A 72089-nucleotide genomic window follows, 5' to 3' on the forward strand; every position below is an offset into this window, starting at 1 on the left:
GAGCTAACCACATGGCCTAACAATAATCTATAGGGCACTCCAAAGACACATTTCCTTGGGTTGAGAGCAATGCAGAATTGCCTACACCACTCGAAACATTTTCTTAAAATAATCAATTGTATCTCCCTTGTGGTGGGTGTCCCTAGGTCATCAATAAAGACTTTCAACTCCTCTAGGAAAATATCACCAAAAGTTTGGCGCATTGCATAACCCCAAAGCCATAACATGATATGCAAAGCTACCAAATACAATTATAGATGTCATTTTCAACTTATCTTCCTATGCGATAGCCATTTGGTTATAAACAATAAAGCATTCACATAAACAAATAGATATCTCTAGTCGCTAATTGATATAAAATCTGATCAATATATGGCAATGAATAGTAATCTTTGAGCATATGTTTATTGAGCTCCCTAAAATCTATGTAAAGTCAAATTTGATTACTTTTCTTTTTTCTAATAACTACAAATGAGCACCACTCGGCCTATTATACAAGAAATATCATGCTAGCCTTACGCAATTTTTGTAGCTCCTCAAATAGTCCATTCCTTAGCTTAAAAGGCATACGCCTCACTTTTTGTCAAACAAGACAGCTACCTTCCTTCAGAGGAATAGTATGCACATTCAGACTAGGAGGAATACCCCTCAACTCATCATAGCTCCAAGTAAAAATATCATGAAATTCCTAGATCGAGGACACATAGTCCTTCCTCTCTTCTAGACTAAGCATAGATCCTCATTTAATCGACAATGGCTCATTTAACATATCAAGATCTAGCTCAATCACATTCACATCTCTAATTTTTTCTTGAGCTTCTATTAGCTCATTTAGAGTCACCTGGTAGACATCTTCTATAGTGGACCTCTCTCTTGATTCATCGCTTTGATGAAGTCTCACAGCTAGACGGATCCTCTAGTGCATCTAATTCTATCAAAGATTAGGATACTCTCTCACGGTGAGGAGATTCGGAATATCCATCCACTATTGCACATCTAGCATCTCTACCAAAAATTGAATGACCAGTGGATATATTAACTTGATAGTTAGATTGCAAGATCCACATTCAAAACGCGCAGCCAATACTGACCACCTCTTTCGAGGGAAAACTCTCTTCGAAAGGCTACAAAGAATAAATCGATTGTGGTTATGGTCTTGACTTCCAAGTCATGATACCACATTGTAGCCCTTCCTTTTAGAGTCATTTTGGAAAACATTATGAGATGTTCTTTGTCTTGAATTTGGCAATTGACATTAATTTTTAGATCTCACTAATGTGGAGCTCCACATCTTCCTCTACTAACCGATTAAAGATGGGTAGAGGAAAACCTAGGGCTAGAAAATCTAGCATTCCTATAGGTATTGTAATGGGTTGCACCATAACGATGATTGGATTTGCTATAGGGGTTAGTGTTAGAGGGGTTATACTCCCACTCAAGCTAGATTGACTTTTCGAAAAAAGGGAATGCTAGAGCTTCCTCCTCCCCCTGATGGTGGATAGACTGGGATATTAATTGGGTCAACAAGACCTCTCTTTCTCAAATATATTGGACTACTACACTTAGGAGAATACCTCCTAATGATATCAACTCACCATCTAGCCCTTTCATCTCTTTCTTGATGTTGAATCTTGGCTTTGACAGTGTCTATCAGGAAATAACAGATCTATCTCAATGCTCTTTGGCATACATTAAATAGTTGGTCCCTATTAACCAAGATTCGAAAACTACCACTTATTAGCAACTCTCAACAAACACACCACCTGTTGGGACCTAAAACAAGCTTGCCGACACTAGCTCTAGGGCTCTAGTTGGGCCTCCTATGCTCACCAAACCATCCTCATTGCCTCGCGGCCATGAGTGTTTGGAGGCTATACACTATGCTAAATAAATCATATGTTTATATCGATTTGTAGTCCAACTATTTTTCCCATACCAACTTGAAGAGAGGGAGTATCCCACACATACAAATGATCAACATCTTGTTTCACACTTATACATAGCATCCTCTAGCCAATCATTGTGGCTCCTACAGCTCTTCTACAGCCTAAGGATTGGCCCCAAGTTGTGTTGTTTCCAACATAAAACACAAGCATAACAGATTCCTCTCACAATATAAACATAATGGTCCAGAAGACTAATATATTCCTCATTGAATGAGTTTTCCAAGATATCGTACTATCCTACAGCAAAGGGGTCTTACACTCTCAACGTTGGTTGTCACCTAGACATACAATTGTGATGCATCTAGGAATTTATCTTCTAATATCGTATTTAGATTGCATATGAAAAGCGTATGATACACTGTGCTCAAATAACTTAGCTTTAAAAAAGCCAATATGAAGTGCTCAGACAATCTTTCACAATTTCTTTCTACTAGTGTCGTATTGCAACGCTAAAGAACAACATCGGGCTAAACTTCTGAACCTCTTAAAACTTATATAAATCACGGCCTATATGCTAAGATATGCAAAGAAGTCAGAAACTTAATCAAATATCTTTTCATTTCAGCCCCACACCCCCGACCATTTATGTTTTGCTTACTTATTACAAATGTAGGGAGATTTCATGACAATTTTTCACAAGAATAAGCTCTAAATACACACTTTAACACATAAATGGAGGTAAAATGAGGCAAAAGCCTCATGCTCTAGCTTCATTACACAATCACAAATATTCTCCTAATTTTTTATAATTTGTCTCACCCTTAAACTAATTTTTCTCTATTTTCTTTATCTCAAATTTCTATTTTTTGGTATTTTTTTCTTATTTTCTTTGTATAAATTACCATATTTTTTATTTTTTATTATTTAAGAAATTATATTGGACTATGATTTATCATTCCATATGAACGTCGCATGATTACCTGAAACCAATAAAAATATTATTTTTCACATAAAATATGTGTTTTGAGTTTTTAAAAACTAATAACTCACAACCACAAACATGGGTTAGTTCAAACAAATTTTCACCACATATGAACATGATTTATACCATAAAATGACAAAAAGATTTAAATTTCAATTGATAAAAAGATTTATCACCATTTTGCATGTTTCAAGTCTCAAATATTGATTTTATGAACAGTGTGACCAGACTAGTCATTGGTCTCCAAACAACGCTAGAGATCACTTCTCAATATCATCATCATTCTATAATTATCATCTAGTTCATATGGGACCATCGTTCTCCATCCCACTGGTCTCTCAAGAATTACCACATGAACTACCTATAAAGAGAGAGAGAGAGAGAGAGAGAGAGAGAGAGAGAGAGAGAGAGAGAGAGAGAGAGAGAGAGAGAGAGGAGAGAGAATGAATGATTCTAGTTCTCTGCGTGTAGGCCATCATTTGCAAGAACGAGATAGGAGACGAGAAGCAAAAAATAATAGTATTCAATGTATGTGATCAATGAGGGGGGTTACTTATAGCCTCCCATGGCTCCTCCTCTCCAAAAAATGGTGTCACGTTGCAAGTGGCTTCTTTTTTTTTCCTTCCCTTGCGAACCCCCCTGCATCCTGCTAAATTTGAGGGAGGGAGGGCCCAAGAACTACCACCTTTCCCCACTAAAGACACTTTCCCACTCATTCTTTTTGGTCTCCCACTCGAGCACCCACCATTTGTGCATCTGGCTACCAATTTGAGGTCTGAAAATTTCTATCAAAGTCCCGCATTGCCTAGGACTTGCCATTGTCAATCCCAATACCGGGAAAATTTTCTAAAAATTTGCAATTGTTGCAAGGTCTATTTCCAAAAGCAATTTGAAAACTGTGTATTCCATGTGACTATTTAAAATCGTCAAGTTCGCGTCTGTCGCTTCAGTAGTGTTCCATTTCTGCCTTGAATTGACGAATTTTGGCACATTTTTGGCTCTTTTCTAGTCTCAAAATTCAGCTCTCACCACCCATGTGCCCTTATTCCATCATTAGAGAGCATTTATGCAAAGTTGATGTCCAGACTTGGATACTCCTACTCCACTGCTCCAATTGGATCCTTTTGAGGTTTGTGGATATGTTAGTCTTTCCCTTACTAGCTTTCAAAATAAACACCTTATTCCAAAGGTCATGAACACACATACCTTTACCCATGTACTTTTAGGAACAGATAGAGACCATGCTTGTCTTTTCCCCTCCAATTTCTAACATCTTGTTGATTCTCCTCGCTCAACCTTATCCTAATTGGTAGTTCTTATTGAAATATTGAGCTCCACATGAGCTACTATCCACTACACACCTTGGTGATGTAGCAAGAGTTTACTCATTAGTGCATGAGATGATCTAATGATTATTATGAAGAGGACTCTTGCAATGGATGCAAGTTGATTGCAAAAGGCAAGCATGCTTGTAGATTGTTTACCCTTGATGTGAGCCTACCTGAAATGAATGCTATGATGTTTTCACAAGGTTTATGCATCATTGATATTGAAATTTGGCATAAGAAAATTGGTCATGAAAATGTGCAATGACTAAAAAATATGCATTCAAAATAGATTGTGGATGGCTTCCTAGAGTTTATATATTATGGGATGCATATGCCATAAAGTATGTGCAACATATTGATTTGGAAAGCAAGAAAAGTATGCATTTCTACATGAAGAATGTATGTAAGAAGTCACTTGAGTTTATACATTTTGATGTATGGGATCCTATGAAGATTGCAACTATGAGTGGTTTCAAGGTATTATATCTCCTTACTTGATCATCATACTCAAAAGATATGGGTTTATTTTTTGTATTCTCCAATAATTTTTTTGATTTTTTGTAGAAAAATGGTATACAAAGGTAGTTTACATGTAGATATACTTCGTAACAAAATGTTGTTGAGTGGAAAAATAGGCATATTCCAAAGGTGTCTCATGCATTGATTTTTGAAAGAGGCTTACCTCATTACTATTGGTTGAAGAAATTGCTACTATTTTATATATTATAAATAGGATACCCATGGATGTTGTACATGTATGACACATGACAAGAACTATATAGGAGAAAGTATGTTCCACCTAAAACTATTTATGTGTATTGCTTATGTGCATATTCCTAATGAATTGCACAACAAATTAGATCCCAAAGGAGAAAAAATGTAGGTTTGTGGGATGTTCTCTTGAACAAAAGTGATATAAGTGTTATAACCCTATTACATATGAGTTGAGAATGAGTAGGGATGTTGTGTTTGATCAAATGAGCAACTAGTATAGTAATGTACAATGTATAATTGGGGCTAATGTGCATGAGTGTGGTTGTGCAAACACTGGGTTAGCAATCACATACATTAAGTGGACCGTAGGAGTCGCCTAGTTATGGGTTTGTTGATAGACCTTGTAATGGTAGATTGCAATCATAGGTAACTCTACCAAGTACATTACTTATATCAAGAAGGGGAAAGGAGAAGATTGGGGATGCACCCATTATGTCTCATGTATCATTGGGCTTCTCTCATATTATTGTGGATTCAAATGGCTCATAATAGAGCTTGGATAAATGGTTTGGAATTCTAGCTATTGAGGCACCTGGTGTGAGGAAGGCAAGACACTTAGTAGTGATGCAGGTCCATGAAAGTCAACTAGAGTCAAAAAGCCAATGCAACAACTGACATATGAGTTTCTCATTACTTTGCATACATGGATAATGTTGTGCAAGATGTAAAGCCCACAGGTTTTGAGGATGTAGTGGGTAATGAGCATTGGGATCATGCTACGGTTGGAGAAATGGCTACACTTAAGGCAAATGACACATGGAATTAGTACCTTTACATAAATTCAAGAAAGAAATTGATTACAAATGGGTTTACAAGGTGAAATATAAATCCGATGGATTTATTAAGCTTTTTAAGGCACAGTTGGTTGCCAAAGGGTATGCACAGACTCGTGGCATTGTCTATGAGGAGACCTTTGCTCCAATGGGTAAAAATGGCTACTATGAGAGCTATCATAGCAATGGATCCATCAAAGGGTGGTTGGATTATGCATCAGATGGATGTTAAAAATGCCTTCCTATGTGGGGAGTTGCAAGAAGGAGTTAATAGGGAGGAGTAGACACTTGATTATATGGATGAGAGTTATTCTAATTATATGTAGACTTCATAAGGCCTTCTATGGGATGAACTTAGCACTCATGGCACCGCATGCTAGGATTGTGAAATAGCTCACTGGATTTCACATAGCACACACTGATCACTCACTTTATGTATGTGAGGGTAATACAAGTATTGTGGTCATCTATACAGATAACTCGGTTATTGTGGGTGATAGTGAGGTAGAGATTGATCATGTGAAGGATCTTCTTAAGGTGAGCTTGAAATGAAGAAATTGGGAGAGCTTCCCTCTCTTGGCATTGAGATAATCAAGACTCTAAATAGAGATAATATATTTTGCTTTAGATATGTTGAAAAAGTATGGTATATGTGATTGTCACCCAATTTCTATGCCTCTCAATGTTAATGCTAAGTTTAGTGCACATGAGAGTGACTTTATTAAGGATCTTACTGTGTATAGAAAGATTATGGGTAGTACTCTTATCTATTGGATGACCGGTTTCAAGAGTCAGTTTACATTTTGATGCAATGTGACGCACATTGTACTAAGTCAGGTCAATACTTAACTATGCCTTGTTATATATTGTAGGTGTACTATTGGACTTGCATGGTCACATGGATGCAAATTGGGTTAGTAGTATTTTAGACAAGAGATCTACCAATGGTTTTATGTTTTTCTTTAGGAGTAGTGTTGTGTTACTTGGAGCAACAAGAAATAGCCTACAGTTGCATTGTCTAGTATTGAGGAAGAGCACACGAGTCTTACACTTGTAGCATGTGAGATAGCTTGGATGGCCAAGAACCCAATATATCATGCATGGACCGAACATATAGAGATCCAATATTATTTCATTCAAGAGCTAGTTTTGGAACAAGTGATATTGACTTGGTTTATCTTATTACGGAGGCTCAAACTACAAATATTTTCACCAAGGACTTGGGAGCTAAGAAAACTTCCCTATTTTAGGACTATACTTAGAGTTCATAAGCTCATGCTAAACTCGAGGGGGAGTGTGCAGATGTCAAACTCCACATGAGTTGGCATTCATTATATTCCTTGGTGATGTGTCAAGACTTTACTCACTAACGCCTAAGATGATTAAAATGAAGGATATGCCAATGATTCTACACTTGGATTACACCCACATAGTCCACTCTTTGTTATGGCACATTAGTTGTGCCACCTCATCTATCCTTAGTGGATTCACATTGTGACCACATGTACATATGTTTTAGTACTTTGATATAAAGGTTTTTATCATGTTGTAGACTAAGCCCTTTTGTGTGTGGAAGAATAAGAAAGAAGAAGAAGATTCCAACCCTACTTTCTGAACTCAACTCTCCATCATATGTATGTGTTTGCTCATGGTTGCTTCATCTCTTTTCCTCTTCTTTCTTTACATTTCTAGGCATGAATTTATTGTGGGAGTTGGGATCAAATGGCCTTGCAAATTGCGCTTCCTAAATGGACTAGCAAGAGGAGGGATGTACAAAGGCTTGCCCAATTCTTTTGCTATATCAAGCAACATATTCCATAAATAAGTGAGAAGATACAATATTTCCACCCAAATAGGGCACTCTCTTCTAATGTAAACTTGGTTGACTGCCATGGCATAATGTAAACCAAATCCAACCCCAAAAATATATCCCTTGCTTCATCATATTTTGCAACTTCTTGTTTCTCAAACACCGCCTTGAAAAACCCCTTGCCACCATAATAAAACTGCTCAACTACCCCATCACATTTAGTAGTATTAAACCAAGTGGCAACCTCCATAACTCAGGAGTCTTGCCAATCGAAAAGACCAAAATAGCTCTTGTATTGAATCTAAGGACTTTTGAACTGACTATGTTGACAGTAAGAACCACTTTCTTCAAAGTCATTCAATACTTTCTTTCATGTTCCTATGGAGCAATGCAACTAAGCGCTTAGAAATCAATTGTGGGTTAGCTTCAATGTGAAGCTTGACTTCTTCAAATACAACATATTGATTCTATAGCAATTAAAGTTTGCCCAAAGGTTCTATGGAGGATGTGCTCCCCCCTCCCAAATCAATTGCCACCCTTCTATTTATGACAACTTGACAATGGATTGCCATACTTAGTTAGATTGCCATTACCTTCCATACCATGGCCATACTCCTTTAATAACAAAGGTTATAGGTTATTAATGTACACACACACAAGATAAAGGCCACTATTCTCCCCACCTCTCCAATAAAGAACTGTGTGTGTGTGTGTGTGTGTGTGTGTGTGTGTGTGTGTGTGTGCGTCCATGCGTGCACGTGAGCGCGCACATGCCGCACACATGTGATATCAGCATCTACAAGGGGCCGAAATCACCTATGAGACTAAAATGCTAGCTACAATCGATCCACGAAAAGAGAACAATTAGCTGTTGGCACATCCTCAAGAAGTAGGTCAATCAAGGCTATACCACACTTGCGCGCATGTCATGGGTCTAAAGAGATTTAGGAGGGGGGGGAAAAAAAGAGAGAAAAGGTCCTGAAAATCAACGAAATGTTTTCTACTTTCAAGTAACCAAGTGAAAAGTGGCAGGGCAAGATTGAAGATAAAAAAGGCACTTGAGAGAGAATCATGTAAGAAAAGTAAGTTTGATTGTGACACATGCACCCACACCCACAATTTCTTGCTTCCTTGGACGTGCATTAAAACACGAAATGTGTCACAATATAGGATCTACAACTACCAACATCATCGTCATCGCCCCCTTTCTTGATTCTTACAAGTGTGGGAAGCTTTCCCATGACAGTTCCTTGTACTCTGCAGTAACCTCGACCCCTTGAAAAAGATTCAATCTCTCCATTATTATAAATGGAAATCCTGACTTGTGTAGCCCTTGTTTCCCAATTTTCAAACTACAGCGAGCTTCATGCAGGTGGTAGGTGTTCGACCATAGGTCCAGCTAGTGTAGCAGAGACAGATACAGATATGGGTTCAATCTGAAATCAGAGTTCAATGATCCTTATATCTGATAAGAGTCCAATAATTCTTTTCATGAGACAGTAAACTTGGCTTTCATCATTTAAGCCCTCCATCTTGAGCCTTTCATCTAATGCTGTATAGACTCTTGCACTAAGAAAGCTTTTCTTTTTCTCCCCTTCTGGTGCATATACCAGTATTTTGAGCTTCACAGACCACATAAGGCAGCAATTTGAGACTTCACAGACCATATAAAGTCACACTGCAGAGAAGGACCTAGTGCTGATGGAAGAAGAAACTGGGTTGTAAAGTCAAAAAACAAGAGACATTACGTTACGCTACATGAGATGTGATAGTATGTATGGTGATGCTTGTTGGTTGTTTATGGGCACAGTATGCCCCCATCATCTAATAGACACGAGTTAATGCTCCTCTCACCAGACCAGGTCATGAAGCTTGCTGAAACTATGGATCATGTTCACCAGGTCTTATCAGGAACAGGGGAGGTACCTCATCATGCCTCTGTATCTTCTGCTTATGGGGGAGATGAGATTACTGCAATGATGCAAGATTCAGTTAGCCGAATTAACAATCAGTCATGTTCAAAATCTGGAAATGGACATATTCTAGCACTGTCTGATCAGGACTCTGGTTCAATGGTGGAGAAAAACGGTAGCTCCCTAACACTACCATTCAGTGCGTCTTCAGAATTTGCAACTCAGGAGAGTGAAAACTGCAGCTCGCTAACACCACCATTCAGTGCCTCTTCCAAATCTGCAATTAAGGAGAGTGAGAACGGTACCTCCCTCATGGTACTACCATCCAGTGCTTCTTTAGAATATGCAATTAAGGAGAGTGATGAGTCATCTGCAGTACATAATAGAGATATCGAGGTTATAAATTCAATTTCAGAGAGCTATGGATGTGAACATCACCATGAGCATCAGGAGGATGTAGGCTCAGATTACAATGACAAGAATGGTGAAACTATCCCAAAACATGACATCAGTGAATCTGGCAAGATCATCAAAATTCACAAAAGAGATGCTCGTGTCTTTTTCGAAGAAATTTCAGAGCACCGAAAGCATTTCATGTTCTTGTGTGCTGGTTTGGTTATTCAAGCTGTTGGGTTTCAACTAAAATCAATTCTCGAGGTTTTTTCCGCAGCACTAGTGCTCAGCCAAAATATTTGCAGTCTTGCTTCTGAATTTGTCAATCGTATATGGGAGTTGAGGCAGAAAGTTTCTATGGATTATGTGACAACCTCGGGAATCTACTTGAAACAAAGCTGGTTAAAAGTAAAACCGACATTGACAACAGGAATGAAAAAGATGGGTTCAGGTTGCTTAACTGCAACATATGTATTGGTCATGTTAAGTGTGCTTCTCATTGCTGCATTTTTTATCAGCTACTACATAGTGAGGTATTACATGCACGTGCCTCTCCAGATCAGAAAGCCTCTGCATTTTGATTATACCAAATCTCATCCTGTTGCTTCACTGGATCTTTTGCCACCCAAAGCACACTCGAAAGTCATGAACATATCGAAAGGGACTGCTCCTGGCAGCAAGTTCTGTGCTACAGTGCGGCTCGTGCTTCCAGAATCGGATTATAACCGCCAACTCGGTGTGTTCCAAGTAAGCTAACACCATATAACAAAGACATTGACTTTTTGATTTGTTGTGTCCTTTCTTTGCAACCTGACTACTTAACTGTGACTGATCCTTGGTTTGCAACATAATATGAAATGATGGCTGTGTGAGTGGTAATGAGGCACTCTTAAGTCACTCCTTAATTTCAATGTCCTCCTAATGCAAATCACGTCAAGACAATTTCTTCACTGTTTCTGACCTCTAAAACTTTAGCGAGAACCAACTCCACTCATTTGACCTTTTATCAAGTTTGTTTGCTGCCCTTAGGGCCACTCCAAATGCACAGATGACTTATATACTTATAGGGTTGAAGTGCATCCTATAGAAAGGCTAAGGATACCCTAGAGCATCTGGCTTACCGGTTCAATTTCTATGAAACCTCTCAAAAAAACCAAAGTTGCAAATGAACTATTAGCCTCTCAACTGTCTCTTAGCCGTGCCTCGCAAGTTTCTAACAGACACGTAGCACTAATAACGTCACCATGGGCTTCTCATTTCTAAACAGAAGTGAAACCTTGCTGTAAAACCTTCAGAGTACCTTACACAGTTTAGAAGACCTCTCTAGCACCTTACACTAGTCAGTCACAAACAGAAAACAAACGTTTAGGAAATTGTGAAGATTGTGGCCCCCTCACAGCTAGGGGCCACCTACAAAGATCTCACTCATGAGCATGAGATCCACACTAAAGATATGGCACTCTAGCCAAACTACAGAAGCTAAGATACATATCAGGCACATGTCAACGTGCCTTGTGGATAGTCACTTTAGGACATGGGACTGCTGATGCTTACATTTACGTCAACCTCTATAATGAACAGTTTTCTAGGCCACTGCCACTCTAGACTCTTGGAACTTCAATTACATCAGGCATATGTTGACGACCAGAACAAGGAACAGAGAACGACTCACATGATCAGAATGAGATTGAGATAAAGAGCTGTAAACAAACACCACACTTGATCCTACATCACATTTCACAAGATACACTATTTCATGCTTAAGATGCTGTAATTGCTAGGCACTTGCACAAAATCTAAAAGACCATGATTATCTGAAGCAGCCTCACTAACTGCCAAACACGTTTATCATATGCATGTTGAATAACTGGAGCCCTGAGAAATATATCTAAAGAACTAGCTGTTAAACATCTGCATGCCCCGTTAAAAGTAACCCTTTCCACCAATGAAGGAATTCAGGACCAATAACGGAATTCAAGGGCTCAGAACTCTCTTTGATGCCAAGCGTTTCTCGCATTCACGAATGAAGTGTCCACGCTTATGACAATAGTGACATTTGCCCTTCTTGGCATTTGATGCAACATCACCGATATAGTTCAGTGAAGGGGACTGCTGTCTGACACATTCAATGGTTTGTCCCTCTTCTTGCTCATTGTGGGATTCATCCAGCTTCTGTTCATTATAGTATGCATAATCTGGTCCACTCCCCCACTCTGCAGCAGGTTCTGTGGTTTCTCCTTCACCCTGGTGGATATAGGTCTCCTCCAGCTGTTGTCCATTAGGTTCAGTGATTTCTTGCTCTTCATTAGATTCAGCAGCCTCTTGCTCCCACTGATAGCTCTCTTCCAAAAGTAATAGTTCAGCAAGCTCGTCAAAGTACATTGGCTGCTGACTTGCTTTCTTTACAATATTCAAATAGTAAGCAGGTAATGAGTCCAGAGTTACTTTCATGAGCTGGTCATCTAGGATGATCTCGCCTAGGCTCAGCAGTTGTTGCTGAAGATTTCGGATCATAGTGATATGCAGGGAGATGGAGTCCCCTCTCTTCATGTGTAATTCATCTAACTGTGTCTTCAAAGACATGATCTGGCGATTGTTGCGGGCCTCATAGATGAGCTTAAGCTTCTCCCATGCTTCTCTGCTTGTGTTGCAATGCAGGATGTACGGCATGACATTCCTCTCAACAGAGAGGGCTATAACCAGCATGGCCTGAGCATCTCGGACGTGCCAGCATTCCTGCTGATAGCTCAATTGACAAAGTGTGAGATAATCCAGAGCATTGGCAGATGCAGGTATGTATGTGTCTTGGGGAGGAGGCAGCTTGGGGCTGATGGGCTCTGCAGGAGTGCCAGAGACTGCAGACGTGACAGTGCTAGGGCTAATCAGTTCCTTGGCAGGATTGGGATCTGCTGCCGTATGACACGGAGCATCGATAAATTCAGGTGGGCAGTACACATCCCTGGGAGGAAGTTTCTCAGACTCAAAGGAAGCCTGCTCCCAGCCGTCATTGTCATAGTCATCGCTGTCATCATCGATGTGGCCAGTTGCCGGGGCATGTGCTGTGGGTACGGATGTGAGTCTGAGATCGAGCAGTTGTGCATAATGCATAGGCATTCTTGAGCCGGGCTGAGGGTACTCCCATTCGCCAGACACGATGTCCCAGAAACCGCCGGCCGTCAGCAGATGCCGAAGGATGAAGCTCCACTCGGAGTAGTTGCCGCCATAGAGCTTGCATCCTTCCTCGGGCAACAGCCTCACAATTTCTGCCACGGAGAGTCCAGTGGGGTAAATAACAGACATGTTGATGGTGATATTACTTACGGTCTTTGAGAAATCATTACGAGAATCCGAGGTCTGTCAGAAAAATTACGATCTCTGAACTGTCTATCATAATCCTGGTCAGAATCCCATTGTCATTCTCATGTATGTAGATGGTTACAGGCTCTGTGGACTCTGGAGGTTCTGTCGGCTGCCATATCCGTTATTTATAGACACTGTGGAGACCCTGCCTCTTCATCTTCTGTCATGATGCCATCCTTAATGTACATAACTTCGAGTCGCGAGAGCATCTTATTTCTCAACCTTCCATCTCCTTTCAGAGAGTCGGCGCATGACACCCCGTCAGTCCATTCGCGCGAGTCATCTCAGTCCACACACCAAACACAAAATCCTCTTTAACTCACGAACCTTTGGAGGGATTTTTGAATCAAATTGCACGTCTCGTGAAAATTTTATGGCTAAAAGTACTCTTTGGAGGGATTTCTCAATCATATTGCACGTTTTGTCAGCATAAAATGTTTCAACCTTCATTCATTTGCAAAGGCAGCAGAAGGCATCAAGTATAAGGGGAGGCAGCTGGTGGATTAGGGACTTGTAGACGACCTATTGATGATGTTAAGGGCCTGCAGGGACAATGTGGATAATACAATGTTAGGACTTAAAATTGATGAACGAGCAGGTGGGCTTAAGATCAATATTCAAATCTTGTTTGATTAGTATGATGGAGGATACATTGCATAATCTAGGCTAGAAGGCAAAAGTGGTAGGAAGAGGCTCATTATTCAAGTGCTTGGGTTTTCCAATGGGAATCGAGGTAAGTGAATCCGAAAAGTCAAATCGAAGTCTAGGAAAGATGAGGGAGAAGATTAGCCCATGGAGATCTACAACTTGACTAGTACATGTTCAACTCAAAACCCTCCTAGCATTTATGTTTCTAGCATTAAGATTTTATTTCCCCATGATGACATGGAATAAAAAGATTCCAAAGAGTTGGGACTCATGCATTGGTAACTTCCTATGGGGGAGGTTTGAGATAAGCACCTAATTGGCACCCATCGGCATGGAATTTCTTAACTATGACTAGAACAAAGGACTTCAATTTATGCTAGTAACTACTAAGGCAAACGCTCTATGAGAAATTTATTGAAAGCTTGCTTGTTACAAAAAGTTCCATGGCCAATGCTGATCCTCAAAACACTTTTTGTCAAGAATAGGAAATGGTGTGAAAGTCAAGGTCTAAACTAGGCAAATACAGTCTTCTCCCAAGCCATCTTTAGGATTAGGGCACATGGAGTGGTTTGGAGTATCATTTCCCCCTAGAGAATGATCTTACAAGTAGCCAAGCAAGGTTACAATGGTTAGGCCCTACGTAAAGATGATAATGTTTTTTGGATGTGGGGAAGAGGAAAACCATTGTCAAAGGCATTGTGGAGAAGGGCCATTGTGTTGGGCAAACGGCGAATGAAAAAGTTGTGAGCATCAGTTGGATGCTTCTAGGAGAGCAATTTGCAAAAGTGTGAGGTAAGAGATCAAGGCACTAACCAATTCTACCAAGCTAACTTGGGAAAGAATTCTAGGGGCATTATCCAACACAGTGGGTGCAACATGGGCAATATCAAAAGTACCCAAGGAGCACTATAATAGGGAAGGTAAAGAGAGACTAGGGAAAGCAATTTGCTTAAAGATATATGGGCAATGAAATTGCCCCAAAGGAACAAGGTTTTTGCAAGGGTAACTGTGGGAGTCTTCCTCATAATGGACAAGTTAAGGAAGAGAAATATCAGGGATGAAAAATGCATGGGTGGCAATGAGACTCAATGGCACACATTTTAGGATGGATGTATCACAATAGAGACTTGGAAGAATGTCCCAATCCATAGTGGCCCAAGAAGTATGGATGGCCTCAGTTTGAATGCATGTATATTTGGGGGATGTAGAGTCAAGGGAAGAATTAGGAGGAGGATGATCAATTGTGTCGGAATTTTGACTCTCTAGGAGATTGGGATGCAAGAAACAAGAGTTTCATTCGAGGAGAAACACACGAGATTAGTTAGATAGGGTAGAGGGGCTAGTCATAGAACACGTAACTTGATACACATCATTTTCTCTTCATGATGGAAATTTTGTGGCTCCTTTGCTTTAGATGTGATCGCATGATGAAGGGGAAAATAATAAAATAATTCTCTACTTGCGTGATGAACAATATTGCTAGATCATAGATTGAAACCAGAGTCATGTTCAACAAAATGAGTTCGTCAAGTATAAACACACATTCACCAAAAATCCCTCATAGCGGGCCCAATAATAAAACAGGTTTGAACCCGAATCCCTAGGTGTTGGTGGCATCCATGTTAATATAAGCCAACCATCACTCGCACGTTCTTGTGTAACAAATGTGCGCACTATGTTCTATCACTAGGCCCCGCTAGCACCTCGAACATGTTTCATCATTAGCACTCATTCCCAATTGGCCCCTTTACCCTAGTAGTTGAGTCTTAAGTATGGAACTATTGGAGTATGGTTTGTGTGGTAGGTAGGATTGGAGAACAGGACTGCCGAGCTAAGTTAAACTCCCTTTTGAACTAGCCAAGGCCTAGCCAATGCACGCGAGTATTTGTTTCTAAACTAATACATATATCCTTTTGGTATCTAGTTTCACAATTTATTTTACATTAAATTGTAGGCCTCTATGAACATTGAAGTTGTCTTGAGTACTTACTTATAAAAGTAAGGTCAACATATTGAGTTCCTACTCATCATCTTCCCTTCTCACTCCACATGGTTTTCTCCCTTTGTCTTGTGCCAATCAAAAAGGTTGGGTCCACCACAATCATGTGGACATGATGCTCATAGCCTATGTGCCTACACATGCAAGCTGATGAACTTGCATGTGGCATTCCTCTTATATTTGTTAGCATTGCCCATTGCAACATATGTAATTACAATGGTACAATGAAAATGTGGTTCTTTTGAAAAACCCTATCCGAGGTAAACTTAAATAACCCACTATTAGACTTGTTAAGAGTTGATTTTCATTGATCTTAAGTTTGCTATTCATCTAAACTTTCAATTTCTTCTTAAAGAACAATTTTGAGACAACCCTTGGTTTTTAAAATTAAAGTAGTGCCAAGAGCTCTTCTCAGAAACAAAAGGGCAATGTTCCAAACTAAGGTAGTAAGCACTTCTTGTTTCAATGCTAGACTCTTTTAATTGCACACAAGAAGTATTTAGACCTTCAATTTCCTACCACATCTCCACAGGAAGTATTTAGACCTTCAATTGCATGCAAGGAGTATTTAGACCTTCAATTTCCTACCACATCTCCACAATAGAAGTTTTTGACATTTCGTGCACTCAGAAAAATAAAGACTAGACTAATAGCTTGCACACATGGAGGAATGGAAGATAGGTGAAGTTGACACTGTCATTCTAATTATATCTTATGCATCTTCTATTCGCACACATGGATGCAAGAAACAATGATTGTAATGGATGCATGTAGGTCTACTTTTAACATCAGCATCCCTCATTTTGAATTTTCAAGTCTTTATGATCCTGTCATGAATATGTAATATGGAGGCAACATGAAAAAAATTGAATCATAATGTGGAGATAATGCACTCATCTAAAAAGCAAAGCCAATTCACATATCCTAACAAGTACTGCAAAGCTTTGCTCATATGCATGGGGCTCTAAGGTCGATGAATCCATGTTGATTTCTCAAACTCCCAATAATATCATCATGAGCTTCTATAAGGGAGCCACCTCATCTTTAGCCTATTGCCATGGTGGGGGATAAGTACTAATAAGTACTACCTAGGCACCTTGCATTAGCAGGGGAACAAGAACCATCTATATATGTATGTAGTGGCTCCATTGCAAAAGCTCACGGCATGCATTTTCCATAATTAAAAATGCTCAAAACATATTTGTGTTATAATAAGCTTCTCTATTATGGTTGAGGTCATAGAGCCTTGTCTCCACTTGTGTGAGTGAATTCGTTATATATAAAATACATAAAACATAAATTCCAAGGCATTGATTTTTGTGCCAACCAATGGGAAAATGAGGAATAATTCCAAAAGGCTTTTCACATGCTAGCTATTTGTGGACCATTTGGGTCCATGGTTCCTCATATGGCCCATCCTAGTTCATGAAATGGTCCAAAATATTTTATCAAGAATGCGAAGCCATGAAAGCTTGTGAGTGCATTTAAGAGTTCACATCTTGACTATGAATTTGGGCACGGTGGGAATAGGTCCCTAGTAGTTCTTCCCATTGTTCACATATGTATGCATATGTGTCATCTTGTGGTATCAAAGTTCTCTATTGTGTCCATCTTTAATGTCATGGAATTGTTTACCTTATGTACATGGCCAAAGATTTTTTGTGCTTTAGTTTTAGCAATGTGCCCTAGATAGCCTCCTCCTTGCTATTGCCAAACATCCAGCCAACTTTCTATGTTATTGGTCATGGTTTATGGAAATAGTTGTAGTTTAGTAACATTGTTCAATGTAACATTGGCCCTTTACTAAGTTGTTATAATATAGTCTACCCCATTCCTAGGCTTGAGGACTTCCAAAGTTTACATGTCACAAAATCACTTCAACTCCTAAGTGAAGTTGTAATCTTGCTCCTCTAACTCATACTTTCATGTCAAAAACTTGCTTTAATGCAAATTTCAATTTACTTTCATTATTTTTATATGAATAGAAAATTCATGAAGGCACATGATATGCTCAACATGGAATAAGACAATTAGAAGGTTTATGGCGATTTGGTTCTCCCTAGTCCAAGTCCACAATCACTGTTAGTTACAACATTTCATATCGTGTACAAAAACATTTTAAAGATTTATGCCCATATCTATGCACCCTTTTACATCTACGCACCTTGCTTTGCCATGTCAAAAAACTTACCAAAGCATCTTGCCTTTGTTTTACAATGCGACCTAGTGTATTTATATGAGACTATTGCCTACAAATATGGCTAGGGGCTTTGTGCTATGTGAATTACTAGCCAAAAACTACTTTCTCCATCTTTATTGCAAACAACAAATTGTTTTTAACCTATCATGGAAAAGTTACATTAATACAAAAATGAGTAATATAAGCTATGTATCTAGAGTTTGCAAGGAACATGAAAAGATAAAATCGAAATAAAATATTTCTACTTGAGATGTTCCAATATGTGCATGAAGTCTAAACAAGATGTTCCAACATTCTTTCTCATTCAACTTGCCATTGTCATACACTTGACAACTCATGATACAACATCTGTTTAATAAAAACTTAGCTTATTAGTATTGTACCAAGTCCATGGCAAGCGATCAAACCTTTTAGTGTGCGATTAAGCCAAAAAACTCAAAAGTTTCTTGTGGTTTTCAATGCAAGACGTTTTTTCATCAAGGAGGCTTAATAACTCCTCTTCTTTTTGCTCTAATAACATATCCACTCTCGACTAATAAGTGGTGAGAGAAAGTACTATTAAAGCCATAAGAATTCAAATTGCTTAATTCCTTGTGCCTTAGTTTTTTGTGAATGACTGCTCTTATGTATTGTTAGTGGACAAAGCTTCTGTGAGGCTTTGCATTCACTTTATTCTAAGTTTACTTTTGCTTCTAGTTCTATTGTCGGTAGTGTGAAAACTCAATTGTTATTTTCTAAGTTGGAGGGACCCTATTGGTAATAAAACTTGTTGTTGCTGAGTTTGTATTGCCTACCAATGGTTATATATTGCTACCATATTTCCACTTTCACATGCTTAATGGAAGGAATTTGATGCTTTACTCAACACCTTTATGTTGTCATTTGATACTCATAAGAAGTGTCACTGTAAATTCATGTGAAAATAAGTAACCTCTATCAAGAAGAATGGTGGATTAGGACATGAAGAAACTCGAGATAAAGTTCTTAGACATAATTTTAGTATTCTTAAGATATTATTGAGCACCATCCCTAAGCCATTATTGTGTTTAACTAGTTGAGATCTACCACTATCCCTAGTTGTAAGCTAAAGCTAATACCTTATGTTGGATAAGCCATTTCTTGTCAATGGGAAGTTGAAAATGGTTGAGTTGGATGTTGCACAAAACTTGATAAAGAAATGAAAAGCCATCATTAGGAACTCTACTTGGGAAGGTAGGCTTGGTTTAAAAGGAGACTATTCCTTGATGTTTATCATTTGGCTTAGTAAGCATGCTCTTAGGGATGAATTTATTCCCTCCTAGCCAATGTTATTACCTCATTGGCAAAAGGGGCTATAGAGATGGGTTGATATATGGGATGCCACAATATTTGCTTTAATGATATTGCTAACATTATAAGGGATTTTAGACTCTCTTCTAAAGAGGCTAACTAGCCCCACTTCGTTATGGGAAACTTGAAGGAGGATTGTCCTACTTCTTTCATAGTCTCAAATGGTATTTCCCTCTTCTTTTAGGTTAATCATAAAGATAAGCCTTGTTAAAATTGAAAGCTAGGTCTAATTTTGCTAAAAGGAATCCTAATTGGACTTTTAAGCTAGTTAATTATTTGGAGGAATTTATTTCCTATGGACACAACTATTGCATGGAAGAGAAGAATGAAAAAGGTGTGGATGGATACTCCTTCACCAAGCCTTAAAATATTTCAATTGAGAAATTTGATGAATAAATTGTCAATCAAGTAGGAGTTAATGTTTAAGAATATGTCTCCTTTTGTGTTTTGTGTAAAGGAAGGTGGATGATGTTACACATTTATTTTGGAAATATGCAAAACCTATGGTGCAATCTTAAGAAGGTTGTGCATTGTTGCTAGAGTGTTAGAACCTTTGATGTCAAGTAAATTTTATTAAGGGACCAAGGCAAGTTGAATGAAGAGGAAATGAGATTTTTGCATATATTGAGGGCTATCATCTTGAGGAATATTCAGAATGCCAAAAATGAGGTTTCTTTTGATAGACTAGGAATAGACTTGATTCTATTTCTTCTCTCATCGAAAAGTGTTTGGAGGAATCTTTTGTTGTGATGGTGTGCCCTAAGGGTAATACCTATAGATGTGTAGTTAAAGAAAAGTAATGTCATTCAATATCAATCACATTTTGGATATTCCTTGTAAAAGTTGTATGTTTCAGTAGTCATAATAAAAATACTTTGTTTGACTTTTTTTACAAAAGGATTAGTTCCCTCAAACATGACAAAAAAAGGGGCTTGAGATCTATTGGGAGCCATTGCCAATGGCCATGGACTCTTGAGTTTCAAAAATGGCTACTTTTGGCAAACCTAGCTAAGAAAGCATGATACTCTGTTATTGAGGTGATTTGGGAGAAAGCATGCAATGACTGTAGCTAATGTGAGATGTTGCAATGATTCACAAAGCTATAGATGGTCTATATTATACATTTGGGCAATCCAAGTGAAGTGGGAGAGTAGGACTTATATGGTAGGTTGATTAGCTAACGGAGTGGAGGTTAAGGTGGTATTCTCACATATCACAACATATAAAATGAGTGTGCGTAGGTCTGCACTAGAGCATTTCCCTTTCGATTTTGTGAGATGTAGAACTTCTCACTAATTCTATATAAGAGACCTTTTGGATACTAATTTGACCAAAAGGATCCTAATTACAAAAGTAAGCTATGTCATCAAAACTAACATGTAAATAAACTTGAAAAGCATATGGAACTTACTAGGAATTTGTAACTTATAAGAAATCTAGTGTAGATGATAGTAGAAGCAAGAACAAGGAAGTCAAATAGACCAATTCAAAGAGCTAGCCCTCCAAAGTGTCTTGCATTCCTTGATAATCTTTCACCCTTGCCCTTGAAGGAGGCTATGCAAACACAAGTGGGATCTCAACTGATGTTAAATCATGTGACTAACAACACTTTGTAGTGACAGTTAGGCTCAACCTTTTTCACATATTTAAAAGGAATCAACTTATATGGGCAACCTTCTTTTTGTGGCAACTTCAATGGGATAATTAGCATAATGTAGCTGACACAAGCAATAGTAATATTCAACATATTGTAGCTACCACAAGTGACAGCAACATTTGCTTTTATAGACATCACTTAGCTAGAAACAACATAATTTTGTGATCAATCAGGTCAAGTTCTTACATACAAGTTTCAAGCAAATAAAAACAAGAACTTTCATGTGCATGTGAAAAAAACAGATCATGCACTTTAACAGGAAAGACTTTCTTGCTTATTTCACCTCGCAAGAATGATCAACTTGTGAATCAACAACCCGATTAAACTAATTTGTTCTTGTTAATGGCAATGCCACTTCTAGATCTAAGAGAAGAATGAGTGAAGCATGCAAATTTATTTATACCAATATATTTTGTTATTTTTTGAGTTTCAATCAAACTTATGGATTAACATTGATTGAATTGTTAGATGGCATTGCATATGGTGGGCCAATTTCAATCAAACAAATGGATTAACATGGATTAATATTGATAACATTTTTATACATACATGGGTTAGCCACATCACGATCGACTATGTTGCCTGCCTACCTATGCTCCATGTATCCAATCTTGTAAAGCCCCCAAATGAGGAGAAGACATATAACGGAAAATGGCAAGGTTTTTAGTTTAGACATTGGAAGGGGATAGACTTAGACCAACAAATTAAGAAATGGCTTATGTGGACTTGACCATTGGGATAAGTGGGAAAGCTTAAATTAAGTTTAGTGGATTTTGCACTTGAGGCACCTTGCTTTGAGTGGTGAATTATTAGGGACTCCTATTGTAGGGTCCATGGTGTTAGCCCTAGCATTGACCCCCTTGATGAGAGCACTTGACCTAATTGTACAATGAATATTTTGTGGAATACCACATCATATAAGTGGGTGGTCATTTGGAATTCAAGCCGACCATAAGGGGAGTAAGTCAGGTTGGTGGATCAACTACATGTATCTATTACCAAACAGAACTCTACCACTACATATGACCATAATTGATAGCCTCCAACATGCTCTAAGTATTGAGCACTCTCATCTTCTTCACAATCCTTCATCTTGCATTTGTGCACACCATGCTTATGGAATGATTGTGGATGAACATACATTTGGGGACAACAACTTGCCCTCTATGCCTCTCTGCATGATGAATAGAAGCATGAAGAAGAAATCTTCTTATGTGACCTGCCATATTCCTACGAACAATTTGGATTTGGTCATGATCCTTAAGTATCTAAAGAGAGCGCAATTGAGCAACCTTACAACTAACCTAAAGCCTCTTAGAGGTCTCATGGAATCCTCAAAATGAAAGTGGACCAAGGTGCATGATCTATACCTCTAGTACACTTGGGCCCTTCTAAAAGACAATGAGACCCTAGTAGTCAATGAGCAAACAAACGATGAGTTTTTTTACCAAGAGGATTGAGATGACGAATATATGGATTGTGACTCCAAGGACAAAACATCTAAGAATGAAGCTAAGACCATTGATTGTGACACTAATGGACATGTGATTGAGCAAATAATCGTGGACCCAAAGCCAAAAGAAACTAGCACATTGCTTGTAGAGAGAAGAGTGATCCCATCCATGCAAGTCACCATTAGAGCTCATAGGAGTTGCATAAATGGTCATTTCTTGTAGTAATTTAGTGTAGTAGAAATTCTTACTCCTCTATTATTATTCTCACACTTCATTCACTATTTGCTTGTGTTGTGTTGTGTCTTCTTTTAACATAAGTTTTTGTGGAACCTCTTGCATATCATTAGATTGGATTTATACCTAGTAAAGGTGATAATATGCATACTTTTCTTAAAGTATACAAAGTAACATTGAGTAATTTAGAATTCAGGCTTGTCAAGATTGTATAGTAACCAAGAGGTTTGAAGTGTTGCCGATTATAAGGACTAGGAACTCTTATTGGTTCAAGCTTGTCAAGATTGTATAGCAACTAAGAGGTTTGAAGTAATTAAAAGGAATGGGTACTCTTATTGGTTATTTTGCTCCAAGAACTCAAGTGTAAAAGGAGCAAAGCCAAATTGCCAATGTGCAATTTCTTTTATCACATTGATCAAGCTAGGGGAACTTTGGGCGAATTTGTTTAGGAAGTGTTTAGAAGAGCAACCTAATTCTTTTTAAAAACAACGCATGTATTTTTTTATATTTCTATTTATAAAATATTTATATCTACATTGTAAAGTGCATTAGAATGCTACAAAATGCACAAGATCTATTAGTGGCAAATAGAAATGTGGTTACAATAGGCAAATGAGTTCAAGTTGCTCTATAGTTTAGAACCTTCTTTATTAGTTGATGTTATGGTGCAAAATCCCACCAATCTTTTCAAAGCTATTGAGCTTGCAGAACATTATGGAAGGAAGTATAGAAGAGAGTCCTCTAGTTATGGATAGCCAAGGACTGTTTTAAAATAGACACAAGTTGGCAATGTTTATGGCAGCAATCATGTATCAAGTGGGAGCTCAAGAGTGCCAACTTATCCATCGTTCAATGCTTCAAGATCTCAAGGCAATTATAGGACAACAAATAGTCCAAGAGTGATGTCTTGTTTTGAAAAGAAACACAATCTTTTCCATAATCATTTTCAAATAGCTAGTTGGACCCTATGTTTTTTGTAAGCAAATTTGTGATGAATCAACTTCAATGTAGTATATAGAGATTCTACTTCCTCATGCCAAAATCCTTGTTCATTAGGAGATGCAAACTTTGTTACTCAAGAACATTAAAGTAATGCTTGTGTTTGTTCTAACCATGTAACGATTGGTCTTCTTTTGGAGAATGCCAAATGAAACAACATATGAGATCTTGATATTTGCACCCTTTGTTGAATAAGCATAGTACCAAATTTTGTTTTTGCAAGCATTAGATTAATTAAAAATGGGGCAAGTTAACTCATGCCCTATTAAATCATGAGTACAATTGAATGGATTGACTCTTTTATAAACGATTACAATATTGTATCGGCAAAGTCAAAGGCCTCAATTGTCTCATTAAGGCCTTGGCCGTTAACTTATCGAGTTAATGGGCATCTCTACATTCTTTACTTGGAAGTTAAGAATTAACTAAGTAGCTTTAGAAAAGTTTACCAACATCCAAGTCCATTGGAGAAACTAGGCACTACAATGTTTCTTCGAAACCTCCACCAAGGATGAGATCCAAGCCCACCTGAAGCATATGGGGAAAACTTGAAGCTTGCTTGTCATCCTATGCCCAAAATTCTAGACTTATCTTATTTTCAAAGAGATTCAAAAGAGACTTATGAAAGGAAACATGACCGCAACAACAATAGTATGCGAATTCAAGGCATGTTTAAGTACGTTCAATTCAATAGCCAATTGTAACCATTTCTTTTCGATTCTTGAGGTTAGTTGAGGGTGATTCATTAAAGCAACAACAACAAGATTCTCTTAACACATTCTTGAAACATCTAACCAAAAGTTTCCCTCTCAAAAAGGGGTGAAGAGTGCACAAATAACTTCCTACTTTTCCATGTGTGATCAAGAATTACCACACGAATTATATGCCTTACCTTGAGAAACTTAGGATCGAATCAATGTTGGTTCCTCGAGGAGTTTCTATGTGTGATCAAGAATTACTACACGAGTGATATGCCTTACCTTGAGAAACTTAGGATCGAATCAATGTTGGTCCCTCGAGGAGTTTCTATGGCAAATCCCACACTTAAGCATCCATCTTCATAGTTGAAGGACATGTTAGACCTTTTTAAAGTCTCTCAAGTAAAGTTAATCCATCATGGCACTTTGTTTTGACTTTCTTTCCTTTCGTAAATGCAGGGCCCACTTTACTTCAAGCAAGTTTAGCAACTTCTAGCATGGCACTACCCTTATTCTACAACCCTCTCGCTTGACTTCCAAGTGTTTTGAAGGAGATTCATCAGAACTGTTCTCATGGCCTTGAAACTTAAAAACTGGCTTTGAAGTCAATTTTTGGTTTTCAAAGACACATCTAGTTCCCCGTAAATGGATTAGAATGTTTGCAGAAACCGATCAGGTCCCCCCATGAATTGGATGAAGATGTGAATCCCTGGGGATCCCTCCCATCTCCATTCCAAAATCATTTTAAAAATGAAATCATTCCACACCATTAAAATTTATATCTTCTTTTCTTGGTCCCACCAATATGGATTGATTTTCAAGGTTGAAAAACTCAAAACCACCCCATGTGACCTAGTGTGGTTTTTCAGTTTCCACTGAAAAGGATGAACACTGGTTTCAGAAAACCAGCCAATAATCACTTCCTAAGGGGCCCAAGGGAGGGAGATTGATATGCTTTGGTGATCTCCCCTTTGGCGGGAAGATTCCTCGTTAACAGAGGCCAGAGGAAAGCATCAACGTGCAAGGTAGGAGAGCCCCAATCATCTGCCCATGTTTGCACCCTCTTTTTGTAACACAGCAAAGCTTACATCCCCTCTCCTATCATTATCTGGTGCCCATCGACACTAATGTAATCAGATTCTGTGTGAGCAATGCACTGGGCTACGGAAGATTGCCCGACTCTAACGGGCTGACAGCAGGAGGAAAACAGTCTGTAATTCCCTTTCTGGGGCTGCTTGGTGCGCTAGTTTGCAGCAGGTAATCCTACTCTTGAATGCTTCTTGATCTGATTTACTACTTACGATCATGTACTGGATCATGCGATAGAAGTTTTCCCCTCTCATTTGCATCTCTCCACAATAAACAGAGGCTCAATATCAAAGGAATGTCACTGAAAAAACCTGCAAGACTTTTAATGTAACATTCGAAACCTGCAATGATCATAATACAGTGAAGAGGAATCGTGTCAATGCAAAGAATCTTTGGCTTAAGAATTACTGAGCAGTAGCATTGCGTGGGCTTAGCAATGGCTTACAAATCATTGGCCCGATGCTTTCAATTTGTAATGCTTGTAATCAAGTTATGAAAGTATGATTATGTGGGCTTAGTTATTGCTTATGAATCATTGGCACAATGCTCTCAATTTATCATGCAATCAAGTAATGGCATTCCTGAGTTTGAACAAGCACTTGCTGAAAGCATCATATAACATCAATTTTAATTGTCCTCTTTGGTGAGATTGCTCAATATTGTTATTGTAACTATTCCTCTGTTTGACACAAGAAGTTTTCTGAATTTTTCCATTTCAAAAAGGGGGTTCTTTTTTTGTTATTACCTATAGTTGTTCAACATCATGGGCTTCTGCGAGGGAGGGACCGCATATCTATGTAGGTGCAGTTGGGAGCCTGGGGAATGCGGTTCCTCCCTTGTAGAAGCCCATGATGTTGAACACTATAGGTAGGGGGGCTCCCAACTGCACCTACCTAGAGCCCCCTTCCTGAAATGGAAGTTCAACATCATGGGCTTCTGCGGGGGAAGGACCGCATATCTAGGTAGGTGCAGTTGGGAACAGGGTGGGGGACTGGCAGCCCCCAATCACACCTACCTAGATATGGGTTCCTTCCCTCACAGAAGCTCATGATGTTGTCATTGTAATTCACAATGTGGGAATTATATTGGAAATTTGTCTAAAATTTTGTGTAGATGTCCCAGCTTTATTTACTTTTTGCTGCAATTCAAGTCCATGGCTGCTTCCTTTGCAGGTGAGAGCAGATCTCACATCATCATCAGGTGAAGTTCTGCTCACAACTAGCCAGCCATGCATGCTGAGATTCCAGAGCACCATATCGCTGTATGCGAAGTCGTTGCTCATGGCAGTTCCTTTGCTGACAGGGGCTGCCTCAGAGGCTCAGGTTCTGCTCCTGCAACTGCTAGAATGGCAGGAAGAAAGGTCTCGCCCCACCGCCACTGTGAACGTATACTTGATACCCCGTGCAGGGCGTCCTACAAGCATTGGCCTGCCAGAGCTCTATGGGGCAGAAATTTTGATAGAATCCAACAATATGTCAACAATCAGAAGCTGGAAAGGGACATTTCTTTTGTGGGTAGGATTGGGATTCCTTATCTTTGGATTTATGGTCAGCTTGTATCTTGCCAGGCTGCTTTTGTTCTCTAATGCAGGGTCCAGTCATTCTGAGACAATAGCAGCGGATCTCACAAGCAAGAATGATGCTCAGAAACTGGGTGCTCTAGAGTGATGGACCTGAAAATGGTCAATAATTGTGAGAGGAGTGGATTCTTGGCCTGTGACAGGATACCACACTTTGCACATGGTTCTTGGTACAGGATCGTACATGGTTGTAAGAGTATTGAGGGCCAGGATGCAGAAGTGCTTGCCACAAGCATATACCTCCAGCTTAGCACTGCTCACTGTGTATAGAGTGTTTGCTAAGATTGACCAATGGGCGTTTTTGCATATGCTTGAAAAGGCCCAAGACTTTTGGGTTCCAAATCATGCCATCTTACATCTACCATAGACATGCTATACCCTGTATTATGCAGATTATATTGTTCATTGTACAAGGATATCCAATATTACCAGTAACACTATGTGATTGCATATACAAACCATTTCTTTAACCATGAATTCATACATTTTGTTCTTTGAGGCTGTCAGAACTCTGTTAGGCAGTTAGGCTGCCACCCCAAGGCAGTCTATGATTATATTTCTTTCGTTTTTTTTTTTGGGAGCTCTTGCTGTGCACAGACTCACACAGCTTATGGGCCCAAGTCCTGACTTCCAGGTTACAATCTACTCTAGGCATTGCTGTAAAAGGTGTTTCATTGTAAAATATTTGATAGAGTGAGTACAACCTTTAATAGAGTGAGCTACAAGGATGATCCTTGAGCTTCCAATTTTTCTGGCAAATGCCTTTTCATGTGGAGAAGTAGCAAGCAAGGTACTCAGTTGTCCTTGATTATGGACATTACAATGGTACATACATGCTTCTTGATGTCAAAAGATAATCATTTCATAACAAACAATGACAAATAAACGCTATGTAATCACCTCTTGTCATACAAAAAGGAAATATAAAATTTTTAATCTCCATCTTGTATCATTCCACACTCCAAGAAGTACCTAAGATGACCATGGACACTCTATAATGGTTGCTAGCTTAGTGGGTTCTAGTCACAGGTGTTCCTAGCAAGCACATTCCTAGGTTGAAAGGGCAACAAACATCAATTGATAGTGTGACCACTATTAGCTACCTTAAGCATTGTTAGAAAGCAATGTCCTTTGTGCTAAAAAGTGCTAATCAATAATGGAGAACTCCAAGCAATACTACAAAGAATTCCCCAATGAAAGAAGGTATTTGTTATCAAATTCACAGATGTGAACATTGCTAAATAGCTTATGGAATGCATGGGAAATGTTGGAAGGTGTAGTTGGAAGATGGGTTCTAGAAAGCACCACCAACTCATCTATGCATAGTTGTGGGCAATGCTAAAAGTTTTTGGGCATTGTAGCCATCACTAGGAAGTAGTACATGTCACTCCAATGAATAGTGCACACACTTGTAGTGGCCTACTAGAAAGTTGTGAGCACATTGATCAATGGAAGTCAAGGTGTGACTAGTGCACCTATGACCAATTCGAATGGAAGAGGAAGCATAATGTAGAATGTGCCAACGTTGCTGACTCCTCCTAATGTTGCTACGTCAATAGCTAGCCAAATGGTTTCACTAAATAATGGAAGCCAAATGATGAACCCTAATGTCATGCCAATTAATCAACGGGGGCCGATCCCTCATCAAAGGGTTGGCTAGTTGAATGGCAAATAGGTGATCACGATCATGAGTCTAGTGTGTCAAATGTTCTTGGCAAATTCAAGGATATAATGAAGCATTATACTGATATGATAATGGAATAGTATAGACAAATAGTTGTAGATGTTAACTTTCTAAAGAAGCAGCAAAACTTAATACAAAGTCCATCAAGGTTTAGCTATAAGTGGTGTAGTGGTTAGCACTTTTTGAGAAACTATCCTAATGTCAAATGCTATATATGTGGAAAGTCCGGCCATCTAGTTAATAATTGCTGCTGAAGTAAGATCAACTCTCTTCAGCAAAGAAGTAAGCAGTCAAGTCCAATTAATCATCGAGCACAACAGAATAACCTTCAACAAGATGAGAGACCAAATCAAATATTACAGAGAGAAAAAGCTATCCTAGTTCACTCTTAGTGCAAGTAGGAGAGCCTAGTACAAGAGTGAACTTAACCTATCTAGTGCAATATGAGGGCCTAGTACATTAGGGAGGTTAAATTCACTCTTGCACTAGGCCCTCCTACTCACACTAAGTGTTGGCACACTTTCATCACACTTGCACACTAGCACTCTCACACTAGCCACTTTCCCTACCACTCCCAAACTATACCTCACTCCCACACCAGCTCCCCTACTTGCACACTAGTACTTGTATACTACCATCCCACTTGCACACAAGCACTCACATACTACCACTCGTACTCTAGCACCCTCTCACATACTAGCATCCACACACTCACACACTAGTAGTTGCACACTAGCACTCACACATTACTATCCCACTCCCACACTACCCTATGCCTAGACAATACTCCTAGCACTCCCACACTACCTTCCACACTAGACTTGCATTTCCACACTAACTCCAACTCTTGCACATATGCCTCTACCCTCTACTCTACTCTTACCTAGCATTCTTGCATTAGTCCTTGCATTCCTAACCCCCTTACTTTAGGAGCATCCTCCTTTTTCTAAGGGGATGATCCTTTCACATGAAGGGCAGAAGGTTCTTGGCATGTAAGTAGTAAGCCATAAGGATTAGACCCTAGACTTTCCCATCTTAGGGTATCCACCATCTATCGCCACAATAAGATCCCAATCCCTTGCACTAAGTGCAAGCTAAACCCTTTTTGCACTTTCATCCCTTAGGACTTGCCTTTGCATTGGTTGGGTGAACCTTGGTTCTAGCTATAAGTTTCTAACACTCATCCACAATAACACTAGCATCTACACATATGAGTAGAGCTTCATCCTTAGGGAGTTCCACCTGTAGAACTTGCTGCGTTCCTATTTAGTTAACACTCCTTGCATACAAGTGTCCAATGCATTTACATCAAGACACCAAGCTTCTAGTCTACTTGTAAGTTTCCTTAGAGAGGGTGCATGTTTAGACGCAACTATCAACATACTTCAACCCTCTAGGTTTAGGCCCTAACCACTTGCATTTGGCACACTTTATCACATCTAGGTTTAGGTGTCCCTTACCTAGGGACCTCACCTCCTTAGACCCAATGCTAGGAACAACATTTTTGGGTTTATATCCCTAGGATCCAATTCATATTGCATTTGGCACAACAACTAGGCCTATGTCACCTAGGTTTCATTCCACACCACCATTAGGGCATAAGTTAGGGAGGTGCAGCCATGTTGTTGATTGAGTGTCCAAGAGTATCGAGCCACATTTAAATTATTTTGAGTCACATAAAAATAGTGCATAGAGACTAAATAACTATGAGGAAAAGTTGATGTCTAAGCCAAAAACTTTCCACATTATCAGCCCCAATCAACCATGCCTTGTTTTCCTTGAGTCGATCTCAAGTGCATTTCACTCACACATTGACCAGAAGATCTATTGAGAGATTTTCCTTAAAGGCACTAACATAGGACCTCAAACCAACTTCAATGGCAATGCACTTGGTTGCCCATTGACCATTCTAGTTAGAAGAACAATTAATTTAGGAAGTTGAGTGCCACCAAGGATCAAGCACAATTACATCCTAGCTTGCAATGTTAATTGGATCACAATCCTCAGGGATCCACAAGTATAAGATTAAGGTCCAAAAGAAGAATGGTTTTCTAAGACAAAGACACATCAAGAATGGCCAAGGGAAATTGCACCTAGTGCAAGATCCAACAACTTGATTGGACAATCATTAAAATTGGAGAGACAAAAAGGCAAAGTCAGTTGAGAGACCAAAGGAGAATAGACAAATCAAAGGAGTCCAAGAATAGAAAAAACACACACAAGTCAAGACCACACACATACTTGTCATTGCAAGAATAGTTCAACAGTTTTTATTTGGATGTTGAGAACCTGAGACTTTGTTGATGTGCTTCACAATAAACTAGATTGTGAAGTCTATCAATAATCAAACCTTATGAGTCAACAACAATGATCAATGCCAATCCAACTATTTGATCACAAAATGGCTAAGTTAGTGACACAAGAGCTAAGGTCACAACTAGGAGGCCGGATGGAGATAGATAAATTCACAAAGGCTAACCAAAGATGCATTAAGTGTGACATCACTCACATGTATCATGATTGTCCAACACACAAGGCATCCAATAGAACCCTAACATGGTCTCCTGAAGCTAACATCTAAAAGGTCAAAGCCACAAACACCAACCTAGAAGATGAAGAGCTAATACCTTTGGCATATCTTAGGGTTAAACTAATTGCCGAGTGAGAGAGTCCTCATTGAAGCTCTAATTGATGAATGTTTGGATTACAACATTTGAACTTACGAAGTATGGAGTGAAATTGGATAACCTAAACTCATCCTTACAAATGCAACTGTCAAACCATATGGAGGTTCACCTATTCCCTCCTAGTAGGGAGATGCAAAATTTTCATGACTATAGAGACTAAAAGCATGCCCATCATTTTTTATATGCTTCCAAATCGAGAGGCTATGGGCAATAAAGTCTTTGCTTGGAAGACCTTTTAAGCATACAACCCAAAGCTAAAACTTAAAGGAATTGATAAAAGAGCACCACTAGGAGTGGAGTCATTGGCTTAATTTGACTCAACATGGGGAAACTTACCAGGTCCAAACACTATAAGAATTGATAGATTGAGAACTCTTTCTTGATTCTATGGGTGGTGGCGCATGGCCATTCTTAGTTGGTGGAGTGATTTTTTAAGTTAATTGCATTAACAAAAACTATATTAGCATGCCAACAAGTTACAAGAAGGATCCTCTTCATGGCCAATGTTGTCAAAAAATGGACTTCATCTAGAAGGAACATGAGATCTAGGGTATATAATCGTAAGAGTCAATGGAGGCTTAGCACTAGGTCATGATGGGTTCCAAAGTGCTACCACATGCTCAAGGGCATTATGTGGAAAACTACTAGATCTACTTGCCAAAACTACCCACACAACCACATTCAAGAAGTTAGTTCTAGAAAAGTTGCTTATTGTCTCTCAAGAGAAGACACCTAAGCCTATAATAATTTAAAGTATGACAACTTGATGTAGTTTCCAATCCCTCGAAAACATCCTAGTTTTCGAGAAGGCAATTAGTCAAGAGGATGAGACCAGGCAAACACTCCCTAGTATGGTGCTCAAGCTAATGGAGAAAGTCCCTTACAAACACACATGGTTTCTGAGAAGGCATTTAGTCAAGAGGAGGAGACCAAGAAAACACTCCCTAGTATGGTGCTCAAACTAAAGGAGGAAGTCTAAGGAAGGATGAGATAGAGCCATCAACTATTGATAAGCAATTGACTGATAGTTATTGGTTTGTCAAAATGGCCAAAGTCTCCCAAAAACAAAGAATCTTTGTCATCTAAGACAAAAAAAATCCAACAACAATAGCCTTATGTAATTGCTCAATCAAAGAATAAGGATCCACAAGGGCCAATTAAGAAAGCATCAAATGGTTGGTAACATTCTTTTGAGAGTTTTGTCAAAAACAAATATGGAAATTCCAAGATGAAGACTACTTCCCCTTAGTTCAAGGATCCAAGTTTGCAGAGTCATCATTGACTACCAAGATTCACCAATTCACTTAATCAAAAGTTACTACTTCCAATTTTGAAGTGGAACCCACATAGTTACAACCTTCAACTACTACTAGACCCAATTTTGTCACTCCTAATGACGAACAAGCCTCTCATACTTCTACCACAAGATATAAAATATAGAAAAAAGCTCCAGTGAGTCCCATGATTCACAAATTGTGTTCTTCATGACTTAAACCCCTAGCACATTTGAAGCCTAAAAGATGTCTCATGGAGAAGGTGGGTAAGCCGGCACAACAAACATATCAATTGGAGGCTGCACATTGGAAGGAACTGGAGGACATAATGTTATCATTTATGTTCATGTTGATATTGGAATTCAAATTCAAGAGGATGAAAATATCCTAGAAAGGACTTTGACATGGTTAGAGTAAACATAGATCTATTGGAGTTACCCAACAGTTGTAGGAGAATTCGTGAAGCAAATGACCAAGGTTGAGTAGGATAAGCATTGATTGATTTTCATGTTCTACACTAGGGATTGCAAGGAAAGTAGGGTGGAAATTCATTTGAACAAAATGTTATTTTAGTCGAGGTTTAGATGCAAGGTATGGTAGCCACACATAACTATTTCTCAGCAAAAAAGACACTATGGACTTTGATGCATGACCCAACATATGTAGCACCTACTTCCTTGAGAGTGCTCATAACTATCCATAGTGCTAGCATCTTTAAACTTTCCCAAAAATATTCCTTACATGACAAACTCATTTTAGAGGAAGAGCTACATGTTGCCAATTGTTGGGACAAGGGAACATGATGCTTGATGTCAATAGATTTATCTTTTGACTAATGCGAGACCCATTAATTATTGATACCTGTGAATCTCTTAAATAAAATCTTGATTTCTATGACTAGTTTGTTTCACAAAAACGTCGAAATCTGTCTAGACTTGCACCTACTGTCGTCTTCCACTCTGCATGTCCGAATCCGCCATCGATATTGATCATCATTATGGGGCTTTGATAGAGCATAAAGAGTGCTTCATTTCCATTAAATTTTTTTTCAAAATGATCCATTTTAGCTCCTACAATCAGCAAAAAGCCAGGACTGGGTCAAAACCCTAATCCAGGAAACCATAGCCAACAAACTTCACTAAAGCTAAAAAATCTCATCATTTTCTCTCTCTTGCCACCTGGAGCAACCCACTGTCACTTTCATCTACTATCCCATCATCAAATCAAGGAGGGGAAGAATCTGGAAATATTGAAGAAAGATCGACGACCCCGAACTAAGAAGATTCAAGTTCAACATGAACTCAGACATAGCCTTTACATAGTGTATTTTCACATTGTCATTACTTGGGTCTCTTAACACACAATCATCTGCTCTTCCACTAATAAATTTGAGAATTTTGATGTTGATTTGATGCTGTCCCTACAAATCCAACATGGGAAAAGACTCTCCATCAGCTCACTTCAAAGGAGTTGAGTTTCACATGTGGCAAATCTGCATCAAACTCATCCTGATGAAGAAGGGCCTTTGGGCCATTACCACTGGAAAAGAAAAGAAGCCTCGTGATGCGGACCTTGCAGTCACTTGGCAAAAGAATGATGATAAATTTCAGGCCATTATCAAACTGGAGCTAGACGATAGCTATATCCACCATGTGGATAACTGTGATACTTCATAAGATACATGGAAGAGACTTGACACTTTTTTTGGTGCACAGTCTAAGTCATCAAAGTATGGTCTCTTGATTGAATTTTTCAGGCTTGAAATGAAGTCTAGAACATCACTTGCCATACATCTAAATTACATGGAAGGACTTCTAACCCAACTTGCAGGAATCAACATTAAAATGGAAGAAGATGTCTGCATTGGTGTTCTACTTAAAAGTTTGCCTCCTGAATATAATAATGTATCAACAACTCTAACCAATATGCCAAACATTGAGCTTGTTGATATCTGTTCAAAGTTGAGAGAGAGAGACAGGGAAACTCCATTGTCATGAGCCTTCAGACTCTCAAAGTCATTTCTTCATGTTCCACACTCTAACCCTCAAAAGCACACACAATACAAAGATAAAGTGACCTAGTGTAAGTGTAGACTAGACAGACTAACTCTAGTCAGATCACTAATTGACTACTAACCCGACTTATTTAATGTAGTCACATGTAGATAGCTGCACACTCTAGTTATCATAGATATCGGTCATAGATAAAGACACACTGACGGTGAGCTTGATTTCTAACACTCCCCCTCAAGCTCAAAACAAAACTCAAATCATCTGCATCACTCCAAGTAGCTGTCTAAAGTGAATGAACTTATCTTTACCAAGTGATTTGGTAAAGATGTCTGCTACCTGGTCTTCAATCTTCACATGCTCCAAGTCAATCTGATCTGCTAAAACCATTTCCCTGATGAAATGGTAGTGAACCTCAATGTGTTTTGATCTTGCATGATAAATAGGATTGCTTGCTAACATAACATTGCTCAAATTGTCACAGTACAGCTTGATTTTGCTGTCCAACTGTACTCCCAAGTCATTCAGCAACTTCTGTAACCACTTAGCTTCACAGGCCGCTAAGGCCGCACCACGATACTCTACTTCCATACTGGACAATGCAACTGTAGGCTGTTTCTTACTCTGCCAACTGATCATGCTACTATCCAATCCAAATGCATAGCCGCTGGTTGACCTCCTGTCATATGTGCAACCAGCCCAGTCAGCATCAGTGTACCCCATCAAGTCAAGGGGTTTCCCATATGCATAAAACAGCCCATGATCTGTGGTACTCTTTACATATCTCAGAATTCTCTTGACTACATCCAAGTGTGGTTTGCGAGGCTTCTGCATGAACTGACTGATCAGCCCCACAACATAACTCAAGTCAGGTCTAGTGATCGTGAGATAGATCAAGCTGCCTACCATCTGTCTGTACATAGTAACATTCTCAATCTCTGTCCCAACATCAATCTGCAGCTTGACATTGTGCTCTAAAGGCATATACATAGGCTTGCAATCAGCCATACTATATTTCTGTAACATGTCATGAGCATACTGCTTCTGTAGCAGCCATATGCCTTGAAGTGTAGAGACAACCTCAATCCCCAAAAAATATTTCAGCTCTCCAAGGTCCTTGACCTTAAACTCAGCCTGTAAACATGTCTTTATTTCAGCAATCCCATTTTCATCATCTCTTGAGTCATCAACATAGACAACTAGAAAACATAGCCACTATCTGTCTTCTTCGCAAACAGACTATGATCAGCATCACCCAATTGGAAACCATGTTGCTGCAAATAACTGCTGATGCGAGCATTTCATGCTCTGGGTGCCTGTTTCAGCCCATATAGTGCCTTTTTAAGCCGACATACATGTGCTGGAAATTTTGGATGTACATAGCCTTCAGGCTGTTCCATGTAAACCTCTTCCTGTAGTTCTCCATTGAGAAAGGCATTCTTTACGTCCATCTGCCATAGTTTCTAGCCTCTAGCTATTGCCAAAGCAATCACAGTTCTAACTGTAGCCTTCTTTGCTACAGGGCTGAAAGTCTCCTCATAATCAAGACCATACTGCTACGCATACCCTTTTGCAACCAGCCTGGCCTTATATCTTTCCAATGATCCATCTGATTTACATTTTACCTTATACACCCACTTGCATCCAATAGGTGTTTTTCCCTCAGGCAACTGTACCAAGTCCCATGTACCATTTTCAGCCAAGGCTGAATATTCCTCATCCATAGCAGCACGCCAATTCTCATCTGCAACTGCCTCATCAAACTTACTTGGTTCTCTAAAACCTGTTACTTTCGTCATATAAGCATAATGACGGGTTGAATATCCAGTGTAAGTGTATCTATCAATAGGTCATCTAACCCTCTCTGATCTCCTGAGCTGTGGCTCACTGTGAGCTTGCCTCTCATGAGGCAGCACATAACGGCTCTGCCTAGCACCTGGCGTCATAACAGACAGAATCCCCAATTCATTGTCTAAGCTGTCACTGCTAGATGAATCATAACCTGCAGTGAGTGGACCTGTTACATCTTCAAAAACCTTTTCTTTTCCCTTATCTGTTCTCCCCCTCACTGACATATCCGTGTCAGTGGATGTAGTAGTGTGACTTCGCAATCGTCCTGTCCAAGGACTCACTATAGATGATACATCACCTGCCTGACCACTCATGGAAGTACTCTCTGCAGGAGTATTTTCAGCATGACTTATACTGGGTGAGCCATCAGTAGGCACTGCAACAGGATTCCCATACCAGGATGCTAACTCATCAAATACCACATCTCTGCTTATGAGAGTCTCATGCGAAGAAGGTACATAACACTTATAAGCTTTCCGTTCCTGTGCATATCCTATAAACACACTTTTCACTGCCTTAGGATCCAATTTCTTCCTCCTCTCATCCGGTATATGCACATATGCAATGCTGCCAAATACCTTCAAGTGCGAAATATCAGGCTTATGACCATACAGCCGTTCATACGGAGTGACATCATGAATCCTTGCTGTAGGGGTTTGATTCAGCAAATAAACAGCAGTCATCACTACTTCAGCCCAATAACCATTTGGCAGACATTTTTCATTCAGCATAGCTCTAGCTGACTCCATCAAAACCCTGTTTTTCCTCTCTGCAACACCGTTTTGCTGCGGTGTATAACTACATGTGAGCTGTCTTCTGATCCCATATTTAGCAAGATACCTGTCAAAGTAATTGGATACATATTCACCTCCTCCATCTGATCTCAAGCATGATATGTAACAGCCCAATTCATTTTCAGCATGCTTCTTGAAGTCTCTGAATGCATCAAACACATCATCCTTATGCTTCAAAATATAAAGCCAAGTGTACCTGCTGTAATCATCAATGAATGAGACATAATACTGTGCACCGCCAAAAGAAGCATTATGTGAAGGACCCCAGACATCAAAGTGCACCAACTGTAAAGGCCTAGAGCTATTTTTTACATGTCTCATGAAAGGAAATCGTGCCTGCTTCCCAAACTGACATGCAGGGCATACATGACCAAAATCACTATACTTGAATTTAGGTAATCCAAGTACTACTTCCTTCTGTTGCATAGATTTCAACTTTTGTACATTGACATGTCCAATCCGCTTATGCCAAATCTCTACATCCCGAATGGCACTCTTATCATGAGCAAACATGGTTGCCTTGAGTCCCAGAATGGTCGCATCCAATGTAAACATCCTGCCATCCCTTCTGCCCTTGGCAATTAACTTGCAGCCATTTCCATACTCCTCAATGAAACACCCATCTTTGTTAAACCTCACCTGCAAATTCTGTTCTGCCATTTGACCCACAGACAACAGATTCTTTGTTATGGTCGGTACATGTAATACATCATGCAGGCCTTTCTTTTTGCCATCAGGCATCATAAGAGGAACAATCCCTTTATGCTTTATGTCATGTTGGGTGTCATCCCCAGTACATACATGACCATGTGTACCTGCAATCATCTCATCAAACCACTCTCCATGCGGTGTCATGTGGTTTGATGCTCTAGAGTCAATGTACCTTCTGTCATCTCTATCATGTCTCGATGCATTTCTGGATACATGCTGCATGGCAAAGAGTCTATCAACTAGCTCATCATGAGCATCACTGGAAGATGCATAGTGCCCATGCTGTCTGCCCTTTGCCATCATATCTCCCTGCTTCTTGTAACAATCCTTTGCAATATGCCCATATCGGCCACAATAATGGCAATCCTTGTCCCTGTTGGACTGATCAGATGACTGCCATGAACCATATCCGCCACCTCTACCTCGGGGTGATCTCCCCCTTCCTCTAAACCCACCAGATCCACGCTGGTCTTGTGTATTTGCACCATTCCAATTACTCTGTTGTGCTGCTGCTGTCCATAAGCATTGTTGAGTGTTGAAATGACTTGTTTTTTGGCTGATTTTTGTTATTTTTGAGAGCTGAATGGTTGATTTTATGGGATGATTGGTTGATTTGGAAGTGGTTTGAGAGTGTTTTGGATGATATTGATTGTGTTTTAGAAGATCATGATGTTTGTTGATGGTTTTGTGATGTTCTGATAGGTTTTGATAGGTTCTGTATACCTTCTGTTTTGGTCTGTTTTGTTCTGATTGTCTTCTGTAAGGAGGGATGGAGTATAGATTGATGAAGAATGAGATATTGTGAAAGCTTAGTGAATGGTTTGTGAGAGTTTGGAATGGTTTGAGAATGAGTTATGTAGTTTTGATGACCTTCTGTAACCTTCTGTAGGTCTTCTGTAGAGCTTCTGCTTCTGTTCTGTTTCTGTTCTGTTCTGTACTGTCTCTGTTCTGGTACTGTTCTGTAGACTATTCTGTAAGTGTTTTGTGGAATGTATGTGTGACTTTGGGGAAAGTTTTCTAGCCTTGGAAAGAGGTGAATACAAGTGCAAAAGAGCTGAAAGGAGTGGAAGAAGTAGCTGCTGAAGACTCAAGAGAAGACTAGAGTGAAGTGACAGTAGTGAGCTGTGAAGAGACACTGTAGTGGCTCTGGTGACCCTTCATATCAGACATACCTCTTGGGAGGGGTATCCACGACCTAAGAGTGATTATTGAGTGTAATTTTAGAGAGATTGTAGAGAGGATATGATGTATTATTGATGGAGTGTGTGAGAGAGAGTCAGAGATAGCCAATTCTACTAAAACAGAGTGATTGTATATGAGAGATTGAGAGAGAAGACTATGAAGATATTGAAGATGAATACTATGTGATGTATTTCCATTCAAAGATGGTGTACTTCTTTGTTTTTTTTGTTCTATTGATGGATTTTATGAAGATGTTGAAGAATATGGTTGATTCTATTAAAAACCGTGGGAGATTTACATGATGCTGCATGAAGATTTGTTGTGCCTGGTGTTCTTTTCTTCATTGTGACAATATGAAACATGATAAACAAGCTTGTTGATGTTACAAGATAGATTTTCTTGCAAGAGAATTCCCTTTTCCTTGGTGTTCCTCTCGGGGCTCCATGTTTTTGGTGCGCAGCCGGGGAAACTTGCCATCAACAAGCACCAAAAGAGGCTGAAAATGAAGGAATTGGCATTGCCAAGAAGAGAAGAATTCAATGGATGTTTGTAAAGTTCCTTCTTCCACTGAAGAGTTGGAATTCCTCATAATCAAAGCCACTTTCCATAAGAAGTTCATCCCACAATGGCGGAAACACATCACCATCATGATGCATGCTCTATGTGGTGGACAGTTTTCTCTTCCTATTGAAGCAGCAGAAACTTGCATCTTGGTGGCAAACTGTTTGGGAACAAACTAAAGAGCAAAAACAGAGAGAATGAACATCCATGGAAGATTTGGCATTCATTGAGAAGTTTCCAGACAACATCAAGTGGGAGATTGTGAAGAAGCTTCAGGAGTCTTGGTCTGTAGAGGTTCACAAAGACAAGAAGGAAAAGAGTTGGAATTTGTTCGTGGATGCTCAACAGCAAGATACATGGGATGCTTGGTGTACTGATAATCTTCTGTTTGTTCAATTAGCAACCCACTGGAAGTTGGTAGACAGAGTGTTTTTCACAACATACACTATTGAAACCATCAGAAGCTGGCATTACTATAATGATGGCACCACCACCATGCTCAGACGTATGCATTTTGACACCTTCAGAACTGAATACCTTCCTCTGTGCAGTGGCATGAAAGCAGAATTTAGGGACGTTGAAAAGAAAGAAGTAGAAGAAATGTTGGCAAGAGAGTCCTCCAGAGACTGAAGCCTTTTGTTAACCCTCTGTGGAGCACTAACAACATAGTGGAGTCAACCCCCTGATGAATGACGCAATATAAAGGCAAGCGTTAGAACGAGTCCAGAGGTACGTGAGAAGAGAGAAAGCAAGAATCAGAGCCGAGAGCGAGCTCGCAGCAGAAGCCGCGTTTGAAGCCCTTGCGGAACTCTTTACAGAAGTCCCAATGGCACATCAAGCCCTTCCTCCTCCTGCTGGAGGTCCACTTCCAAGCCAGATCCGTCCTGGAAATATTGATGACAGGCCAGCGAATGTAGTCCCATTGCCAGTTTTTAAGGGAGAGTACAATGAAGACCCCGATCTTCATGTAGCAGAGTTTATGGTAGCATGTGTGGCTAACAATGCCAGAACCCCTGAGCATTGGTTAGCAATATTCCCCGCCACTTTCAAGGGCGCGGCGTTTCAGTGGTATGAGAGACAAGCAGCAAGAACTTTTGGCACATGGGACGACCTGAAGTTGGCCTTCCTCACTAAATTCAGGCGTGAAGGTTTTGAAGAGCGGATGAGAGAGGAATTTATGAACCTAAGTCAGTCCTCTGGAGAAAGAGTAGAAGCATATGTCTCACGAATGGAATCCATCCTGAAGAGGTGGACTAACCATAATCTAGATGATGGCATTCAGAAGGGAGTGTTTCTCAGAGGATTACAACCAGAAGTCCGTAAGTTTGTGGAGCTGCAAAGACCAGCCACACTGCAAGCTGCAACAGAAGGTGCCAGACTGTACGATGAAGTAGAAGCTAGATTAGCAATGAATACAGGAAGAGGAGTTCTACCTCCTCTGGTGCCAGGAATGATGTACCCACCAAATGCAGTTGCAGGGACTGTTCCCTATCCCTACCAACAGATGCCCCCAGTATCACAGTACAGTGTACCAAATCCACAGTGGCCACAATCCATGCCTCAAATGATGGTTCAACCACAACAACAATGGTCCCAACCAATTTCTTCATTATCAAATCAGCAGCAACAGTGGAACCCTACCAACTGGAGTCAACTGCCAACAGTTCAAATAGGAGCTCTGAATCAGAACCAGAACAGAGACCCCTCTGTACCAGCTCAACCCGTTTATGCAGTGATTGCAGAGACTCCTCAAAACCCTCCTGCCAGTACGTCAGGAGGAGAAAGCTTGAAGGACTACTTATCCAACTCAGTTGCAAACATCAAAAAGGAGTTGATGGATGTGATTACAGAGCAACTACAGACGCTGAAAGTGAACACAGCGAGCATATCCAACGTTGCAGGAGCAGGAAAAGATGTGATGCGGTCAAATACTTGGTGTGGTAAGTGTCATCAAGCAGGTCATTTAGCCACTGAATGTACACGGAAACCAACCATTCCTGGGGCCTTCTGTTCCTACTGTTTGCGGAAGAACCATACAGAGGGCATTTGCTCTCTGAAGGAGATGCATGATAGGAGAAGAAAGGAAGAAGACGCAAGATTTAACTTGCTGGAATCCAAAATGACAACACAAGATATTGGACCCAAGCCTAGAGAGTTTGGTCCTAATTTCGGACCCAGAAGATTTCCTTCTCAAAGTTACAGAGGAAGACAGTCTGGCGGTGGTCAGAGATCAGAAGTGGAGTGTTACAGATGCGGGGAAAAGGGACACATCTCACCAAACTGTCCAAATCCTCGAAGGTCAGTGGATTACAAGCCCTTATGCAGTCGATGCAAAGGAGAAGGCCACACTGCAAAAGACTGTCCAAGCCCAGCCCCAGTGAAAAACAGTGCTACTGATAGTCCGTCCAAGGTCCAAGAGCCTACCTCCAATTTGGTAGAATTGGAAGTTGCTGCCATCACGCGTGCAAAGCAGAAGGAACCACCTACCCAGAAAGAAAATAACCCTCCGGCCAGAACAGTGAAGTTCAATCTTCCACCAGAAGAACATAACAGAACAGAGCTTAACAGTGCCGTACAGAGCCCTACAGAGCCACAGAGAGTTACAGAGACAGTTACAGAGACAGGACCAGAGGTCCAGGATACAGAAGAGGAGGAAGTGCCACAAGTGGCAGAAGAAGTTCCTGTAATTCCTTTGATGGAAGGAAGAGGAAAAATGAAAATAGGTGTTGCCCCATTCCCTAACCGATTAGAGAAGCCAGTGGATCCTATTAAGGAATACGATCTGGTCAGAGATCCAGATACCTTTAAACCAAACCTCACATTCCGACAATTATTGATGTTGTCCCCCAGTTGCCGGAAAAGGTTCAAAAGTATACTGACGAAAAGACGTGGTTTAAGGATTGCTCCCTCAACAGTGACAAAGTCCAACAAGGCTCCAGAGCCTGTAAAAGAAGTGGATGTGGCTAATGCTTTCCTAGATCCGGGTACTCCAGAGACTGGCGTGTGGATAGAAGGCTGCTTCATTGCAAATGCACTGATTGATGGAGGTTCATCAGTGAACATTATGACGGATGTGACAATGAAGGATCTGGGCCTACAAGGTGTGCAACCAACCCAATGGCTCATCAGATTGGCGGATCAGAGTAGAATCAAGCCTTTGGGCATTCTTCCATATGTGAAGACTACAGTGGCTGGAAAAGATTATTGGTTAACCTATTTGGTGGTGAAGCCAAACTCTTATGGTACATCCTATCCTCTGTTACTGGGTAAACCATGGCTTTTTGAAGCCAGAGCAAGGACGGATTGGTTCAAAGGAACTATGACCTTGGGCAGAGGACCCAACAAAGTGGTGCTGAAACTGTATGGTTCTCAAAAAGGACATGGATCCACCTCCTTGGAATTATCTTTTGACTCCCCTAACGAGGCTATAGATGGAACATCAGCAGACGAAGATGCTGTCAAACAGATCCTTCCTAAGAAAACAGTGGCACATTCCTTAACAGTGGATACAGTAAGCCGACTTCCAAAGGATGCAAAGCCATTATCAATGGGTGAATACTTCCTGCCTGAACCGGGAATGACTTCTGAAGTCACTTCTGATAGTGAGATAGAAGCATGGATGTACTGCTCTCCCTGTTATATGGCCATAGCAGAAGCAGAGACAGAAGCAGAAGTAGAAGCAGAGGCAGAAGCAGAAGCAGAAGCAGAAGCAGAAACAGAGACAGAAGCAGAAGCAGAAGCAGAGACAGAGACAGAAGAGGATGAATATGATATGGACGAAGAAGATGATGAAAGTGAGCCAGAAGAGTCTATCCCACCTGAAGAGGATACATTTGAGGAAGAAGTTCCAGAAGCATCAGAAGCCGATGAGCTCATGCTATGGGGCAGAATGGCGATGGTACCATTTGGTCTGGTAAATGGATCTTCTCATATGCAAAACCTTTATAAGAAAGGGATTAAGAAGAACAAGCCGTCTTTCAGCAACGGCTCATGTCGTCCTAACCTATTTTTGCCAAAGAAAGATGATGATGATGCACCGTGCCAACAAGCACCAGTCCCACCAACCCAACAAGCATCAGAGGGTCCCTGTTATGTGACGTTTCTGGATGTATCATCAGAAGATGAGTCTTCAAGCCACGAGGTAATTAATTTTGAAACCAAACCCGAAACGGCTCTTATCCCATTCCAACGTCTTAAGGAGCAACCTAAGTCCCCACCAAAAGAAGAAATCGGTTCTAGTGGGACATCCGAAGAGGATACCACTCCCTTGAAGGAGTCGGATTTGTATCCAGAAGCAGTCCGCGGGACCTTCATCCGTGAAGTAGAAGGTGAAAGGCAGTTAACCTTTGTGGATGCAGAAGGCACTGAACGCCACTTGAAGGTGGGTAGCAGTCTCCCAGAAGAGGAGTTGTTAACCTTGTACAACTTGTTGAAAGAAAATTTGGACGTGTTTGCGTGGTCTTACAAAGACCTAAAGGGGATTGATCCCACAATATGCCAACATCATATTGACTTGGAGCCTGATGCCAAGCCAGTACGGCAACGACAGAGGCGAATGAACCCAAATTATTCCACATTGGTGAAAGCGGAGCTGCTGAAGCTTCTGGAGGCCGAGTTCATCTATCCAGTGGCAAACAGTGAATGGGTTTCACCCATCGTGGTTGTACCTAAGAAGAATGGCAAATTGCGAATATGTGTGGATTTCCGAAAGCTTAATTCCAAGACAAAGAAGGATCACTTTCCAATCCCTTTCACAGACCAACTGTTGGACACAGTGGCAGGACATGAACTTTATTCTCTTCTGGATGGATTCAGCGGATACAACCAAGTGCAGATCGCAGAAGAAGACCAGTCCAAAACAACCTTCACCACAGAATGGGGGACCTACGCTTATCGAGTGATGCCATTTGGGCTCTGCAATGCCCCTGCTACTTTCCAACGAGTCATGATGGCTGCATTTCAAAATCATCTGCACGACTTTATTGAGGTATATTTGGATGACTTCTGTGTCTATAGTTTGATCAATGAACACTGGGGACATTTGGAACAATGCTTTGACCGATGCCGGGAGTATGGGATTTCCCTCAACCCCGACAAATGCATCTTTGGGGTCTCTTCTGGAGTTCTGTTGGGCCACATTGTCTCAGCACAAGGGATATCAACAGACCCTGCAAAGATCGAAAAGATCTCAGCTCTGCAAGCACCCACCAACCTCAAACAGTTGAGGGGATTCCTAGGCCATGTGGGTTACTACAGAAGGTTCATAGCCCATTTTGCGACAAAGGCAACTTCCTTGCACAAGCTTCTGAGGAAAGATGCAGAGTTTACTTGGACAGAAGAATGTGACAAAGCCTTCCACACTCTGAAGCAGTGTCTGATAGAGGCGCCCATCCTGCAACCTCCTAATTGGACGAAAGAGTTCCACGTACACACTGATGCATCAATTGAAGGCTTAGGTGCTGTCCTCTGCCAAAAGGGCTCCTCGAAGTTGGATCAACCGATCTATTACGCAAGCCGAAAAGTCACTGATAGGGAACGGAACTATACAGTGACAGAGCTGGAGTGCTTGGCAATGGTGTTTGCCCTGGAGAAGTTTCGCCATTACCTCCTATCTACCCACTTTAAATTCTATGTGGATCATGAGGCCCTGTCCTTCTTGATGAACAAAGCAGATGTGAAAGGACGATTGATGAGATGGCTCCTTTTATTCCAGGAGTTCGACTTTGAGGTGATTACTAAGCCTGGTTGTTCCCATGTTCTGGCTGATCATCTGTTGCGTATCCCACAAACTGCAGACGAGGAGCAAGATGATCTAGACCTCCCTGATGCTTCCCTATTCTTGGTAGAAACTGTAACTCCCTGGTATGCAGACATTGCTAATCTGTTGGCAACCCAACAGTACCCTCCTGGTATCTCTAGTCGGGAAAGGAAGAAGCTCATGCTAGAATTAGCCCCATACACCTTGCTAGGCGGAGCACTGTACAAGAAGGGCAAAGATGAAGTACTCAGAAGATGTGTTGCAGGAGATGAGATTGGGATTGTTCTGAAGGCTTGCCACAACGAGCCATGTGGAGGTCACTTTGCAGGAGAAGCTACAGCCAGGAAGGCTCTGCTAGCAGGATATTGGTGGCCTACCATTCATAAGGATGCCAATGATTACTGTAAAAGATGTGATGCTTGTCAAAGAATGGGGAAACCCACGAAGACAAGTGCCATGCCACTGCAACCTATCCTTCCGTTGAAGCCGTTTGAGAAGTGGGGCATCGACTTCGTAGGTCCGATCGACCCTCCTACCAGAAGGAAACAGAACCGATACATCCTCGTATGTACGGATTATGTCACAAAGTGGTGTGAAGCTAAAGCCCTAAAGCGGGACGATGGTAACAGCGTGGCCCTGTTCATGTATGAGAATATCATCACCCGTTTTGGTAGTCCCTTAGAGCTGGTAAGTGACAGAGGCACTCATTTCCTCAACAAAGTCATGGAGGAGTTGACAGAGTTGTATAAGATCCGCCATCGCAAGTCCACTCCCTATTACCCCAGAGCCAACGGCCAAGTCGAAGTCACGAATCGCATCCTCTGCTCGATTCTGACAAGAACAATTGCCGCACATCGTCGTGATTGGGACGATCGACTTACAGAGGCCCTCTGGGCGTACAGAACTTCCCATAAAGCAGCAACGGGACAGACACCTTTCCAGTTGGTGTATGGTACAGAAGCTGTTTTTCCTGTTGAACTGGAACTACCCTCTTTGAGAGTAGCTATCAAAGAGCGTTTGGGGGATGATGATTCACTGCAACGTCGTCTCCTGCACTTGGAATGTTTGGACGAAATTCGCAGGATGGCTCTCCAGTGCATGGAAGCCACGCAAGCTCGACGTAAGGCTTACCATGACAGCTTCATCAAGCACAAGGAGTTCAAAGAAGGTGATTTGGTCCTAGCCTATGATTCACGCTTTGGCAAGTTTCCTGGCAAGCTCCAACAGCAATGGATGGGCCCCTATAAGGTACTTGCAGTCAACCCTAATGGTTCTGTCCAAGTACAGACCTTGGATGCCTCTGATGATCCCTTTCTGATCAATGGATATCGCCTGAAGAAGTACTTCCCTCCTTGGGGATTTTGACAATTACGGCCACTTGATCTTTTCCCTTGTTGGCACGGCACTGTACTTCTTATGATGATACTTCTGTTAGCCGTTCTTCAATCACTCCTGATGAAGTGGACACAACCCTCTGTCCCCTCCAAACCCCCTTCCAGCCTTGATCTCTTATCCTCTATTTTCCACCAGCGACAATGGCGAGGTGGGTTCTGACAAATGGTAGTTCTACCATTCACTTGCTCAATTCGAAAAAAACGAAAAAAAAAAAAACAAAACATATCGGTCATGGGAGAAAAGGACTTAGGTCCCTGTCATGCCGACCTATTCTTCGAGAAAAGGTGGAAACACCCTCGAGAATAGGGAAAAATAAGAAAAAGAACAAAACAAAGAAGGAAAAAAAAAAAAACAAATCTGTTATGAGAGAAAAGGAAGCAATTCCCTGTCATAGCAGGCCTCGCTCCAAGAAAAGGTGGTAAACACCCTTGGGCGGGAAGCTGGCTGTGGAAAAGGTTGTAACACCCAGCAGTCCAGAAAGTGGATTCATTGATTGATATCCCTCGGATCCAATTCCGAAGCTGCCTCCCTTGGTACGCTGTGTCCTGGGTCTCTTTGCAAAGTGACTAACTGTCCTCTGGCAGATGACATGTTCCTGTCCAATACAACATTCGATTTGATGGCTACCTCCTTGGGTACGCCTCTTCAACAACTGATGACGCGATCTTCATCGACAAACAATCGAGTGACGTGAGCTTTCATCCTAACCGGATGGGGAAGTGAGTACGGTTGCCCTCTGTATCTATCAACAGAGAGTGAGACAGAGGGTGGGGCGAGAGACCAGTCTTTTCCCTTCAAATCGAATGAGAGGTGAGAAGTGTGAATGAAGTGTTGCACCTACGGGATGGGCCTCTCAATGCACAAAGCACGATTTGTTCTGTGCACTGCACTGTAAGGCTCCCTTGCCTCCCTCCTTGCACTGTATGCCAGCACAGGGCGGGATGCACAATTGCACCATCAAATGCGCACAAGGCATACACCCTTTGCACAAGTGATTGTGAGGATTACATCAATGGGTTTCAGGAAAAGGCTGCCCTCCTGTATCCATCCACGGAGAGTGAGACAGAGGGTGGGCTGAGTGTGACTGGAGTTTCTTCAATCAAATACCGAGAGGTGAGATTGAGGGACGTTACGACATTTGGAGTCAGGTATGTTCCCGTTTCCCTATGCACCCACGGGATGGGTCTTTACCGTCAACACAAGACATGCCACCCTGTTCTATACACGGCACTGTAAGGCTCCCTTGCCTTCCTCCTTGCACTCATGCCAGACGGGTTGGATGCACTAATGCACCATCAACTGTGCACCCTGGCATACTCCTTCTGCACCATTTCCCCCTTGTTGATTCCTCAACCGGGTATGCGATATGGGTTTTAATCATTCTTCCTCGAGTGATATTAGTCATGGGGCGAGTGACTGTTCCTTCATTCCAAATTGAGTGACTGTGAGTTGAGTGTAGTATCCCTCAGCATCGACGAATTTCTTGCGATTCCTTCCATCAGCTACCTCCCTGGGTGCTGCCGCGTGGTCCCTGCCATGACGAACGTGTGCCGAGAAAGATGCCTTGGTCCCTCCAGCGCCGATAACAACATTGGACGTGCCATCGACACTCAACCTTGATTTTTGACGAAACGGGCCAAGTTCTTCTAACCCTACACTTTGGTTTTTTCGTGCCGGTCATGTTTTAAGTGTGGGGAAGTTAGTGGATGGTCTGTGGCATGGTCCTAGGTCCTTGTTGTTCGGTTAACCCTATCCGTTAAGGTCTTAAGTGTGGGGACGCGTCCCTGCGCGTCTACATTGCATACCTATCTGCATATGCCTTATCTTGCTCATGCATGAATGCCTTGCCTTGCTTTTATCCTAATGGGATCCCTTCCCACCCACCCGGTTATGTTCCACCCACCCTTCGGGCTGTTTCCTTGGAGTTTTCCTTCATTCCTTGATTTTGAGGTCCTACTATGTGAATGCACCCTACGTTCACTTAAATCCAAATCCAACCTTATAGCCCTGTTCCTCCCATTGAACGGTCCATTTTTCCTTTTTACCTACCCCTGTTCCGGTGCACAGTTTTTGAGTTATTAATTTTTGAAGCATTTTACGCAATTTAGACGGTTTTCCATGTGAACGCGTTTTTTTTGCTTCGAAACCGTGATCTGACATCATAGCCCTGACCAGCGCTTTTCCCCTAACATTTTTCCTTTTTATTCCGCATCATTCCGATACATGGTTTGTCCGTTATTAATTTTCTGGGTTTTCACGACTTTTTCGTGTGTATTTTTGACATTTTTCCATGTGAACCTGCCCTATTTGTATCGGAATTCCAATTTGATTTGACAGCCGTGTCTCCTGTTCCTTCCCTACCTTTTTCCTTTTTCCTCCACCCTTTTTCGACGTTCGTATTTTTACTTATTAATTTTTAAATGAGTTTTCGGGAGTATTTTTGGAGTTTTTCACATTTGAACCCCTCCTATTTCCACCGGAACTGTGGTTTGACGTGATAACCCTGTGCCACTCCTTCCTGCGGACATTTTTCCTTCTTATTGCATGTCATTCCGGTGAATGGTTCGTCCGATATTAATTTTCGATCCCATTTTTAGGTTTATTTTTTGGGTTTTTCCCATGTGAACATGTCTTATCTCAGTCGGAATTATGTTTTGACATAATAGGATTGTCGGGCACATCTTTCTGCCTCGTTTTCCTTTTTGCTGCACCTTATTCCGATGCACGGATCTTTCGATATTAATTTTTCAATTGCGTTTTTGGTTCGTTTTTTGTGTTTTTTGCACGTGAACGCCCTTTACCCCTCCCGGAACCCCCGTCCCGTATTTTTCTTGTTTCCCCCCTGTCGTCCTGCCCACTTTTCGTTTTTATGGTATTTCGTTTTGACATCCGGATTGGGAGTTATTAATTTTTCTTTATTTTTACATGTATTCGCGCGCTCGTTTTGCGCGTGAACGCGCCCTTTTTCGATTTAACGCGTCTCCACGCGCCCCGGTCGTGTCCGCGTAACCTGTACCGTCATCCTTGGTCGTTTCAATCCCGTCACGGCAAATTTTATTTACCTCGCCCCGCGCACGTGCGCGGGACGGGGATCCGCCCCCTCTTGACCCCGCCCATCCTCCCTTACCCCTGCCCGCCCACCTTTTATTTAACAAAAAACAATTTTTTTTTAAAAAAAAAACCCAACCAACGGACACCCTTCCCCCCCCCCCCCGACTCTCAACCACCTCTCCTCTCTTCTCTTTCTTCTTCTTTCTCTCTCTTCTCTCTCTTGTTCTTGCTTCACTCTCTCTCTCTCTCTCTCTCTCTCTCTCTCTCTCTCTCTCTCTCTCTCTCTCTCTCTCTCTCTCTCTCTCTCTCTCTCTCTGTGCGTCTCTGCGCTTCCTCCATCTCCCTTCCCTCTCCTCCTTCTCCTCCCATTCTTCGCCCTCTCCATCCTCTTCCTCTCTCTCCTCCCTCTTCTCCCTCCCCTCCACGACTTCCTCCTCCCCCTGTTTCTCCTGCCGCCTCCTCCTACTCCTCCTTCTCCTCTTCTCCCTCTCCCTCTTCTCACTCCCTCCCTTCCTTCTCCTCTCTTTCCCCTCCACCGTCGTCGCCTTCCCCCCTGCGCCACTCCTCCTCCTTCCTCCCCCTCTGCGATCGCCGCTGTCGTCGCCTCCAGGCCGTGTCCAGCACGCCCGCGTCGCCGCTCGACCACCCGCCGTCGCCGCCGTCGTCGTCGTCGCCGTCGCCGTCGCCGCCCGGATCGCCGATGCCGCGCCACCTCGCCGCCGCAGCGCCGCGTTCGCCCGCCTCCCTCCACCCCTCCACCTCCTATCCCACCTCCTCCTTAGGTTAGTAACTAACCTAAGTTAAAACTTAACTTAACTAACCTAAGTTAAAACTTAACTTAACTAACTTAGTTAGACTTAATTAACTAACTTAGTTAGACTTAACTGACTAACTTAGTTACACTTAACTAACTTAGGTAGACCTAACTTAACTAACCTAGGTTGACTTACCAGACTAACCTAGGTAGATTTACCTGACTAACATGACTAACGTGACTTAAGTGACTTGTGACTAATGTGACTAATGTGATTAATGTGACTTAATTAATCACAACATTAATTTTTCCATTTAAAAAATTTCAAAAAATTTCTAAAAATTCCTTCTGTCTGTTGCCCAGTTTTGGACCTTTGTCTGCTAGGAATTGCCTTTCCTATTATTTTAGAAAAATCCATGTTTCTTAAAATTACCCATAAATTGCCAAAAAATATGGAAAAATCATTTAAAAAATTGTTAAAAATTCTTTAAAAAATCTAAAAACCTTCTAAACACACATTCTTTTTAAATTAAAATAAACCAGCCGTTCACTTAGCACGCGCTACGTGCGCTACAGAGGCACTTTAAATTTTTAATTAAAATAAACCAGCCGTCACATGAGCACGCGCTGGCAAAAAAGCGCTCCACATCACCTTAATTATAATTAATGAATTGCATTTAGAGACCCAGTCGGGAATCGAAGTCCGGGAATCGTATAAAAGCACCGGTTTAACCTAATAATTGGTAAGTAAATTCATAATAAGGAACCGCCGTTTTCTTATTAAGGTTTATCACCTAATAAAAATTCACCCATTTTTAATAATTGATTAAAATCAACCCTTCATTAAATTAATTCCCCCCTCACTGCACTTAATCCCCTTTTTAATGAACCGTTTCGTGGGATGGGTATACGCCGTTTTTAATGTTATTTTCCATGGTCCAGTCTTGGTTCTATCACAGATGTCGTATTGATATGTGTTGGATATGATATGGTTTTGGTTTCATGTCTTAGTTACGGTTACGGGTACGGTATGCAGTTTTTTCTTTTATTGCCTGATACGGGGTTCCGGGTGTTTGTTTGATGCATCGCATGAAGCTTTCGGTCGCATTTGTCTCAAGGTCATGTCAAATTTTTTCTAGGATGTGGTTTGCTTGGGGTTAGTAGGTCGAGTTACGTTTTGATTGGTAATTCTCTTATCCTTGGTTTTTGTCTGTTGCTTTGCAGGCATTCTCTTTGATTGTCTGTGTTTGTGGTGTGTGTGTAACCATCTGAATGGCGCCTTCTCATGCTCCTCCCCCTATCCAGTACGTCCCACTAGTTAGTAGGGATTACTCGTCCCTACTTACTTTTGAGCCCCTCACGAAGGCAGGACTTGCTGCTTTTGTGGCCACTCCTTTTCCATTACTTCCAGAGGATCCGTCCGTCTGTGATGCGTTCCTGGCCTCTTACAGCAAGAAAACAGGAGTAGTCCAAGGCATGTCTATGACATTGACGTCTCGAGGCTTAGGGAAGGCTCTGTCCTTACCCTTCAAAGGAGAACCTTTTGTGACCACTCGTCAACTCTTCTCTAATGAAGAGATTCTCAAGCTGTTGCAAAAGCAGACAAGGGAAGTCCTTGATGTTAAGAACGTGATAAACTCTTCAGGAGTTTCATTTTCTATGATCACTGATCCCGTCTAGAAGACGATGTGCCAGTTCCTTCAGGACAGGTTCATGCCTGCCAAAACGCCATCCCACTATTTGTCCAAAGAGCTTTTCACAGCTTCCAGGATGGTGCTAAAAGGAGTTGCCATTGATTGGAGCACATATCTCCTTACTAAGATGGATCAGCATTTCGTTAAAGTCACGAGGGGTAATGTTACCAATGTTACCTACGGATCATATTTGTCTGCCTTCTTGACCTATTCAGGTTTACAGAAGACTGTGCCTCCACCTCCAGCATCAGATCTAGTACCTCCTCCTCCACCTTCAGAAGAGTCAGCACCTATTGACATTGAGGATGATGATTAGCTCTTCCCAGCTAGGGGGCTCTTCTCTAACAGAAATGGAAGTGTCAAAAGCTTTGTACTCTTTGCCTAAGCCATTCAAGGCAACAACAATCATATCATCTTCTGATACACTTGACCCAATGGTAGCAAGTTGATCAGTTATGGTCTTAATCTCCATGGTATACACCTGGATGCTCTTGCCATTCCTAGACATGTTGTTGAACTGCTGTTTCAACTGGATCTTCCTTGCATGTGTCATGGTTCCATAATTTTTCATCAGTATGTCCCAAGCATCCTTCGGAGTCTCACATCCAGTGATTTGAATTACCATAGCATCAGATATACATAAAGAAAACCAATGCAGCACCTTGCATGCTCTTTCATTCCATAGCCTGTAGGCTCTTTTTTGTTCATTTGTTGGATTGTGTGCAGGCAACTCAGGAGCAGCCTCATCTCCTGTACATAGATCCCAATAACCTCTGCCAACCAGAAAGTTTTTCATTTTGAATTTCCATAATGCAAAGTTCTTGTTGTCCAACTTCTCTCCAACTATTTGAGTGATATTGTCAGTCCCATGTGCATTAGCCATGATGCAATAGACTGTCTATCAAGTGCCTGACTCCCTGCAGACCAATAAGTATGACTGACCAAGTTGAGTCCGTAACAGTTTATGACAGTTTTCTGCACTAAATTGCAGAAAAAATCAGGGTATTTCAGCCCACTGACACCCCAAAACAACCCACAAAGAAGTGGTCTCAACTGTAGATGTAACTATCAATACATAAGCTATGTGTTTGCTTCAGCTTAAGCTTCTGTAACCTCACTGCCAGGGTACATACATGCAGTCTAAAAACCGTAAACTGTGAGTAACCAAGAGCAATTTCAAGTCCAAAACGGTAATCATGTCATACATGTTTCAAAACCTCCCATATAGCTGCTAACACATTTGGTAGTCAAGACATGAGCATAGAGGCACAGAACAGTGCATAACCAGCACATATAAGTGTCAACAAATTTAGTTCTAGGTTGCATTCAACCAAAATTCAGCATAACAAGCTCCAAGCAGCTCCAAAATGTCTTCCAATCATATCATACATTTACTTTGTTGTTGTAAGTTCAATACATGAGCATCTGAGTAGGCATAGATAACCTGTCTTCGTTGACCAATGACTTAAACTTCCTGAACTATTTGTAATTAACCAAGATAGTGTGACTACATTTATTTCAGCTTCAGAATTCAGTTTTCAATGATGCTCATTGCTTGCTTCAATCCTCCATACATTCAGCATGTATAGGTCAGTTCATATAGATGATAGAACCCCCAAGATGACCTGTATTGCTTCAGTAATACGCAATGCTTGTCATTGACTATGTATGACAGTTTTCAGCCACTAACATACTTCAGATTTGAGTGATTTCAGTGAGCAACTTCAGCTCAAATGCATTACATCTGGTACATATGGTTTCTTGACATACATCTTGGCTCTAGTGATGCTTCTGGGTATGTATGAGTGCTTCAAGCTCATGCCAGACAAGTATATATGCTTTGTAGTGGCTATATACAGCAGGCCACTATTTATGACAGACCTATAATCTCTCTTTTCAGCTCATAAGTGAGTTCTCACACAAGCATTCACACTTTGTACTCTTCAAGTACTTCCCACTAGTCCCTGTCAAGCATTTAGCCACTTCATATCACTCGTATGTGATGTTTCCAGCCAACTGAGATGTCTGCAAAACCAGGCGCAGTTTGCGCAGATCTGTCCTCTATTCCAGTAGCTCGATTTGATGAGGTTGATGCTGATGGAGCACACACTAGTGCTTAATAACCCCCTTCACAAGGCTCTAAACAAGCCACAACCTGTAGCTTGACCCATAGAGTAGGCAATCACTCAATGCATACCTTCCAGTTTACAATGGCATTTAGCCCGTTTGACAAATGACACAAGTCTTCAACTACAGATCATCTTCACTCCCTCTTGCTCCAAGAGGTCCACCAAGTAAGGCTCTGATACCATGTTCAAAGTTGAGAGAGAGAGAGATAGGGAAACTCCATTGTCATGAGCCTTCAGGCTCTCAAAGTCATTTCTTCATGTTCCATACTCTAACCCTCAAAAGCACACACAATACAAAGATAAAGTGACCTAGTGTAAGTGTAGACTAGACAGACTAACTCTAGTAAGATCACTAACTGACTACTAACCCGACTTATTTAATGTAGTCACATGTAGACAGCTGCACACTCTAGCTGTCATAGATGTCGGTCATAGATAAAGACACACTGATGGTGAGCTTGATTTCTAACAATATCCAGGCATCGCTATTAGAGGAGGAAAATAAGCTAAAAACTCCAAGAACCTCTATAGATGAACAAGCATTATATGTTGGCCCAGGTACAAAGGCAAGAAGAATAAGCTCTTCTATGACTTTTGCAAAAGGACTGGACACACCGAGAAGTTTTGCCACACCAGAAAGAGGTCCCAAAAGGCCTATCTAGTTGCTGTTAAAGAAGAATAAGAAAATGGAGCAAAAGAAGAAGAAGAAGAAGAAGGAGACCACTAGGAGAATGACAAACCTCATCAGTGCTTCTATTCATATAGACTTTTTTAGTTTTGTATTTCCTAGCCCTAATGCTTTGGACATAAACTTGTAAATTCCTCATGTAGCCTTGTACTACAGCCTCTGTACGCTTTGTGAGGCCTCTGTTACAACCTTTGGATGTCCATCATGTTTGTGGTATCCACACTTAACTTTTTTCTGCGACAGCCTTTGGTGTTTTGTGATGTTTATGGTGTGCCCACACTTTGTAGGTATTGCTTTCATTAAAGCCTCTATACGCTTTTTACTTCCGGTTGTGATTGAGGAGGGGTGTTGAGATATTTGCAATCACACCTACTTCAGTCTCTTTGTAAGGAGCTGTGAGGGCTCAGGATTAGAATCCCATATGCACAATAGGAGAAGTGCTACCATCCAGTTTCTATAAAGCATTGTACTTGCTCTCTTTTCTAATGCAATGTCATAGTACTTTTGTCCTTCAGTAAAGTCTCTATGTCATTGTCATTCAATACACAAGATTGTGTTTATGAGTCCAAGCTTCCATCTTGGAACCTAATTCACTTGTGTAACACTCAGTCATGTCAATGTCTTCATGAACTCACTCTTTCTTTTCAAACCTCCATAGCTTCTGCATTTGCCATGCTCTAGTTAACAAAGTTATCATCACTTTTTCGTATTTTTTCCACTGTAGGGTACTCTCAAAGTTTCACCAAGTGAATGAAAGAACATGATGGATTACATCAATGAAAAAGCCAAACAATGAACATCCAAGAATTGAAGACAACATTATCACTTTAATCTTCCTAAAAATATCAAGTCCTAGAAGTAGCAGGATGATAGATTATCAAAATGTCAACCTACCAAGCTCATATGAGGGATTGCAACATGAGAGAAAGCCATCAGAGGGCCATAAGAAATGACATACCAATTTCTTCAACAATGATCTATCTTGATGACAACATACAATGGACATCTACTTCTTGAGGCAAAGTCACAAATTGCTTCATCATCAAACACCCAATTCCTCATCAACAGCTTGGATCTTCTTCAACAACTTCAACAATAACAAGGAGTTGTGCTCTTAATGTCTAGGCTCAATATACAATCTTCAACATGTGCACTTTAGTACACAACTTCACACTTTGAGCCAAAATACTATTTGTAGTCATCCTTCACACCTTTTATAGATCCATTTATCTTTGTAAGGGTACATGCCCAGTTTGTATGGCAATATGATTATTCACGACAAGAGGAGGGAGGAGAGAGGGAAGAAAAAAAGAGAAAAGTCAAAGAAAAAATATGAAAAAAGAAGAAAAGTAAATAAGTAAAAGAGTTTAGAAATACTCATAAGCATCGCATTGTGCCTAGGGGTCCTCAACTTGGATAAGACTTGTTTCCCCGAGTCACATGCAGTTCTTCCCTTTCCACTTTATCATCTTATTTTCTCATCGTCAACCACTCAATAAACTCCAACTCAAGGTGGAGAAGGTTCTTTACCATAAAGATAGCATTTCCATCAACTATAACATGTGGTTGATTTGTAAATGATCATGTGCTTCAAGAGCTACTTGAATTGAGATCCATCTTTTGTCCTCCTACCTTTTGGATTTTCCCAAAAACTCTTTCAACAAGTCCTTTTCCTTCAACAACAATGATTCTTCCCATCTTTATCAAGTTGAAGATTCTTTGCTTCAACAATCATCATCCATTGAAGAATCCTTGAGCGTTCTTTTAACTATGTGTCAGCCTATGTATGTTCACGAAGTCACATATTATTTGCATAATAACTATACATAGTTGGGATAACTGTGGCACAACACTTTAGATCTTCTTGAATTTTGGCCTATCTCCCAAACCAATAACATCATATGTCTTATGCATAAGGCAAAAGACTAGTACACTCCCCTAGGAAGTGAATGCACCTAAGGTTTTACATTGCAAATACAAATGTTCATGGAGACTCATGAGCCATCACCTCTACATCCTCACCGTTTCACAATTTCTTCTTTACCATTGCCATGAATTATCACTTGTGTAGTTATCATATTCCCATTCTTGAGTTGCATCTTTTTGGACATCATCTATAGCATCAGTATGAACATCACCATCATCATCATCATCATCATCATCATCATCATCATCATCATCCATAGTTCCTCATCAATGATACTCATTACTCCTCCACCATGACCATTATTTCATCAAGTCTTCTTCATTGGACATCCTAGCACCTCATCTACCTTTGACATGAATGTTGTGGGGTTTACACTCATCTTGGGGAGGGATAATGTTCGTAAGAAATGTGAAAGACTAAAGTCAAAGATAGTCAAAGTGCAAGTGCTAGAAATATTTTTGGTGGATTATTATTTTTGGGCACTTATATTATTTTTGTACTTTATGGACATCGTATTATTATGGTTGTATTATTTTGTGAGAGATGGCTGTGCACATTGTAGTTATCACCCATAGTTGTATTTGTCACACTTGCAACTATTGTGTGCAATGGGCACATGGATTTGTAATTACAATAGCATAGGTTAGGTTCAATTAGGCTAAGTTACAAGGATGCATCAAGGAAGGATGAACCAAGATCTCACAAAGTGAATAGGAAACCCAAAAGAGGATGCAAATCTTAACTTATTGTTATGGAAACCTTAAAATACCAAGGAGTGCAAACCATAAAACACAAACGGGGTGCCACCCTAGAGAAGTTACCTAACCCTAATCCTAACCTTGGTTTATATAAGGGTAGAAAGTTTTAGTTATATTTACCATTCTAATGCATCCATATTATGGAGGCTTATAAATGTAACTATTGAAGCTTTCTTTTATTTCTTCTATTGTATCATCTTGTCTCCATTGTTGAGAGTAACAGAGAGAGAGAGTGTGAGAGATGTGTTGAGCGCAAGATATTGAGAAAAGGTGAAGCTCTACATATTCTTCTTGATTTTCTTGTTTTTCTTTGTTAGCTTCTCTATTTGTTAGTGCACTTTGTGGTGGATGTGAAGAAACAATGGCATCCAATCATGTTTCTTAGGTCATGGAACCATCTTTGAGTCTTTATGCTGAGGGTTGAAAAGATGAATGGGTTGCCTCTTACCCACCCAGCCTCCAATCCTCACAAAGAGAACTAAAGAGGAGCACCACCTAGCCAAAGGGAGGATGGGCTAGGACATCCCTTTTTTCAAAGAGAATGGAAAGAACAAAGACACAACTTCACGAGAGAGAATATATGTACTAGACACCATATTAGAATATGAGAGAGAGAGAGAGAGAGAGAGAGAGATGAGAAGAGAGGGAGATAACAGGAGAAGAGGTAGAGGAAGCTTGCCATTATGTATTCATGGAATGAGAAGATGAGAAGAGAGGGAGACAAGAGGTAGAGGAAGCTTGCCATTATGCTACATAACAAAAGATACTCACTCATAGCTTACCTCAAAGAGATGGACTAGCATGAGGGTATTCTAGAGAGCTCTCATGTGCTTATCATTGTCTCTCTTTACATCTCCATGGGCTCCTTATATAGCCTCCGTGAGGGATTAGATTAAGTTAATATTCTTGATTAACATAATCCTAGATGATGTATGGCATATTTGAAAATATGGAGAATAGTGGATGGGACAAGTCCCCACCTTGGTCATCATGCAAGAAGCCAAGGGTGATGGTAGACAAAATAGAGAAAGGGAGCTAGATTACAAGAGGTGGGTGCCCAAATCACTTTATTATAATATATTTACAAGAAGGATAAAATGGAAAGTTGATGTGGTGAAAGAGAGAAGAAAATTGCATATAGTCAGCAGTCAGCGCCTTTGTAACTTCAAATCGGTGAAGAATCTGAAAAAAGTTTCTTCTGCAACTTTGTAGACAGGTCAAAACCGATTGGGTAACGTAAGAATTTTCTTAAAATTCACTTTTCCTTGGGAGTTATTGAGATTATAAAAAATGGATTCCAAAAGATACTTTGACTTTAGTTTCTTATATATATATATATATATATAAATACATATAAGCATGTGATAGAAGGGGTCCATGCTTGTAAGCTTTTGTGTAAGATCCAAATGATACCATGATGTGGATATTGACTTGTGTACTCAGGTGAGGTTTTCTCTAATGATGGTGATAGATTCCAAATCTTAGTGATGCAGGTGGAGGGGGTTCGGTGCTTCCTAGGCCATATAGGGTATTATAGACGGTTTGTGTCGAATTATGCATTGATTTCTAGACCTCTATACAAGTTGCTGATTATATTCAAGTGGACCGAGGAATGCCAACGTGCATATGAGGAGTTGAAAAAGGGTCTAACCACTGCACCAATTCTATGAGACCCAGACTAAACAATCACTTTTCATGTTCACATTGATGCTTCTAAATTTGTTGTAGGAGCTGTGTTGTGTGAGCGTGGTAAACACAACTTAGACTATCATGTGAGATTTGCTAGCAGACAACTTGTTGAAAAATGTGCAATCACATCCACCATAGCCTTTGTGTAAGGAACAAACAAGTGAAAGAAACACATTGCAAATAAAGCCTTAGACTAGGTCATGTATGCATGGTTTATTAAAACCACAGTTGGTGAATACCATGGTCACTTTCCACCTTTCTCCATCTACCAATACCACCTACTGTAAGCCTATAAAAGGAACTCATCCCCACACTCATTCCATTAGTCATTATCATCAATTGTACTTGCATTATGCTTGGATAATATCAGTTGTTCTTCTTTGTCAATGTTTATATCTCATTATGATTGTTTATTTGCTCATTAGTGATCCTCCTTAGCATGCATCTTCAATATTCTAACACAACTCACAGATATAGAAAGACAACAGAGAGAGAGGGTTTAGCCGTGGTGTTTGTTGTAAAGAAGTTTTGGCATTATCTTTTGGGTATGCCCTTTGCCTTCTTTGTTGACCATCAAGCCTTGCTTTACCTTGTTAATAAACCGTGTGCTACAAGACGCATAGCTCGATGGCTACTTCTACTTTTAGAATTCAACTTCTTTGTGGTTGTACATAAAGGAAAGCAACATTATATGGCTGATCATATGTCTCGCATCCCTAGAGGAGAAGCCGCTACTGGAGAAGGCGTTGCAAACGAACTACATGATGCCCATCTATTTAGCCTATCCAGTGAAAGAGATTTGTTTAGAGCTGCTTTAACACCTTATTGGGTAGATGACATAGTCCAAGTACTTCAGCACGGACTCCCTAAAACGACCAATATAAAAAGCTTGACTTAGGTGACTCATTCTCAAAATCCAACCTTATCAGTTTTTGATAGCATGTCAACTCTATTGGCTAGGGCAAGATGGATTGCTGCACAGATGTATGTGTGAACATGAAATGCATGACATACTTTGCAAAGGCATACGACGGAATAGTAGGAGGGCATTTCAGTGGAGACACAACAACCCGCAAGGTGCAATAGTCTCAACTATGGTGGCCTACTCTTTTCTGAGATGTAGCACGATTCGTAAAGCACTGTGACGAGTGCCAAAGGACCAAGGTACCAGTTCTCAAGGACAAAGGTACCAGTGCTAAAGGACCAAGGTACTAGTTCTCAACTATGGTGGCCTACTCTTTTCTAAGATGCAGCACGATTCGTAAAGCACTATGACAAGTGCCAAAGGACCAAGGTACCAGTTCTCAAGGACAAAATGGAGTTGAGTCTAATCATTGCAAGGCAACCATTCAAAAAATGGGGAATCGACTTCATTGGGACAATGAGTCTAATAGCACAATACTCCCAAGTGAAATACATCATTATTGCCACAGACTATCTCACGAAGTGGGTGGAAGCACGAGCTACAAGAAAGAATGACGTTAGGACCACTGCCAAGTTCCTTTGGGAGTAGGTAATCTCAAGATTTGGTTGCTCCATTGAGCTCATTAACGACCAAGGCACGCGCTTCATCAATGAAGTGATCACTCATCTCCTATCCACCTTTCTAATCATCCATCAAAAATCCTCACTGTACTATCCTTAGGCTAATGGCTAGGCTAGGTCTACGAATAAAATTCTAGTAAATGTCTTGACCAAGGTACTCTGTGACTCGTGCAACAACGACTGGGATAACAAATTCATGGCAGCCTTATGGGCCTATTGCACAGCTTATAAAATGGCTATGGGATAGACCCCCTTCAGGTTGACCTACATGTTAAGACTTCAAGCTCTTTTATCTTTAGTATGTGTGTAACCGACACTTTGTCTCTCTATGATATGTCTAGTTGTATCAACAAGTGTGGGACATTAAATAAGTTGGTGATTTTAGGCTGTGTGTGAATGGTCTATAGACATTAGAATGTTGTATTCACTTCAGTTATGTGTGATATAGAATAATGAAGGAAATGAGATGAGAGCACACTGCTCCTCTCTATTGCTCCAACCCTTCTCTCTGTCTCTCTCAACATGGTATCAGATCCATCAATGGGGTTTGTGGTGGATAACATTTTGGAAGAAGACTTGAAGATGGAAGGCCAAGGGTTCCTGTTAATTGCAAGCTGCTTGCCATTGTTGTTTTTTCAAGGTATGTATTGATTCATATGCTTCCATTGCTTCATGAACTTGGTCAAGGCTTGTCTGGGAGTAGTTGAAGGCTCCATTGAGCATATGTAAGCCATCACAAGGGTCTGCTTCATCAACACATACTGTAGCATACTCCTACCAGATCTACGTGATTGTGCCTACTATCAAAATGGATCTCTATGATGCTAGTCAAGAAAATAATCACTACTCAAGTGATCTACAACTTGCATACATACTTTGGAAGGTACTTTGATGACATGACATGCCAATGCTTGACTTGGAGATGAGATATGAACTAATCTATAGGTATACAAACCTAGAACAGAGCATGAACTGTTGTAAACAGTGAATGTACAACATACAGTGACATTGGAAAGAACTTGGAGTTCTTGGACATGCTTGGAAGGTCTCATTAGAGCATAGATATGCTTAGGAAGACATATGTATTGTGTCGTATGCATTTGAGTTGCAATTTCTTGAAGAAAATACTCAGGTCTAGAAGCATATGATAGGTTGAAAACTATCATCAAACTGTCAATTGCAAGCACTCATTGGTCCTGAAGCATGACATAACATCAGTTAGCTTTTGTTAAATGTATGACATGGTAAATGTTTGTTGAATGTCTGGAGGATTGACATGAGTATTGAATGCCAATGAAAGCCAAAGTTTGAAGTTGGAAACAAATGCATTGATACTATCCTGGCTATTTACAAATAAGGAATGCATTCTATGACATTGCCTATTGAAGACAAAGTGCCTATGGTTGTCTGTATCGTCATGTATTGACCCCTACTTGATGGCACATGTATGAAGTAATTTGAAGACATTTTGGAGTTGGATAAATCTAGTTTGACAAAGTAATAGCTGACTACAACTTGCAAGCAAGGTATTTAACACCTTTGGAGCATGTATGACATGTATACATCTCAGTTTTGGCCTTGAAAGAGCTTGCTGGTCATTGACAATCTACAAATTTCAAATTGCATGTTTGGTTGATTGCAGTAAGGTTGCATGATATAAAGTTACAACAACTACATGATCTATGTGTTGATTGATGTATTTACAGGTTATGCCACATGTTTATGGATGGTTTTGAGATGTTAATGGGCTGAAATACCCTGATTACAGTAGACAGTTAATTGCAAAAAGCTGTCATAAATAGTTAAAGACTGCAGTAGGTCAGTTAGACTTGTTGGCTTACAAGAAGTCATGCATTGACTAGCCATTTTCTGTTACAATATGGCAAATGTAGATAGGACAAAAAACATAACCTAGATAGTGGGGGAAAATCTTGATAGCAATAATTATGCCATATGGAAGTTCTGCATGGAGAACTTCTTGATAGGTAAAGGATACTGGGACTTGGTGACAAGTGTTGAAGCTTAACTTGAAATCCCAGAGAGGAATCCTACAGCTGATGAAAGACAAGCGCACCAAGCTTGGTTGGAAAGAGCTCATAGGGTGCTACACTGGTTAACTTTGTGTATCTTGGATGCTATGGTAATGCAGATCATGAACTACAAGTCACCAGCAGATGCATGGAACATATTGATCAAGTATTATGGCACAATCTATTGTCTGTGGGCTAGATGATTGAGAAGAATTTGCAGGTTAGGTTTAATAAGCATGGTTGCTTCATTGAGGAGCTTAGTAATGGCTGCAAATTGATTGCTCACGGTCATAGGAATGGCAAGATGTTTACTCTTGATGCCACTTTGCCACAGTTAAAATCAACCATGTTTGCCCATGGATCTGGAAACAGTTAGATATTTAGAAATATGGCGTAAAAGAGTGGGGCATGTTGATCTTCAACGGCTACAAATGATGCAAAAAAAATAGTTTGTTACCGGTCTACCCAAGTTTGCTTACACGGATATTGGTCATGTGTGCAATGCTTGTCAATTTGGTAAACAATCAAGGTTGCCATTTGTCAAGCATGTAAGAAATAGTATGCGACCATTGCAGTTGGTTCACTCTGATGTGTGGGGACCAACCCATAATGCATCTATGGGAGGCTCTAAGTATTATGTGACATTCATTGATGACTTCAGTCACTATACTTGTGTTTATATACTTTAAAAAAAGGATGAGGTGTTTTCTATTTTTTAGTAATTTAAGTAGCAAGTTGAAAAGGAATTTGATTGCTATATCTCTTGTTTGAGATCTGACAGTGGTGGGGAGTATGAGTCAAATGATTTTGATAGTTTTTTGGCTGAAAATGGTATATGTAGGCAGCTTACATGTAGCTACACTCCACAATAGAATGGGGTAGTTGAACGGAAGAACAGGGTCTTAATGGAAGCTACATGTGCAACGATGAATGAGAAGAAGATGCCACTCTATTATTAGGCTGACGCTATTATGATAGCCATGCATATCTTGAACATGACTTCCACTGCAGGTATTCATGATATGATACCATTTGAGAAGCTGTATGGCTACAAGCCTGATATCAGTCACATGAAAGTATTTGGCTACCTTGCTTATGTGCACATCCCTAATGAGAAGAGGAAGAAGCTAGATCTGAAAGCACATAAGTGTGTCTTTATTGGTTATTATCATAAGGAGAAGAAGGCATATAAGTGCTATGATCCCTCTACTCGGGAGACACTAGTCAACAGAGATGTTATCTTTGATGAGATGGCCTCTTGGTATGCATAACTGGTTGTAGTGCCATCGGATATGTCTTCTACACATCGTCCGCAAGTGGATTCGAGAGATAAAGAAGGAGGAATGAATTTGAGATAGGAGAGCATAAGAGAAGATGACTTAGTTGAAGACTAAGATAGGGGGAAGTGAGCGGACTCTCTCCCTCGCAGCCTCTCGGGGTAACTCCTCTCTCTCTTTCTCTCTCTCTCAAGCTCCTTCTTGCAATCTCTTAGAGGGGCACCCTTCTACTTCCCTTTCTCCACCTCTCTCTCATAGCCTCTCGGGGTCTCCTTGTGCTTCTTTAATTGCTCTCCATGCCTCATATTTATAGCTAAACAAGAGAAAAAGGGTTGTGGTTGAGAAGAAAAGCTCTTTATGGAGGGGAACTTGGAAAAATTAGTAATCCGATACTCAAATCACATTTCTGATAGTTCCACTGGCTCAGAAAGGAGGGTAAAACAAACTTGATTAGAAATCTTCCAGATCACTCCTTCTTCTTCTCCTTGTTCAAAGTGTTGTTTACTACCTGTAAACTGTGATCACGGCAAGCAATTTCACTTTTTTGTATTAAATCTCCAAAAAAAGCTGAAAAAACAACTTGTTTTTTTTACATGACATCGCGTTCTAGTAATCTCCATAGATTTTTAGGATATTTACAATAAGTAATATCTAAAACATATAAAATATCTAAAATATGCTAGTTTTACCCAAAAATCTAATATTTCTAGACCATCCATACTATACACATTAACACTAGTGATTAATATGGCTTATAACTCTCGTTCAAGTTGAAACTTTCGTGAAGGGTGACTGTAGTCCTTGTCAATCCAAGAAAAATATCGGATTATGACTCTCATTTTTTCTATATTTTTAATTAAATAAAAATTATTAGCTATTAATGTTAGTTAGTTTTTACTTTAGTTAGTCTTTAGTTAATAACCTTACTAACTTATTAATTGACTAACTAACTCATGACACTTGGTAGGATGACTTCAGGCTATGACTTAGCTGACAGTCTAGACAATGAGCTTGGCATTCTGACTGTGTACATGCTTGGCACTAGGCAGAGCAAGTACATTCCACCTCATGAGAGAGGGGAATCAAGTAGTGCACCATAGCTTAGATGTTTGCAGAGAGTCAGGTACCCTGTGGATAGGCTGACTTACAGTGGTTATTTTGCAAAGCATTATGCTTATATGACAAAGGTGACAGAGGTCAAAGAACCTACTACATATGCTGAAGTAGTGATGGATAAAAAATGGTGCCACCTATGGATGAGGAAATATCTGCCTTAGCTGAAAATAGAACATGGGATCTTGTGCCATTGCCAAGAAGGAAAGAAAACCATTGACTAAAAATGGGTCGACAAGATTAAATGCAAGTCAGATGGTAGTGTAGAGAGGTACAAAGCTAGGCTGGTTGCTAAGGGTTATGCCCAGCAGTTATGGGTTAGACTATAAGGAAACATTCAGCCTGTTGCCAAGATGGCAACCATACGAAAAGTGATCTCATTCGCTACCGCTAAGGCTGGAAATTACAATAGATGGATGTTAAGAATGTGTTTCTCAATTGTGATTTAGCAAAGGATGTTTATATGGACCATCATGAAGGATATGTACACCTTGATTTTTAATATTATGTATGCAAGCTGAAAAAGGGGCTGTATGGGCTGAAGTAGGCTCCGAGATTCTGACATACAAGGATCAGTAGTTACTCAGAGTTTGGGATTCATTGTTGGTAGGGCTGATCATAGTCTGTATACAAAAAAGAAAAGTTTGGTAGTGTTGGTTATCTATGTTGATGATTTGATAATCACACGTGATGATGACTTAGGGATACAACATGTTATGCAGATGTTATGCAAATGCTAAAATCTAAATTTGATATGAAAGACTTAGGCGAACTAAAATATTTATTGGGTATTGAGGTGATCAAGGTTGAAAATGGTTTATGGCTGATGCTGAAACATTATGCCATGGAAATGCTAAAGAAATATAGCATGGCTGAATGTAAACCACTGGATACACCTCTTGATCAGAATGTCAAATTGGACATTAGCATAGGAGCTGAAATTGATGACGTGACCATGTACAGGTAGATGGTTGGAAGTCTGATCTACTTGACCATCACCATGCTTGACTTGAGTTATGTTGTTGGGCTCATAAATCGGTTCATGCAGAAGTCTAGAAAGCCACACTTAGATGCTGTTAGGCGGATTATGAGATATGTAAAGTCCACTGTAGATTATGGGCTGTTTTATTTGAAAGATAAGCCCTTGATACTGGTTGGATACACAGATGTAGATTGGTCACGATGCTCATATGATTGCAAGTCTACGAGTGGTTATGCCTTCAGCTTTGGAAATGGAATGATTAGTTGGAGTAGCAAGAAGCAACCAACGGTTGCATTGTCTAGCACACTAAGGTAGAGTACAGGGGTGCTGCATTGGTAGCATGTGAGATTGCATGGCTGCTCAAGCTTATGGCTAATTTGGACATACAAGTGGATGCTCCAGTGACTTTGTTATGCAATGATTTTAGTAGTGTACTCCTGGCAATGAATCCAGCATACCATGCCAGGACTAAACACGTTGAGATACACTACCATTTTATCAAAGAGATGGTTCTTGCAAGGAGAGTAGATCTTATGCATGTGAAAACTGATGAGCAGGTTGTAGATATCTTTACCAAGTCTTTGGGTAAATATAAGTTCAATGTTTTCCAATAGCTACTTGGTGTATAGAGGTTGTCTTGAGCTTGAGGGGGAGTGTTAAGACTTCAAGATCTTTTATCTTGAGTATGTTTGTAACCGACACTCTGTCTCTCTATCATATGCCCAATTGTATTAGCAAGTGTGGGACATTAAATAAGTCGATGACTTTAGGCTATGTGTGAATGGTCTGTAGACCTTAGAGTGTTGTATTCACTTAATTTATGTGTGATATGGAATAATGAAGGAAATGAGATGAGAGCACATTGCTCCTCTTTGTCACTCCAACCCTTCTCTCTGTCTCTGTCAACACTATGGGGCTGAAGCAATTCTACTTGTAGAGTTCTTTGTTCCTAGCCTAAGAACTGCTCATCAAGAGAGATGGGATGGAAAGGATGTATGGACAAAGCGCCTAGTTGAGCTAGAATGCCTATCAAAAGCTCAACTTCTAGCCACCCGCATGCTAATATGCAAGAAGGCAAGACACAAAAGTTGGTTTGACAAGCATGTCAAGCAAGCACAATTTCAAACAAGGAGACTTGGTACTCATGTACTCAGTCAAGGGACATAAGTAGAAAATAAAGTTTAGAGGGCTAGGGCCTTTCAGAGTTTGCACCATCAGTCAAATATTGGCAATGTAGAACTCGAAACCCTAAAGGGTGAGGGCATAGGCTTCTTCAATGGTAGCCACATAAAGAAGCACTACCCTCTTGCATACCCACTGCATGAGCCGCCAATGCTAGAATCCCCTGTCAATGTGCAAATGGCCACTATCATAGAGATTGATGATGAGGATGAGAAAGTAGTAGAACTAGCCTACCTAAGCATAACAGTCATTGCCAAAGCAAACACACACCTTCAATACATTGATCGATAAGGGACTTGACTTTAATGTCTCAACTCATGATCATTGGACTCACATTGGCAGATCATAGTTGTAGTCCACCAATGCCAAACTCAGCCCATATGGGGGCTGATCATATGCACTCTTGGGAAAGTGCAAGGCTGCAGTCTCTATCGAGTTTGAAATCATACCAATGATCTTTTATGTGTTGCCAAACACCAAAGATGCAAGTACAGAATCACTGTTAGGACGCACATTTAAAAAGCAAGCTCATTGCAATGTTGACTACAAGATCTAGTGTATTCACCTCACCATAGGCAATGTACATATAGTCACCACTTTTAGCAAGGGTTGTGCGACTCCTTTAAAGTCCACAAAGCCACTAGTAGAGAAAACCATTGTCAAGTCTAAGGAGGGGGGTTGTGATTTGTCACCACCCGTCAAATCTAAAGACTTGCAAACTAATGAAGCCAAAACTAAGACCTTGAACCAAGGCTTGCCACCTAGGAGCAGACATTCACGACCCCGCAAGGCTAAGGACCCACACTCGAAACCTTGGAGGCCAAGACAAAACTATAGACATCGATGTACGGTCAAAGCCACGATGGATCCGTAAGACCTTATTACAAGCGCAAGGCTACTATGTGGGTAACACCTGGATCTAGGTACCTAAAGCCAAAATGGCCAAAGGCCCTACTCAAATGCCACCCTCAATCTTGACCACACAAAACATCAAGATAGATCAGGCACTCAAGCCACAAGAGACTCAGGCTACTAAATCCATAAAATCTCCAAAGTCTAGGCTCGCACAATCTAAAACAATCTATAGGCCAAAACCACAGCCCGCTACTAACAAGCTATCTCAACCTGGGCCTACTGAGCATCCCTCAGGCCTCAAAAGCACCATTAGCAGTTGTAGCCCTCAACCTATTGAACAAGAGGCCAAGCCACAACCTTAGAAGCAACTCAAGCTGCAATAATCAATTGACTGCACTCTCTAGTTTAGTCAAAACCCAGTCACTTGTTGCAGGTCTTAGACCCTCTTATGATCAACTCAAGCTGCAATTATCAACTAACTTGACTTGGTTGCTTGCCTTAAGACACTTAGATGCCACCTTCCTATCGCTTGCTAAAAGCTATGACCGCTTGGACTTAGAACTTTTGGAAGAGCCTTTAGCACAACAGAGGTGCGTACGCTACCTTGCTCATGGGAAGAATCTAAATTTGTATTCGTTAAGGTTGCCAAAGTAGCTAAGGAGTTAATTGCAAATCAAGATTTCCTGTGAGCAAGCACATAAACGATGCCTCATCACATCATATGACAAGTGCACTAGCTATGCCACTGACCAAGAAATCGAATAGTTGAAGCAGCTTGCTGTGCTGACGATGGCTGTTCTTTCTTTAGGAAATGGTATGCTTTCCAACTTCAATGGGAATTTGAGGCTATAAAATCATAACTAATGCTAAATAGAGATGTGCTATCAAAACCTCAGAGTATGACCTACTTATGTAGCTCCAACCTCCTATAGGGTTTTGACAACAATTCATAACAGACCCCTAGAAGAGCACCTTCTAACCCATTAGTATTTAAATCATATTCTAACTAAGGAGGAGTTACACATTGCTAGCCGAGTCAATTTTGGTGACTGCTTAATGGATGTCCTTATTACCTATTCTAACTGAGGAGGAGTTACACATTGCTAGCCGAGTCGATTTTGTGGTGACTGCTTAATGGATGTCCTTATTACCTACATCACTCATGTAGGCATTCGACCTATCAACAGGGACCACTACGCTAATATGGAATACAATCCAAACTTCTATGCTTGGCTCATGTGGACATGAAGCATGGCGCATAGGCGTTGAATGCCCTTTACCCTTTAACCTCTAATCCTAGGAAGGATCCTTCTCATTCTCAAGGGAGAGGGGGTAAGGTGAAATCAAAAGGTAAAATCAAACAGGTAATGTGAATAAAACACGCAAGGAAAACTAAAAAAACTCAATCAATGTCCAAAATAGATGAAAAATTAAATTGTGAAATGAGGAAAAATGTCATAAAATTTTGGAAAAAATGGACTGCTTGAAGGAAAACTCTACTACTATGCTTAAGCATTTCAAGTTAGCAAGCATGTAGTCTTTCCTTCTACGAGTAATTCTTATGAAAAGCACTAATGGTGAATATGGCTTCATGACAGGCACCCATCATGGTAGGCCAAGAAAAGACTAGCAAGTTGCCTTTCTTAGAATAAGAATAGGCGAAATACGATCTCTTGGTGGAGACGAGGGGCTTCAACTAGTTTAAATTTCAGCATGTCTTCAACCTAGAAGATGTAGCCATTGAAGAACAGGCCATGAGGCAGATTGTTGAGCAGTGCAATCTGCAAAAATACATGGAAGCAGTGGGCCAAGGGGTAGATTACAGCCATTGCACAGAGTTATTACAAACTTTTAACAGAAACCACGGCACCGTGAACGTGTGGGAGGGAGAAGAAACTCATTAGTAGATTGAATTGACCCTAGAGTTATTAGAAAGAGCATTGGGCCTGGCAAAAAAAGTGGAGAGAAAGCTAAAGAGAGATGTATATGCCATGTTGGGGATGGACAAGATGAAGGTCCACACCCACGGTGGTATCAGCTTGGCTGATATTCCAGATCTCAAAATCCAACTCCAAGTCAAGATGGTGCAAGCATTGTTCTCTAGTCAGAGGTATAACACAATCATGAGCCGCCACATTAATGTCCCCTTGCTAGAGAGCATTGTGGCACGATCACTTGATGAGGTGAACCTCAATGACTTCGTGAGAAAGAATATCAAGACCTCGGCAAAGGCTCTAGCAAGAGGAGGATAGCCCATAGGAGGAGAGTCCCCTGCCACCAAGGCTAAACAAAAAGTTTCATCTTCAAAGGCCTCAACCATTGGATTTGATGGGGTCCTTACAACCATCATCAGAGAAGCCTTGGGGCAAGGGCAAGGAGGAGAAGGAGTTATGAAACACCGAGTAGGTCACCACTTCACCATGAACAAGAGGTACAATCCAGTGAAAGGACAATGAGTGAGGATGAAGAGGAAAGAGAACACAAAGAGTAGTCTAGCCGTGAGAAGCTAAGAAGACAAAGAAGAAAACTGCACAGGAAAAGCAAGAAGAGGAGAGAAGGAAAAAAGAAAAAGCTGACTTACAAAAGGCTTGAGGGATTTTAAGAAGGCCGAGGAAGAAAGGAAGAGGTGGAATCAAAGAGAGCAGAGGAATCTAGGAGAATAGAGGAGGAAAGAAAGAGAAAGGTGGATGAAGAGGAGGAGTTGAAAAGAAAGAAGGATGAAGATATAGCCCTTGCAATGCACAGATCCATTGAGCAATAGTCCAGGCGGGACGAAGCTGGAGCCCATGAGCCTGCTTAGAGATGAAAGGCTGGGCTCGAGTGCTCATGTGCCAAAAATCATACCACCTGTGGTACAAGAAGGCAAGGGCAAGGCCCCAGTCACCCACATTCCTACTCTCTTAGTGCCCACCACTACCACCACCATATCCACACCTAGCTCTAGGTCCTAGGTGGATGCCAACAACCTATTGACCTAGGTATAATAATTTGTGAATATGGAAATGAGCCAAAGAACAATAGAAGGGACCCCTATGGTAGGAACCAGAAGACTAGTAGTAGATGCTGAGTCTAGACAAGACCCGAAGAAACAGAAGGTGGAAACCTCTACAACCTCTATCCCCGCAACATAGATGCAACTTGCCGAGTACAATGAATATGTCAAAGATCTTCTCTCTCAAGTAGAGAAAGCCAAGGAAGAGAAAAAGATAGCAGTGACAGAGCTAAAAGTAGAAAAAGAGGCCATGGTTGCATTTCAATTGGAGAAAACCTGCCAAATAGCCATGGCCCAAAGGGAGATCAATGAGCTCAAAGAACAGCTACAGGCTAAAGATGAAGCATAAGACAATTGGTAGGCAAGATTGGATGAAAACACTGGAGCCCTAGTGCACCTGCGAAACCACAAT

At 40.7% G+C, this 72089-nt stretch overlaps 1 protein-coding gene across 3 annotated transcripts; it reads left to right on the top strand.

The window, feature by feature from the left end:
- Positions 1 to 8806: 8806 nt before the first annotated feature.
- Positions 8807 to 27600, top strand: LOC148031624 (seipin-2-like). Of its 3 annotated transcripts, none has more exons than XM_087685204.1 (3): positions 8807 to 10595; positions 26699 to 26726; positions 26829 to 27600. In XM_087685204.1, the coding sequence occupies exons 1-3, from the start codon at positions 9365 to 9367 to the stop codon at positions 27109 to 27111; spliced, it is 1542 nt and encodes a 513-aa protein (XP_087541330.1). In that variant the 5' UTR covers positions 8807 to 9364; the 3' UTR covers positions 27112 to 27600. The 3 variants fall into 3 exon arrangements, with proteins under 3 accessions (XP_087541330.1, XP_087541329.1, XP_087541328.1); XM_087685203.1 differs by having other exon boundaries at positions 8808 to 10606; XM_087685202.1 differs by having other exon boundaries at positions 8811 to 10606; positions 26699 to 27600.
- The last annotated feature ends 44489 nt before the right edge of the window (positions 27601 to 72089 follow it).

Source organism: Lygodium microphyllum, chromosome 9 (genome assembly GCF_053477565.2).
Source record: "Lygodium microphyllum isolate KBCC chromosome 9, Lygodium_microphyllum_v1.1.10, whole genome shotgun sequence".
Classification (NCBI taxonomy): Eukaryota; Viridiplantae; Streptophyta; class Polypodiopsida; order Schizaeales; family Lygodiaceae; genus Lygodium; species Lygodium microphyllum.

What these genes read in the sequence shown, in the direction of transcription:
- LOC148031624 (XM_087685202.1), top strand. Translation starts at nt 9,365, where the DNA reads ATGCCCCCATCATCTAATAGACACGAGTTAATGCTCCTCTCACCAGAC. An exon ending in GCCAACTCGGTGTGTTCCAA is followed by an intron (nt 10,607 to 26,698) that starts GTAAGCTAACAC and finishes CTTCCTTTGCAG; the next exon opens with GTGAGAGCAGATCTCACATC.